General features: G+C 40.7%; 2 protein-coding genes and 1 long non-coding RNA gene across 14 annotated transcripts; 2 read left to right on the top strand and 1 right to left on the bottom strand.

The window, feature by feature from the left end:
• Window positions 19,616-31,826, bottom strand: WDR53 (WD repeat domain 53). 12 transcript variants are annotated; one of them, XM_021070145.1, is made up of 5 exons: window positions 31,529-31,600; window positions 30,332-30,473; window positions 29,949-30,024; window positions 26,682-27,177; window positions 19,616-20,242 (listed from the first exon to the last, which is right to left on the bottom strand). In XM_021070145.1, exons 4-5 carry the CDS (start codon window positions 27,159-27,161, stop codon window positions 19,646-19,648), a joined length of 1,077 nt encoding a protein of 358 aa, XP_020925804.1. In that variant the 5' UTR covers window positions 27,162-27,177; window positions 29,949-30,024; window positions 30,332-30,473; window positions 31,529-31,600; the 3' UTR covers window positions 19,616-19,645. The 12 variants fall into 12 exon arrangements, with proteins under 12 accessions (XP_020925804.1, XP_020925806.1, XP_020925812.1 ...); XM_021070143.1 differs by lacking the exon at window positions 31,529-31,600 and adding an exon at window positions 31,628-31,712 and having other exon boundaries at window positions 19,618-20,242; XM_021070150.1 differs by lacking the exon at window positions 31,529-31,600 and adding an exon at window positions 31,628-31,712 and having other exon boundaries at window positions 19,618-20,242; window positions 26,682-26,963.
• FBXO45 (F-box protein 45) lies at window positions 31,971-47,743 on the top strand. The gene is made up of 3 exons (XM_021070155.1): window positions 31,971-32,409; window positions 38,734-39,090; window positions 44,439-47,743. The coding sequence occupies exons 1-3, from the start codon at window positions 32,095-32,097 to the stop codon at window positions 44,622-44,624; spliced, it is 858 nt and encodes a 285-aa protein (XP_020925814.1). The 5' UTR covers window positions 31,971-32,094; the 3' UTR covers window positions 44,625-47,743.
• LOC110256402 lies at window positions 49,940-58,275 on the top strand. The gene is made up of 3 exons (XR_002337856.1): window positions 49,940-52,837; window positions 56,169-56,310; window positions 56,947-58,275. It is a non-coding gene; the product is annotated as an uncharacterized LOC110256402 (long non-coding RNA).

Here is a 72,089-nt window from a genome sequence, read left to right as displayed (position 1 = left end):
ATCAACAACACCTCATTTAGAGAGAGAGAGAGAGAGAGAGAGGTGTCTGCCTAGTCTTCCCTCTGGCTTACTCTAGTAGCAGACTCCAAATCAACCCTGCCATTCCAGTGGGATTCTGTCTCATGCAACCAAAGAGGACTGACTAATAAGCGCAGCTATGTGTCATTTTGGAGGACTGATGGTGATGACTCTAGAAAAGCCAGGTAGGGCCAGTCAGGGCAGATAAGGTTTAAGTGGTCAAACCTGTTCACCCTCTCGTGCTCCCTACCTGGATTTATGGCATCAGGATCCACCCAGTCACTGAAACCAGAAACTTGGGCTTCCTTCTTGACTCCAACACTTCTTAATGATAATGTGAATTTCTTTCCTACCTTGTTATATTAGAATTTATACCAATTCTAAGGTATAAGGTAATTCAGGGTTCTACCCTTGCTATTTTCCCACATTTCCCAGCAGCATCTCTTAGTCTTAGTATCATCTAGAGATGCCAAAGACCACTCAAGAGGATTTTAAGGACTCTATATAAAAGCCTATGCATTCAAGCTTGACTACTGACCACTTTTAAAAGAAAAAATTAGTAGGAATTTCCTGTTGTGGCACAATGGAAATGAATCCGACAAGAATCCATGAGGATGCGGTTCCATCCCTGGCTTCACTCAGCAGATGGGGGATCCAGCATTGCCGTGAGCTGTGGTATAGGTCACAGACGCGTCTTGGATCCCAAACTGATGTGGCTGTGGCATAGGCTGGCAGCTGCAGCTCTGATTGGACCCCTAGCTTGGGAACTTCCACATGCTTTGGGCGTGGCCTTAAAAAGCAAAAAAGAAAAGGAAAAAAAGAAAAAGAAAAGAAAAAATTAGTAGACTTCTATGATTTTTTTTTTAAATACAGCCGAACCTGCGGCATATGTCCAGGCTAGGGCTGAATTGGAGTTGCAGCTTAGGCCTACGCTTCAGCCACAGCAACACTTGATCCAAGCTGCATCAACTTAGGGCAACGATGGATCCTTAACCCAATGAGTGAAGCCAGGGATTGAACCCGCATCCTCACCAAGACAAGGTTGGGTCCTTAACCCGCTGAGCCACAATGGGAATTCCTAGACTTCCGTGATTGATTATTATCTAATTATCATACTAAAATTATTTGCCCAAACCCAACATTAGGTATAAAACTTGTTTTTTGTTTTTTATTTTTAGGGCTTCACCTGCCACATATAGAGGTTCCCAGGCTAAGGGTGGAATCAGAGCTGCAGCTGCTGGCCTACACCACAGCCACTGCAACTTGGGATCTGAGCAGAGTCTGTGACCTCCACCACAGCTATGGCAACGCTGGATGCTTAACCCACTGAGGGAGGCCAGGGACTGAACCAGAATCTTCAGGGATACTAGTCAGATTAATTTCTGCTGTGCCACAATGGGAACTCCAGGTATAACCTTCTTATACTTATAACTATTATGCAAGTATAAAATAAAAACAAATCTATATATTAAATACAAACCAAATTACAGCTAATAAAATTACATTGTGAATATTGATTTTTTTTCTTTTGTGGCTGTACCCGCAGCATGCTAAAGCACCTGGGATTGAAGCTACCCCACAGCAGCAACTCCAGCTGCTGCAGTGACAACGCCAGAACCTGGTATACCACAGGAGAACTCCCTATTCATGATGGTGGCTAACCCTGTTTTGCTGAAATGACATCACCTCTAACATCATGAATTTGGCACAAATGCTTTACAAGGAGATTCTTTTGCATCTGGCAAGTTGATAACTTTCTTGGGCAGACTAAGGACAATTACAAAACGTTTCTATAGGGAGTACCCATTGTGGTTCAACAGAAATGAATCTGACTGGTATCCATGAGGATGCAGGTTCGATCCCTGGCCTCAATCAGTGGGTTAAGTATCCAGCATTGCTGTGAGCTATGGTGTAGGTCGCAGAAGTGGCTCGGATCTGGCGTTGCTGTGGCTGTCGTGAGAGCCGGCAGCTGCAGCTCCAATTCGACCTCTAGCCTGGGGCATGTATTCTCAGCTGGTTAATTTAATTTAATTTTTTTTGGTCTTTTTGCTATTTCTTTGGGCCGCTTCCGCGGCATATGGAGGCTCCCGGGCTAGGGGTCTAATCGGAGCTGTAGCCACAGGCCTACGCCAGAGCCACAGCAACGCAGGATCCAAGCTGCATCTGCAACTTACACCACAGCTCACGGCAAAGCCGGATCGTTAACCCATGGAGCAAGGCCAGGGACCGAACCCGCAACCTCATGGTTCCTAGTCGGATTCGTTAACCACTGCGCCATGACGGGAACTCCTGGTTAATTTTAAATTAATTAATTAATTAAAACCTGAGTATTTACACCTACTATGTATTTTTAAAAATTTTAGATTTTATGACTTTTTTTTCCAAGCCAAAGATACTCTATGACATTGATGATATATTTAAGATCATCTAAAAGTCAAAATGTAGTCACTGTGGTTCAGGCATCCAAAATGGAGCTGGGTGGCCACTGTGGGTGTGGTTTCAAACATGTTCCTGAATCACTGAGAACTTGAACTTTCTGAACTGTATAAAAGCCAAGGGCACCATCTGGGATTTCCAAAACACTAAGTATCTGCTAGAAGCTTCTAGATGCAACCTGTAGTTTCAAAGCCCCCAACCCCCACTTTGCAACTGTGTAATCATTTTGAATCCATGATTTTTTTTTTTTTTTTTTTTTTTTTTTTTTTTTTTTTTTTTTTTTTTTTTTTTTTTTTTTTTTTTTTGTTTTTTTTTTTTTTTTTTCGCTCCCAATAGTCCAGCTATCATCGCTTGCCACCCCCCCCCACCCTCCCCGCTCCCCACCCCCACCCCCATCGTGCCACTGGCCAACCCCCCTCATGTCTATCATTGTTAAATCCCAATGAATCCTTGCTTTTCAAACACCCTTACTTCTTGACAGCTCCAATTCTAATTCTAACAAACAATTTACATAATTAACTGGTGCTTTACAGTTTTTGCCTTTATAAACTTCTCCCATTTTGAAGTCTGGCAGAACACAATTCAAATGCTTTCTTGGATTTGTGCTTCTCAGGCTGCAGTCCTAACAAACCACAAATAAAAGCTTTCTCTTTTTTTGCTCATCCAGGTCTTCATTCTTGGAATTCTTGATTAACAGGAAGTTATAGAAAATAAATTCTTCCTATTACTTCTGTTACTGCTGTTGATGAATGGACCATTGGGAAGGAGATTTTTTTTTTTTTTTTTGATACTTACATTGAATGGTTCTTGGCTCTGGCAGACCTGTGCCTGCTGAAAAACCAATCGGTGTTTCTGTTGTACACATGCCCAGTTTAAACTCTTATTCATGCTATTTCTAACATAACTTTCAAACTAGGATAAGCATGGGAAAAGTATATGAAATCTAAGGAGAAAATCTTAATTTTAAGTGAAAAATTAGTGATGTTTTAAAGCAGGACGAACCTTAAAGTCATGAAAGCTCCAAACTTTCTATGTACAAGGACACTGAGTGGCAATACATTTGGAAAGAACACTGCTAAACTTGTCATGAAGCTGCAATTTTTACATCAAGCAACTTTAAAAAACATCAGTTTTGGAGTTCTCTAGTGGCTCAGCAGGTTAAGGACCTGGCATTGTCATTGCTGCAGCGTGGGTTTGATCCTTGGCCTGGGAACTTCCTCATGCTGTGGGCTTGGCCAAAAAAAAAAAAAAAAAAAATCAGTTGTTAAATATAATTTATATACAATAAAATTCAGGTGTTTTTTTTTTTTTTTTTTTTTTCTTTTTATGTTTGTACCTACAGCATATGTCAGTTCCTGGGCCAGGGACTGAATCCAAGCCACAGCTGCAACCTATGCTATAGCTGTGGCAACACTGGATCCTTTAACCCACTATGTCAGGTCAGGGATCAAACCCCCACTGCTGCAGCCACCTGAGCCACTGCATTTGGATTCTTAACTCACTGTGCCATGGCGGGAACTCTAAAATTCAATATTTTTTTTTTAATTCAATAATTTTTAAAAGTACAATTTGTTGTTTTGACAAATGTTTATAGTCATTTGACCACACCACAATCATGATAAACATCAAGAATATTACCCCTGGAGCTCCCGTTGTGGCGCAGCGGAAACGAATCCACCTAGTAACCATGAGGACGCAGGTTTGATCCCTGGCCTCGCTCAGTGGGTTAAGGATCTGGCGTTGCCGTGAGCTGTGGTGTAGGTGGCAGACAAGGCTCGGATCCTGCATTGCTGTGGCTGTGGCAGAAGCTGGCGGCTGTAGCCTGGGAAGCTCCATATGCCTTGGGTGCGGCCCTAAAAAGCAGGAAAAAAAAAAAAAAAAAGAATATTACCCCTATCACTGCCCCCAAATTCCCTTTTACTTCCCTGAACCCACCTCTGACTCCTGGTAACCTCCGATCTGCTTTCTCCTTTGCCTTTTCTCAAACATCATATTAATAGAGTACTACAGTATTTTGTGTCTGGCTTCTTTACATATCGCAATGCTTTTGAAATTCATTTATGTTGTTGTATGTATCAACAGTTTGTTCCTTTTATTACTCAGTAATATTCTATGGTATGGACATACTAAAATTTGTTCAAATAGTCACCAGCTGATGGACATTTGGTTTGTTTTCAATTTGGTTATTATGAATAAAGTAACTATAAACATTTGGGTGGAGATATTTGTGTGGACCTAAGTTTTTCTTTCTCTTGGGTAAATATCTGAGAGAGGAACTGCTGGGTCATATGTAAGTATGTGTGGGTTTATAAAAACTTCCAGGAGTTCCCATCGGTTAACGAATCCGACTAGGAACCGTGAGGTTGCGGGTTCGATCCCCGGCCTCGCTCAGTGGGTTAACAATCCGACATTGCCGTGAGTTGTGGTGTAGGTCGCAGACGAGGCTTGGATCCTGTGTTGCTGTGGCTCTGGCATAAACTGGTGGCTGTAGCCTGGGAACCTCCATATGTCTCGGGAGCGGCCCTAGAAAAGGCAAAAAAAAAAAAAAAATTATCAAAAAAAAAAAAAAAGAAATTCCAGACTTTTTTTTCCCAAAGTAACTATTGCATTTTTCATTTTTAACAATGTACAAGAGTTCCAGCTGCTCAGCATCCTCCCAACATTGTCAGTCTTTTTAATGGATGTGTATTGATAAAACATCATGGTATTAGTTTACCTAATGACTATTGAGTCAGGCACCTTTTCATGTATTTATTTGCTATTTGTATAACCACTTTGGTGAGGTGTCTGTTCAAATCCTTTGTTCATTTTAAAATGGGATTGTTGTCTTTTCATTAGGTTGTAAGAGTATATTCTGTATGTAAGTCCTTTAACTTTAATATTTTCTCCCAGTGTATGGAATGTCTTTTCTTTTCTTTTTAGGGCCACATCTGCAGCATACGGAGGTTCCCAGGCTAGGGGTCGAATCGGACCTGTAGCTGCGGCCCTACGCCAGAGCCACAGCAACGCAGGATCCAAGCTGCGTCTGCGACCTACACGACAGCTCATGGCAACGCCGGATCCTTAACCCACTGGAGCGAGGTTCCTAGTTGGAATTTGTTTCCACTGTGCCATGACAGAAACTCCAAAAATCTTTGTTTAACTCAAGATCACAGAAATCTTTTTCTATGTTTCCTATCTTTTACAGTCTTAGCACTTATGATCTATTATTTATGTTATGAGGTAAGGGTGAGGTTTTTTGGTTTGTTTTTTGGCTGTGCCTGCAACATGCACAAGTTCCCCAGCCAGGAATAGAACCTATGCACCAGCGGCGACCTGAGCCACAGCAGTGACAACACGGGATCCTTAACACTCTGAGCCTCCAGGGAACTCCAAGGTCCATTTCTTGGCATATGATGTCCAATTATTCCATCAACATTTGTTGGAAAGACCATAACTTCCCATAATGAACTTTGGTAACTTTGCTGAAAATTTGTTTGCTATAAATGTGCAAGACAATAGTGCACTAAAGGATGCTCAAGATCATTGGTTGTTAGGGAAATGCAAATCAAAACTACAAATACAAATTCACACCCACTCTGATGGCTAAATAAATAAATAACATTGGTTAGCCAGGATTTGGAGAAAAAGGGAATCCTCATACTTTGTTGCTCAGAATATAAAATGTTGCAATGACTTTGGAAAACAATATGGCAGTAACTCAAAATATTAAACACATAGTTATCATATGACCCAGGAATTTCACTCCTAGGTATATTCTTGTCCTCAGCAGCATTATTCATAGCAGTCCCAAAGTGGAAACTACCTTAAACATCCATCAGCTCATGAACACACACACAGACACACACAGACACACACACACACACACACACACACGCATGCACACGCATGCACACAGAGATATTATTTGGCATAAAAAGTAATGAGGTACTGATATATGCTACAACATGGATAAATCTTAGAAACATGCTAAATGAAAGAAGCCAGACGCAAAAAGACCATATATTATATGATTCCATTTATATGAAATATCCAGAATTGGCAAATTCACAGAAAGAGGAAGGAGATTAATGATTGCCTAGGGTGGGTGTGGGTGGTGGTATAAGCAGAAATGGGGAGTAACTGCTAATGAGTAAGTATGGGGTTTCCTTTTTGGGGCAGAGGAATTTTCAAAAATTAGGATGTGGTAATGGTGGCACAAACTTGTCAATATATTAAAACCCAAGGAGTTCCTGTTGTGGCACGGTAGAAACAAATCTGACTAGTATCCATGAGGATGCAGGTTAAATCCCTGGCCTCGCTCAGTGGGTCAGGGATCTGGCGTTGCTGTGAGCTGTGGCATAGGTGGCAGATGTGGCTTGGATCCCGAGTTGCTGTGGCTGTGGCATAGGCTGGCGGCTGCAGCTCCCATTTGACCCCTAGCCTGGGAACTTCCATGTGGTGTGCGAGTGGCCCTAGAAAGCAAACAAGCAAACAAACAAAAAAAACCCATTGAGTTGTACACTTTAATTGGGTGACTTGTATGTTATTGAACTATACCTTAATAATGTTTTTAAAACCCCCCTTAAATTGATTACAATTTTTGTTCTCAAAAGCTATATTCTTGTTTCTACCAGTACCATAAAACAATTATTATTTCCAGTGTTTGAAACAGCAGCTATCTCCTCTCTTACCTTGTTAAAATGAAACTTTTCTTTTCTTTTTTTTTTTTTTTTTTTGGTCTTTTTGCTATTTCGTGGGCCGCTCTCGCGGCATATGGAGGTTCCCAGGCTAGGGGTCGAATTGGAGCTATAGCTGCCAGCCTACGCCAGAGCCACAGCAACGCAGGATCCGAGCTGTGTCTGCGACCTACACCACAGGTCACGGCAACGCCGGATCGTTAACCCACTGAGCAAGGGCAGGGATCGAACCCGCAACCTCATGGTTCCTAGTCGGATTCGTTAACCACTGCGCCACGACGGGAACTCCAAAATGAAACTTTTCTAAAGTCACAAAACATGCATAAGCACACTAAGATTTTTTTTAAAGTTTAGTTTCACTGATATATCAATTACACAAGAAATAGCAAAAATTAACAGACAGTAGTCCAGAAGTATAATGGAGAATTGCAGACCATGGGGAATACATACTCAGACCTCAATTTCACTGTCTGGTTTGCCTCCGGCTACATGGGTACCACTTGACCAGTGAGAACACAGAGGGCTGCTGCTTCCCCAAACCCTTCGTGGTAGAGGAGTTCTTCAACTTCGTGATCTTCCAGTTTCTCCTTGCATTATCATCCTGCGTTTTTATATTCGAAACAAAAATTTTCCATAGATTTAATTTCACCTTCCCAGCAAGAGCATAGAAAAGAATCAAGATATAGTAAAGGGAGGAAATTGCCGTCATCTGTGTCTTTAAAATTCACAACATGAGCATTTGTCAGCACATGCTCATATTGTTTGCAACTGTGTCTTTAACTCCTGAATCTGAGACTCATACTCAGGATGCTTGTGAACACTTGGACTAGCCCCAGAGCTTGGCTGAGAAAGGATTACGAGCTAAAAGAAAGACCCTGGGCTGGCTGCAGGTGCCACCTATTACTTTGTTTTCAGAGGAAGGGGCAAAATCAAGAAGCCTCATCAAATGGAAAGATGAAGCCCCTAAGATCCTGTGCCACAGATGTTTACTTAGTTCTTCACACAAATATGTTCAGTTCAAATACCAATGTATTCAATTTTCCTTTTTTTTTTTTTTTTTTTTTTTGTGCTTTTTGCTTTTTAGGGCTCCACCTGCGGCATATGGAGATTCCCAGGCTAGGGGTCAAATCAGAGCTACAGCAGTTGGCCTACACCACAGCTCACGGCAACGCCGGATCCTTAACCCACTGAGCAAGGCCAGGGATCGAACCTGCAACCTCGTGGTTCCTAGTCGGATTCGTTAACCACTGAACCACGACGGGAACTCCTTAATTTTTTCTTTAAATTGAGGTATACCTGACATACCACATTGTGTAAGTTTAGGTGTTCAACATAATTGATTTGATACACGTATAGCGCAATATGATTGCCATTGTAGCATGAATGAACACTTCCATCCCATCATATTGTTATCGGTCCTTCTAAGGCTGTAAACAACTAAGATCTAGTCTCTTGGGAAGTTTAATGTTTATAGTACAGTTTTGTTGCCTATTATCACTGTACTGTGCATTAGGACTCCAGGACTTAATTATGTACTAGTTGCAAGTATGAAACCTTAAGCAACATCTCTCCCATCTCCCTACCCCTGGTAACCATGTTACTGTTTTTATAATTTTGGGTTTTTTAGATTTCACATATAATAGAGATCATACAGTATTTGTCTTACTCTGACTTATCTCACTTAGCATAAATAATATCCCCAAGGTCCATTCATGTTTTTGTAAAAGGCAGAATTTCTCTTTTTCTCATGGCCGAATGGTGTTCCATTGTATATATATACCACATCTTCTCTATCCATTCATCCTTTGATGAACACTTAGGTTGTTTCCGTATTTTGGCTCTTTTGCATAGTGCTGCAATAAACATGGGAGTGTATATGTCTCTTCAAGAAACAGTTTTCATTTCATCTGAATATATACCCAGAATTGGGATAACTGGATCATGTTAGTTTTATTTTTAATTCTTTGAGGAATCTTCGTACCAGTTTATAATCCTATCAATAGTGCACAAGGGGTCCTTTTTATCCATACCTTTACAACACTTCTTTTTTTGTCATTTTAGGGCTGCACCTGTGGCATATGGAGGGTCCCAGGCTAGGGGTCCAATTGGAGCTGTAGCCGCCGGCCTATGCCATAGCCACAGCAACGTGGGATCCGAGCCACGTCCGTGACCTACCCCACAGCTCACTGGCATTGCCGGATCCTTAACCCACTGAGCAAGGCCAGGGATTAAACCCACATCTTCATGGATGCTAATCAGGTTCGCCAACCGCTGAGCCACGACGGGAACTCCTCTCTTGTCTTCTTGATGGCAGTCATTTTTACAGATGTGAGGTATCTCTTGCGATTCTGCTTTGCATTTCCCTGATGATTAGTGAAACAGGCACATTTGTGCCTGTTAGCTATTTGAATGTCTTCTTTGGAAAAAATGTCTATTTCATTCCTCTGCACATTTTTTTTTTCAGCCTCGTGCACAGCATGGGGAAATTCCCGGCCAGGGATCAAACCAGCACCACAGCAGTGACCCAAGCCACAGCAATGACAACTCCGGATCCTTTAACTACTAGGCCTCCTTTGCACATTTGCTTTTTTTTTTTTTTTTTTTTTTTGGCTGTGCCTGTGGCATGTGGAAATTCCCGGGCCCAGGGATTGAGGCTGAGTCGCAACAGTGACCTATGCCACAGTTGCAACAACACTGGATCCTTAACCTACTGCACCCAGTGGGAACTCCCCCATGCACATTTTTATTTTTATTTATTTATTTTTATCTTTTTGCCATTTCTTGGGCCGCTCCTGCGGCATATGGAGGTTCCCTGGCTAGGGGTCTAATTGGAGATGTAGCTACTGGCCTACACCACAGCCACAGCAATGCGGGATCCGAGCTGCATCTGCAACCTACACCACAGCTCAGGGCAGCGCCGGATCCCTAACCCACTGAGCAAGGCCAGGGATCGAACCCGCGACCTCACGGTTCCTAGTCCGATTCGTTAACCACTGAGCCATCATGGGAACTCCCCCATGCACACTTTTAAATCAAAGTTTTTGTTGTTGAGTTGTATGAGTTTGTTATAAATTACAGAAACTCCATATCTAATACATGATTTGTAAAAAATTTCTCATTTCTGCGGTTGCCTTTTTATTTTGTTCTTTGGTTGTGCAGAAGCTTTTAGGTTGGATATCATCCCACATATTTTTCCTTTTGTGCTTTTGGTCCAAAAAACCATTGCCACGACCAATATTGAGGAGCTTCTTCCCTCCTGTTAAGTTTTATGGTTTCAGGTCTTTTGAGTTAGTTTTTCTGAGTGGTATTAAGATAGGGGTCCATTTTCACTTTTATGCATGTGGTTATCCAGTTTTCCAACACCATTTGTTGAAGAAAATATCCTTTCCCCACTGGATGTTCCTGGCTTCCCTTATCAAATATTATTGACCATATATGTAGGCGATTACTTCTGGGCTATTTTGTTCTGTTGGTCTATGTGTCTCTTTTTATCCTACTACCTCCAAGGTTTAATTACTGTAGCTTTGTAGTATTGTCTCAAATCAGGATGTGTGATGGCTTTGTTCTTTCTCACGATTGCTTTAGCTATTTGGGGTCTTTTGTGGTGCCATACATATTTTAGGGTTTTCTTTTCTATTTGAAAAAGGCCACTGGATTTTTTTTTTTTTTTTTTTTTTTTTTTTTTTTGTCTTTTCTTGAGCTGCTCCCATGGCATATGGAGGTTCCCAGGCTAGGGGTCCAATCAGAGCTGCAGCTGCTGGCCTATGCCACAGCCACAGCAACACTGGAACTGAGCCGTGTCTGCTCATGGCAAGGATGGATGCTTAATCCACTGAGTGAGGCCAGGGATTGAACCTGCATCCTCATGGTTGCTAGTTGGGTTTGCTAACCACTGAGCCATGACAGGAACTGTGGTCATTGGAATTTTGATAGGGATTATGTTGAATCTATAGACAGCTTTGGATAGCATAAACATTTTTTTTTTTCCAAGAGGGGAATATTCTTTAATGACAATATTTAGAGATTTGAGATGGCTAGTATTTTGGTAAACTTAGCAACTCTAATTTACATGTAGAATACAGTTGTAACGACCAATTAAACTCTAACTCAAATATTATTTTGGTTCCATTCTGAAGAAAGAAAATCTTCGTAATCATCTAGAAAATAAGCCCCTGTTAAGAAGGGCTGTCTTGTGCATGATTCGCTGTGTCAAGCCTTTTAGGACCCTCGAGCATGGGTGTGACAAGGAGGTAGACGGTTATGTCTTTCCCAGACGCCTCTGGTGTCCATTATCTGTCCTTGCAGCTCTGGCCAGCCCTGTCCCCTAGCGTGCTGTCTGGCACCGGGTGGCGCTCAGTGAGTGTTTGTGCAGGAATGAAGGACGGCCTGGACCCCAGGAAATTCCCCAGGTGCCCAAAAGACAACCATCGTTCCTGTGAAACAGTGTGTATGTGTGTGTGGGGTGGGGGCGGGGGGATCACAGCGATGGCTCTGTGGGATGGAAATCCTGTGAAATCAGATTGTTATGATCATTATACAACTACAGATGTGATAAATTCATTTGAGTAATAAAAAAAAAATGAAAAAAAAAGAAAAAAAAAAAAAAAGAGGAAATTACTCCTAAGAACATAAGGCCCCTCCAAGAGTGAACCAGTGAATGGAGCTAAGTCATTAATCGCTAGGACCGTCCTGCCTTCGGGGAGCCAAGAAGAGCTTTAAATTTTTATTTTTTGTCTTTTTTAAATTTATTTATTTTGTGTCTTTTTGCCGTTTCTTGGGCCGCTCCCGTGGCATATGGAGATTCCCAGGCTAGGGGTCGAATTGGAGCTGTAGCTGCCGGCCTACACCAGAGCCACAGCAATGCAGGATCCGAGCTGCATCTGCAACCTACACCACAGCTCCAGGCAACACCAGATCTTTAAACTACTGAGCAAGGCCAAGGATGGAAATTTCGTCCTCATGGATGCTAGTCAGATTCGTTTACACTGAGCATTTTTTTTTTTTTTTTTTTGGTCTTTTTGCCATTTCTTGGGCCGCGCCTGCAGCATATGCAGGTTCCCAGGCTAGGGGTCTAATTGGAGCTGTAGCCACCGGCCTATGCCAGAGCCACAGCAACGCCAGATCCGAGCTGCATCTGCAAACTACACCACAGCTCACGGCAATGCCGGATCCTTAACCCACTGAGCAAGGGCAGGGACCGAACCCGAAACCTCATTGTTCCTAGTTGGATTCGTTAACCACTGCGCCACGACGGGAACTCCAAGAAGAGCTTTAAATGAGCTGGAAGAACCGTCTGGAGGGACTCACTGAACTTGGGGGTGCAGTTGCTATGCCACAACCACAGCTCCTGCTTGCACGACGCCCCCAGCCAAATTCCTAGTGGGGTGCTTAGGAGATAAAGTTTTCCACAAAACACATCACCACATTCATCTTTCTTTTATAAGCTTTTATTTCAGATCTCACTTTCCCTTGAAAAAGCTGTTGTGATTAATGCAGCAACAACCTGAAAAACATCAGATCCACTTTTGGCCCGTCCTCTTATTTTTTCTTTTCCTGAATGTTTTCTTTGCTTTTCTTTTTTGTCTTTTTAGGGCTGTACCCGCGGTATATGGAGGTTCCCAGGCTAGGAGACCATTGAGAGCTGTAGCTGCTGGCCTACGCCAGAGCCACATCAATGTGGGGTCTGAGCCGCGTCTGTGACCTACACCACAGCTCATGGCAACGCCAGATCCTTAACCCACCAAGCGAGGCCAGTGATCAAACCCATGACCTCAAGTTCCTAGTCGGATTCGTTAACCACTGAGCCACAACAGGAGCTCCAGCCTGTCCTCTTAAAACAGTCCTATTCCTGACCTTTCCAGCTAGAAAGTCCCCAAGTATTCAGAGCGGCTACCTCTCCCACCCCCCCACAAAGACACATCTGGAAGGTAAAGAGTGTGGGATTCTTTACCAACGGTGACAAAATACTGCCTGAACAGACAAGCGAGGATGTGACCGTGCCGCCACGGACAGCTCCCCAAGGCCATTGCGAAGCCCTGGAGTCTCAGGGAACCCAAGAATCCTTTCCCAACAGTCTCCTTCCTCTTAACATGACAAACATGGACCTCCACTTGCCAGGGGTCTTGAGGAAATTCCAAGAGCTTTCCATCTTTAAAGAATACTTCAATTATATTCACTGCAGACATCCTTTCAACAGAGCCATCGCTGGATAGCATAAACTATTCCAATCCATAAACACAGGCTGTCCTTCCATTTGCTTGTGTCTTCCTTGATTTCTTTCAGCAAAGTCTTGCAGTTTTCACTTTACAGACCTTTTACTTTCTTTTTTTTTTTTTTTTTTTTTTTTTTTTTTGTTGTTGTTGTTGTTGTTGGTATTTCTTGGGCCGCTCCCGCGGCATATGGAGGTTCCCAGGCTAGGGGTCCAATCGGAGCTGTAGCCACCGGCCTACGCCAGAGCCACAGCAACGCAGGATCCGAGCCGCATCTGCAACCTACACCACAGCTCACGGCAATGCCGGATCGTTAACCCACTGAGCAAGGGCAGGGACCGAACCCGCAACCTCATGGTTCCTAGTCGGATTCGTTAACCACTGCGCCACGACGGGAACTCCTTTTTTTTTGTTGTTGTTGTTGTTGTTGTTGTTGTTGGTATTGCTTTCTTGATTTATTTATTCCTAGGCATTTTATTGTTTTGACCCTATTGTGAATGGGATAGTTTTCTTTTTTTCAGGTGTTACATTGTTAGTGTATAGAAAAGCAACTGATTTCTTTATATTAATTTTATATCCTGAAACTTAACTGAATTCATTGGTTAGATCCAACAGATTTTTTTAGGTGGATCCTTTTTAACTTAAATTTTTTTTTTGTCTTTTCTAGGGCTGCACCCGCGGCCTATGGAAGTTCCCAGGCTAGGGGTCTAATCGGAGATGTAGCCGATGGCCTATGCCACAGCCACGGCAATGTGGGTTCCGGGCCATGTCTGGAACCTACACCACAGCTCACGGCAACACTGAATCCTTAACCCACCGAGAGAGGCCAGGGATTGAACCCAAAACCTCGTGGTTCCTAGTTGGGTTCATTAACTACTGCACCACGATGGGAACTGCTTAATAGTTTTTTTATTCTGAGAAATTTAACTTTACAATGGTGAGTTTTTAAAAAATTTATTATTGTTGATTTACATTGTTCTGTCAATTTCTGCTGTAAAGCAACGTGGCCCAGTCATGCATACATACACTCTTTTTCTGATATTATCTTTCATCATGTTCTATCACAAGCGACTGGATATAGTTCTCTGTGCTATACAGCAGCAGGACCTCATTGCTTATCCATTCTAAATGTAATAATTTGCATCTATTAACCCCAAACTCCCAGTCCACCCACTCCCTTCACCTCCCCCTTGGCGACCATAAGGCTGCTATCCATGTCTGTGAGTCTGTTTCTGTTCTGTAGATAGGTTCATCTGTGCCATATTTTAGATTCCAGATATGTCTTATATCTTTATATATGTGTGTGTGTGTATACATATTTTGTCTTTTTAGGGCCATGCCTTGGCATATGGAAGTTCCCAGGCTAGGGGTTGAATTGGAGCTGTAGCTGCCAGCCTACACCACAGCCACAGCAATGCCAGATCTGAGTCATGTCTGTGACCTACACCTATCTCTTAATAATTTTTAATAAAATATTAACATTTCCATTCATCGAGCCACACACTGATTTACAACAGGATTAACAATCTTATTCATAACAGAAAAATGCACTCAATTTTCAGGTCACTACCTACTTGTAACCTGTTGTGTCAACATCTATAAGTCAGTTAAGACTTGTTTTTATTTGATTACTGCATGCTCTGGATGCTTCTTCATCCATTGTCTAGAATGATTATAGGGAAATAATGCCCAAGTGAACTTTGGGTCACTCTTCCTAACATTTTTTATAATTTTTTTGTTTTTTTAGGGCAGCACCCGTGGCATATGGAGGATCCCAGTCTAAGGGTCAAATCAGAGCTGTAGCTGCCAGCTACAGCAACACCAGAATCACAGTGTAGCTGCTGGCCTATGCCACAGCCACAGCAATGCAGCATCCGAGCTGCATCTGCAACCTACACCACAGCTCCAGGCAACACCAGATCTTTAAACTACTGAGCAAGGCCAAGGATGGAAACTTCGTCCTCATGGATGCTAGTCAGATTCGTTTACACTGAGCATTTTTTTTTTTTTTTTTGGTCTTTTTGCCATTTCTTGGGCTGCGCCTGTGGCATATGCAGGTTCCCAGGCTAGGGGTCTAATTGGAGCTGTAGCCACCGGCCTACGCCAGAGCCACAGCAACGCGTGATCCAAGCCGCGTCTGCAACCTACACCACAGCTCACAGCAATGCCGGATCGTTAACCCACTGAGCAAGGGCAGGGACCGAACCCGCAACTTCATGGTTCCTAGTCGGATTCGTTAACCACTGCGCCACAACGGGAACTCCCTCCTAAGCATTTTTTAATGGCTATAGAGCAGAGGATCTAATGGAAGCTCTGCTAAACTTCAGGATAGTCCTTCCCTCCCCCAAGAATACCGGGGCACGGCAAGAGCCCTCCAGGTACATGGAAGGTGTTCTGAATTTCTCCCGTCTTCTCTTGGGACTAGATTAAAGCCTGCTCCTCTGGTTAGAGCATGGCCCGGTAGTGGTAGTGGTGATAGCAGGCTATTTTGTTTAGTTCAGTTGAGACTCATGTCTTCACTCTCCCACAATGTCCCTCTGGGACATGCTACAGGAAGAGGGTTGGCTACAAAGGCAATCCACCTCTGCTCAGACCCCAAAATGATCCACATGTCCTTTTTGTTCTCTGTATTTCACCTCCATAAGCCCTGCCCGTGGCTGAGGGACCCGTCTTCTGCAGCTCTGGCTGCCACCCTCTCTCACCACCAGACTTTTGTGCAATAAGGATATTAGATGACACTGGCTGGCTAAATTATTACTAAGTTTCTTGGGTATGATATCAGTATTATGGTTATACTGAAGTGTCATTTTTAGGAGATACATGCTGATATAGTTTGAGGTCGTGTCATGGTATCCCACTTTCAAATAGCTCAGAAAATCAAATGCATGTACAGAGTACATGTGTAGTACATGTGTAGTACATTACTGTTTTTCATTTTCCTGCTTATAAACAGGAAAACTGAGGTCAGGGAAGAGGTCTTTATAGGTTACGGCATCAGGGTTATTCATAGTTCTGCCAGAGGGTGACTGATTAACCCTGAAAGTATTTCTGCTTTTGGCAGGGAGAAGCAACTGGGTAGCACTGCATCAGCCCCAGGATTGTCTATCCTGGACCACACACTGACTAAAATTTGGAGAGAGAACATCAAATGTGAAATGAGTACATAAGGGTATCTGTAAATTGTGCACTGGTCAGAAGAGCTATATGTAGCCCTGATAGTGGTGTAAAAATAATGTGAAGTATAAGCAAAGGGCTGTCTGGCTGCCAGGCGACCCTGCCGCCAGATCCCTTCAGGCTTACCTTTATTTATCTCCACATCTCTTTATATTTTTACCTCTGGACCTCTCTTGATTCATTTAATATTTAATGGTTATCGTTTTTTTTTTTTTTTTCATTTACAATGGTTATCGTTTATGTGAATTGGAGGGTCCAGGACAGACTATACCACAAGCTCTGAAACTCAACAGGCAGATTCTTGCCCTCAAGTATCTTACACTCTAATAAAGTATAAAGGCAAGTATGCAATTACTCTATGTTCCTTTAACATAATCCTTTACCATTTGCTACTTATAATATCTGCAAAGATCCTTTTACCAAATAAGGTAACACTTACAGGTTCCAGGGATTAGAACCTAGTATATACCTCCCACCTAGGGGGGCCCCTATGGCAATGTCAGACACTAAATGACAATACTCCACTGACCGGAGCCACATGAATCAGAGGCAGGCACTTGAGAAACTGTAGGAAACTTGAGAAACTTGAGGAACACTCAGATTCCTCAGAGTGTTGGATCTTGGACACTACTCACCTGGTTTCCGGAATTGAAATGGGTTGCTTGATGTAGCCCCAAAGGCCCTATTTTGCCAGGTGAAAGCCATTATGTAGAAAGAAGCAGAAAAAAGTGACCTTGGGAACCCAGAGAGATGCAAGGTGCAGCTGCCTTGGTTCTTGATGGCTTCCCTGTTAGAGACTCAGTGAAGCCAAGCTATGGTTCTGTTCTGGGTTGAGAGAATGCTGCTCTTCTACTCTCCAGAGTAAGTTTCTCTTTTTGCTCAGGCAGTCGGAGTTGGTGTCTGTTACCGGTGACCAAAAGAAGTTTAAAACTAATGTCTCAGTCCTGGTTCAAATACTTTTTACCTTGTTCCCACAGAGTTACTCAATCAATAGCTAAAATGATGGCGTACTTGGGTAATTTTTCAAAAGACTGCTCGAAAACCTCCAGAGATTGCCCATGATTATTAGTCGTTCTTGATATTTTAATAAGTAAAAAGATCAATGGATGAAACACAGTTATTATGATGATGTTTTCATTTCATAAAACAGTGGCATGAAAGGGAACTTAGGGAATGTCTAATTCAATCCTTTCATATTTAAGTAAGGAAACTAAGGCCCCAAAATGGCCAAGAGATTTGCCCAGTGCTGGGATTAAAAACTTGTTTCTGTTAATACTCATGCCAAAGTCCTTTGTCAATGAATTTTTTAGGGTAAAGATGGTATTCTCCTTGTTTTAAATTTCCAACAAGATCACTAAGCAGTATTTACTGACTGCCTGTTTAATTGGTCGGGACTCTTTCAGTTATAAGTTTAAAGAAAAAAAAAAAAAAAGGCTCCAGGAATATACTTGTTTCAGGTATGGCTGGTTCCAGGTGCAACATTACTATGCGGATTCTCTTTCTTTACCCTTAGGAAAGTCTTTTCACAAGGTAAGCCACCTACAGACTCACATCTTATCAGCTTCACTACCTCAGCAGTACAAGCCTAATTATTCTTGGACTTTTCAGTTAGGTGAGCCAATAAATACATTTTTATTCCTTTAAGTCAGTTTGAATTAGATTTGGTTTCTCTCTTTTTTTTTTTTTTTTTCCTGTCTTTTGTCCTTCTAGGGCCGCACCCACGGAATATGGAGGTTCCCAGGATAGGGTTCTAATCGGAGCCTATGCCATAGCAACACAGGATCCAAGCCATGTCTTCAACCTACACCATAGCTCGCAGCAATGCTGGATCCTTAACCCCTGAGCAAGGCCAGGGATTGAACCCGCAACCTCATGGTTCCTAGTCAGATTTGTTTCTGCTGCGCCACGATGGGAACTCCTGTTTTTTTTTTTTTTTTTTTTTTGGTCTTTTGTTGTTGTTGTTGCTATTTCTTGGGCCGCTCCCGAGGCATATGGAGGTTCCCAGGCTAGGGGTCAAATCAGAGCTGTACAGCAACGCGGGATCCGAGCCGAGTCTGCAACCTACACCACAGCTCACGGCAACGCCGGATCGTCAACCCACTGAGCAAGGGCAGGGACCGAACCCGCAACCTCATGGTTCCTAGTCGGATTCGTTAACCACTGCGCCACGACAGGAACTCCCGGAACTCCTGGTTTTAATCATTTGCAACAAGCATTCTGAATAAAATTGACCTTATCAAAGAATTCACTACAAACAAGGATAATGATAACCTATCAGATTCTCTCCTTAAACTTTTGAATGTAAGAGTAGGTAGTTTAAGCAGAAGCTAAAGGAACATGCAGAGAAGACAGTAAATCAGAGCATGATGAAAAGAAAACCTACTCTTGACACACTGCCTTGGCTTTTATTCTCTACTTCTTCTATCTAACTTGTATCTTCTGCTTACTCACAGTTTCGCTTATTCATAACTTCAGCTTATTCTTGCTCTTCTCAGCATCACAGCCTGGATTCCTGCATAATATCCTAAACTGTTCTGACCCTGGAACACTTAGAAATGGCAAAAAGTGATTGTCAGCAAAGCCTTCTGGGCTTTACACAGAACAAGTAAGAACAGGTTTCCTTTCCCAACGAGGTAAAGCTCCTCATGACATCCTAGGATCTGAAATTACTAATGTCATAACTTATGTGGTGACCATATTTAGGTCAGGATGTAGGCTTCCCTAAGGTAGGAAGCTCAACAAGACAATGAAGATCATGTGCAGGGGGGGAGCCATCACACCTGAAATTTTCTTAGATCCTCAAGTTACTTAACATCTCTGAGCCTTAATTCTTGTGGTGATAAAATGGAGGAAATCACCCACTTTGTTGATTTGGAGTAAGAAGTAAAACATATGTAAAATGGCTGGTACACAATCAGTATTCAGTGAATATTAGTTCTCTTTCCTACATGTTAACACATCATCTACTATGTGAAGTGTTACTCAAAGATCTTCTTTTGCATAAATGTTTTAAAATTTATACAATGAAATGGTACTATTCCGCATATGACAAATAGTTTAAACAAAAAATAAGGATTTTTTTTAATCTATAAAAAGTTCTGTTGCATTTTTTCAAATGTTTTATTGGATTTAAAATTCTTTTAAGGGATATACAGATATACAATTAGTTTGATCAGCTACCAGTATATTTTGGTATCCCTTTATTTTTGTACCCAAGAGCCAGTTCACTTTTTCTCCATGTTCAAGACTTAACTTTGGTAAAATTTTGCCATGTTCATCTTCACCTGTTACTGAAGCATGAGTGTTTCTACCCTGCTTGTTACCAATTGCTCTTTTAGTTTTCTTCCTGTGAGTATGTTTTGCAGGACTCTTCTGTTTTTTCTCAACTTCACTGCTTATATCCCACAACATTATTTTCCCATCATTCCCTCCAGTAAGCAGCAAATATGATCCTGGCAGAAAGCAGACCTGGGAGATCCCCAAAGTGTGGCCTTTAAATCCCAATTCCTGTTCACACTTGACTCCCATCACCCTAAAGATTCGAACCTTACCATCTTCTGCCCCACAACTAAAAATATTGCCACATGATGCCACAGACACAGAATGGGCTAGGGCAGGGTTTAAAAGCTGACCAGGTGATTGTGGGCTTTCCATTTCTTCTGCTTCATCTTCCTGTAAATTTGTAATCCACAGTGGCCGGGCTTTCTGAAGGTTCCATAGCATCACCTTTAAATAAGAGGAAGTTACATAGTCAGAGTTCTAGCCATTTTGTTTAACTAACAGGCTTATTCCACTTGTAACAAAATCATCAAAGTAGTATGAAAATTATCAATAGGATATATTTCCAGCAATATTAAAAAAAAAAAAAAAAAAAAAAGTCAGGGCGTTCCCGTCATGGCTCAGTGGAAACGAATCTGACTAGTAATCATGAGGATGCAGGTTCAATCCCTGTCCTCACTCAGTGGGTTAAGGATCCGGCATTGCTGTGAGGTGTGGCATAGGTCGCAGATGTGGCTCGGATCTGGCGTTGCTGTGGCTGTGGTGTAGGATTGCAGCTGCAGCTCCAATTGGACCCCTAGCCTGTGAACCTCAATATGCTGCAGGTGTGGCCCTAAAAAGACAAAAAAAAGACAAAAAAAAAAAAAAAAATCAGATGGCACCATACATGCCAGTGGGATGCTACCCTGGTGCCAAATTTAGAATGCCAATGGGCAGTGAAGTAGAATTGAGAAAACAAGATCCTGAGTAACTTTCAATCAACAAACCCATTAAAGTGGAATCCAAATTCTTAAGCAGATGCCAGTTTCTCTAAGTCATTCTATGCTAATCTCTGTAAATAAAATTGGAGATTATGAAATTTATTAATTTTAGTCTGTTTGTTAGAGTAAAAAAGTCTATCAACTAAACAAACCAAACCAGTACACCACTGAAATAGTATTTATCTGGAATGCTTTCCCTTTCCTTTCCTTTCCTATTACCCTAATTACTCATCCTAGGGGCTCAGCTCAAATTCCTGTCCCTCTGGGAAGGCTTTCCTAACCATTTTGGCCCTCTTCTCTCTTTCGTATATTTAATTTCTACTTTATCAAATGATATATACTCCTAGTTTTGTCGGATTCTTGAGATTTAGTTCATCTCTGCTAATGCCCATCATACTACCTTGAAATGAGCAGAAATTCTATACAGGTCTGTGGATTAATTTGACATCTTGGTATATTCGGCCTTTTCTTGCTGTTCCCTACCATAATCTTGGACCTACTAAGCTGATTTAAATTAAATGCTAATTAAAACCTATTAAAACAAATAAGCTTTGTGGATTGATTTTACTCCATAATCTAGTGATTTTCTTCACATAGTGACCAATTTGGAAAGGAAGACATTCTTCATTCTTCATACTTTCAGAGAGTATAGACTGCTTTATTTTATTATCTAGCACTATCTCTGAAATATGACTAATAATTTTTTTTTTTTTTTTTTTTTTTGGCGCTTTAGGGCCACACCCACAGCATATAGAAGTTCCCAGGCTAGGGGGTCAAATCAGAGCTGCAGCTGATAGCCTATGCCAGAACCACAGCAACTTGGGATCCAACTGAGACCTACACTACAGCTCACGGCAAAGCTGGATCCCCAACCCACTGATCTAGGCCAGGGATCGAACCCACATCCTCGTGAATATTAGTTTCTTTTCCGCTGCACCACAACGGGTTAGGAACCTGACTAGTGTTCATGAGGATGCGGGTTTGATCCCTGGCCTTGGTCTGTGTTAAGGATCTGTCATTGCCACGAGCTGTGCTGTTGGTCGCAGATGCAGTTCGGATCTGGTGTTGCTGTGGCTGTGGTGTAGGCCAGCAGCTTCAGCTCCGATTTGACCCCTAGCTTGGGAACTTCCATATGCAGCAGGTGCAGCCTTAAAAAGTGGGGCCAGGGGAGGACACTAGGATGAGCGTGATCTCATGATCTTGTTTAGTCACAAGCGTAGATCTGAATTACAAGATTACTATTGCTGATTATACTAAGGACTCGGTTTTCCATTCACAATAACTTCCCTTAACTTTTTGTGGCCTACTTTCAAAAGAAGTGATATCTAATAATACTTATATCCTGCTTCTACTAGGGAAAACAGTGAAAATCTTTTGGAGTTGAATTTCTAACATTATACCAAGCGGCCAGAAATGTATATTTGTGAAGACAAAACACTAACAAATTGAAATAAATTAAAATTTAAAAATCAGAAAACATAACAAAAATGAATAACTACTAAAATTTGATATGGAAATAATTTCTATAAAAAATCTGAACACAAGGAAAATGGCTTTCCAGATCCACTAGCTTAATTGTATGGCAGATGTCCCTTTCTCACACAGCCCTTGAATGCCTGGATTATATTTTCTGTCCTAAGACATTCAAACATGAACTACACCCAAAGTGTTTCCAGCAGCCGAAACATTTTTACTTTTTTTTTGTCTTTTCTGGGGCCACACTCTTGGCATATGGAGGTTCCCAGGCTAGGGGGTCGAATTGGAGCTGTAGTCGCTGGCCTACAACACCGCCACAGCAATGCCAGATCTGAGCCTTGTCTGCAACCTATGCCACAGCTCATGGCAACGCCGGATCCTTAACCTACTGAGCAAGGCCAGGGATCGAACCTGCAACCTCATGGTTCCTAGTCGGATTCATGAACCACTGAGCCACGACAGGAACTCCCTAAACATTTTTACATTAACTTAAATCATTTAAACGTGTTAATAGCCATCTCGGATTCTACCAACCCAGGAATCATTTCCAAGTGCTGAAGGTTTCCAGAACTGTCCTATCTGAATCTCCCTTTGTAATTCTTTACTCTTTTTTTTTTAAAAAAATGTTTGCACCAATGGCATATGGAAGTTCCCAGTCCAGGGACAGAATCCAAGCTGCAGCTGTGACCCATGCCACAGCTATAGCAACAAGAGATCCTTTAACCCACTGTGCCTGGGCGGGCTGTGCCTCTGCAGCTACCTGAGCTGCTGTAGTCAGATCCTTAATTCACTGCACCACAGTGGAAACTCCCAGGTACCTTGAGTAAGTTCTGCCTACTTAAACCTATCTAAATCAAAGGATAGGGTTTTTATGATTTGTATAATAAAGATAGGTAAATGAACATAACTATTACGTATGGCAATAATTCAACTCCTGCCTTGAGATAAAACAATCTTTTTCAGAGAGAAATAACTCATCACTAATCTGATAAGAACTCCTTTTCACTGTGATTCCTACATTCTTAGACTTCTGCATCGACTGGCTATTTCTAAAGTTTAGAAAAATATGGGGTAACACCAGATTTTTAACAGGTAAACTGGAAGAAGTTACAGAGTTTCAGCTTCAAGGAAGTAATTTCTTAAAGGCATGGTTGTGTTGTCTTAGCCACTGTTGTCACATCACAACCCAATGCGGAAGTTAATCTACAGTGAACTTTTGCCAATTCTTGGCAGGCAATCAAAAGGGAATTACCTAAGCTTTCTTTTCACAAAATAGTTCTTACACTGTTCTCTAGCAGCTGCCTGCAACTAAACCTCATCTAGAACTGGAGGCAAAATGGTAAATTCTGGAGGCCCACTTCTTATCTAATCTGAAGAATATAGGTCATTTTTACAAACCAAATTGTTTACCACCATGCCTAGTAGTTGATTTATGAACCAGTGATTGAAAACGGGTACAGCTTAAGGATGAGAGAAAGAATGACTAGTCAAAGAGACTGGTTGTGTAGGTCTTTCTGTACAACCAAGTAAGCAGATTATCTCCACAATGGTAAAAAATGCAGATTTTCAAAAGGTTTTGATCAAGACCTAGGAGTAGAAAAGGAGTTTAGAGGGCATGTGGTCACTATGTGCCACAGATAAAATAATTCTTAATAGAGACACAACAAATTTTTGGTAGGACAATTATTTATTGCTGAGGGACTAACCCAGAGCTGCAGGACATCCTCTGATTCTTCCTACTAAATACCAGTAGCTTTGAGGAGGGAGGTGGCAGCCATAATGACAACCATCAAACAGCCTCACCTGTTTCTAAATTATAGGGAGGTGTGGAGGGTAGAGGAGGGAGTAGTAGAAGATCATGGGCCAAGAAGATGGAAAGGCAAAAATTCTGATGTTATTAATAGTATCTCAAGTCTGAGAATGTGGATTAAATGCTAGAACAGTACTGGGTACACATGTCATTAATAAACAATTTTTCTTTTTCTAGAAGTCACCTGTTTCCATACCAAGAACTGTTTCTACCATGTTATTGGTGATACTCAGTTTGAATATTTCTGGTGTCACAGAGAAAAAACGTAGCCTTTGAAGCCAGAGGGAGAGACTGAAGTTTAAATTCCAAATCAGACAGCTGGCGGTGGCAAGGGGGGGGCGGCGCTGGTATGGACACATAATTTGAATCTCAGTTTCCTCATTTCTAAAAAAGAAATAATCAGACTATACTACAAAGCAACAGTCATCAAAACCTCATGGTACTGGCACAAAGACAGAAATATAGATCAGTGGAACATGATAGAAAGCCCAGAATTAAACCCATGCACTTACAGCCAACTAATCTATGACAAAGGAAGCAAGACTATACAATGGAGAAAGGACAGCTTGTTCAATAAGTGGTGCTGGGAAAACTGGACAGCCATATGGAAAAGAATGAAATTAGAACACTCCCTAACACCATACACAAAAATAAACTCAAAATGGTTTAAAGACCTAGATATAAGACCAGACAATATAAAACTCCTAGAGGAAAACATAGGCCAAACACTCTCTGACATAAACGACAGCAACATCTTCTCAGATCCACCTATCAGAGTACTGACAATAAAAACAAAAATAAACAAATGGGACCTACTCAAACTTCAATGTTTCTGCACTGCAAAGGAAACCCTAAACAATACAAAAAGACAACCCACAGAATGGGAGAAAATCTTTGCAAATGAATCGACTGACAAGGGATTAATCTCCAAAATTTATAAACAACTTCTGCAGCTCCATACCAAAAAAACAAACAACCCCATCAAAAAATGGGCAGAAGATCTAAATAGACAGTTCTCCAAAGAAGACATACAGATGGCCGAGAAACACATGAAAAGATGTTCAGAGTCACTCATTATTACAGAAATGCAAATCAAAACCATGATGAGACACCACCTTACACCAGCCAGAATGGCCATCATCCAAAAGTCTACAAACAATAAGTGCTGGAGAGGGTGTGGAGAAAAGGGAACCCTCCTACACTGTTGGTGGGATTGTAAATTGGTGCAACCACTGTGGAAAGCAGTATGGAGATTCCTCAGAAAACTAAACATAGAACTACCATTTGACTCAGCAATCCCACTCCTGGGCATCTATCCAGAGAAAACCATAACTCGCAAAGACACATGTACTCCGATGTTCATTGCAGCACTATTTACAATAGCCAAAACATGGAAACAACCTAAATGTCCATCGACAGAGGAGTGGATCCAGAAGATGTGGTACATATACACAATGGAATATTACTCAGCCATCAAAAAGAATGAAATACCAGCATTTTTAGCAACATGGATGGACCTAGAAACGATCATGCTAAGTGAAGTCAGCCATACAATGAGACACCAACATCAAATGCTTTCACTGACATGTGGAATCTGAAAAAAGGACAGACGGAACTTCTTTGCAGAACAGATGCTGACTCACAGACAATGAAAAACTTATGGTCTCTGGAGGAGACAGTTTGGGGGGTGGGGGGATGTGCTTGGGCTGTGGGACGGAAATCCTGTGAAATCAGATTGTTATGATCATTATACAACTACAGATGTGATAAATTCATTTGAGTAATAAAAAAATTAAAAATAAAAAAATAAAAAAGAAATAAGAACTATCAGGGTGTGATTAGAATGAAAACTAATATATGTAAAGCTGTGGTAAGTACCATGTGCTCACCAAAGAGACGTTATGACTATTCTTATTCCAGTGATTTTTAGAATAAAAACAATAGATCTAAGCACTCCAACTTTTTTTTTTTCTTTTAAACAACAGAGTTCAAAAGTTCTCGTTGTGGCTCATCAATAAAGAGCCTGACTAGTAACCATGAGGACGTGTGTTTGATCCCTGGCCTCACTCAGTCAGTGAAGGATCTGGCATTGCGGTGAGCTGTGATGTAGGTGACATGGATCCTGTGTTGCTGTGGCTGTGGTACAGGCCGGCAGCTCTAGCTCCAACTGGACCCCTAGCCTGGAAACTTCCATATGTTGCAGGTGTGGGCCCTAAAAACCAACCAACCAACAAACAAACAAAAACAAACAAAGAAAAAATCCCCAAACAAACATAGAGTTCATAGAGCCTAGATGGTAAACTGTTTTCAGCATGCTCCTTTGTTTAAACAGATATTTAGAATCAAATATTTGAATCTGAATATTTGAATTATTCTCAAGTCTTAGAAATGTCAAATTATAAAGGAAGAATAAAAGATTAATGATTACTTTGTGAATAAAATCTTCTGGACTTTGTCAAATTAGCATTAAACATGCAGCAGAAATAAAGCCTCTGCTTCAAAATAAATGAGACGTTAGTGAGAATAGAAAATGCAAAGATATATTTAGTCCAATCAATAATCAGATTCTGTTAGCAAATTCCATTTGGAAATTACCCAAGTACTCTCTGCAAAACATCACCTGCATATCCAGCCCACAGGACACCAGGCTCTGAGGTCTTTGAGGCCGAAAAGCTACAGAGGAACAGATGTTGGAATGTCTCTTCAGTGATCTGCTAACTTTCTTATTTTCCAAGTCTAGGATTTTGATTGTTCCAGAGTCATCAGCAGAAGCCAGCAGGTTTTCAGTTTCATTCAATGAAAGACAATTGATTTCTTCTTCATTCACATGAAAATGGTCCAGGGATCCTTTGAGAGACCTGACATCCAGGATGCTAATGGTTTCTCCATGTGAGGCATAGAGCTTGGTGGGGCAGGAGGGAGAGAATAAGACACTGGTAACATCATCAGCTCCTTGGAAGCATGTGTGTCCTAATGGAGTCCCATCTTCACCCCAAACCGTGAGATCTCCACCCTCTGCTCCTGAAGCCACTAGCCCTTCTTGACTTGCATTCAGGCAGAGAATAGGAGAAGAATGTCCACCAGTCCACTTGACTGCCATAATGGCCCAGAAAACTCTGTGAAGAGGGGGGAGAACTATAATCTCATGTTTTATATAAGAACTTCATAGGAGACAAATTCGACAAGCAATATTTCATTTAAATATTAAGAAACACCTGAAAAACTCAAATCAATAAAAAAAGGCATTTGAAGATCAAACCTACAAAGCCTAACTGAACACAGGATGGTGGTACACCTGGCTGGCACATGCCTACGTGGGCTTTCCTTGCAATCAGGGACCCAGGTAAGCCCGGTCCTCCAGCCTTTGAAGAGAGACTCACAAAAGAATAAACACTAAATATACTTATTTTAAATTAAGAAAACCCCTTTCAAGAAAGGGCTGCACAATCACCAGGTGATTGTCTTTTACCTGAATAATGTTTTTGGAGAATGAGCCCCAGAACTAGACTCTCTGGGCTTGAAGAGGTCTATACCACCTATTAGTTGGGCAACTTTGGGCAAGTTACTGAATCTATGATTCATTTTCCTTCTCTATAAAGTGGGGGCAATAAATAATAATAACATCCATTTCATAGGATCATAAAGATTAAATGACATAATAAATGTCAAGTACATCTAACAGTGAGGGCTCAACAAACATTACCATAATCACTTTTCTTATTTTTATTAGGCTGGGCAAAGTGGCATCATATATACTACACCAAGAGTCCTTAAGGTATGGTCTCTAGACCAGCAGCATTAGCATCACCTAGGAACTTGTTAGAAATATAAATTGTTGGATCCCACTCAAGACTCACTAAGTCAGAAACTCTGGGGTTGGCCCCCAGCAATGTGTTTTTTCTTTTTAAGACCACACCTAGGGTGTATGTAAGTTCCCAGGCTAGCAGTCTAATAGGAGCTATAGCTGTCGGCCTATAGCACAGCCACAGCAACGCCAGATTTGAGCCACGTCTTCAACCTACACCACAGCTCATGGCAACGCTGGATCCTTGACCCACAGAGTGAGGCCAGGGATCAAATCCAGTTTTTATTTCACAAGACAAAGAATTTATCTAGTCAGAAACTGCCATAGTTGCCTTATTATTGTCAGATATAATACCTGAATTTAGTTCACTTTACAAAGATAAATTATCCGAATATTGATTTGAAAAATAATTTAAAATAATCTGGCAACCTGCCTCAAGTTTCTACTCCTAACACAAAGTTAATTTTCTCTCACTTTTAGCCACATACACAAACAAAATCACCTACTAGAATGCAAAAAAAAAAACAACAAAAAAAAACACTAATCTAATAGTAATCAAAGTAACAGAAACATGATCACAAAATCAGATGTTGTAATTTTCATACAGACAGCAAAACAGAGAAAAAGACAAAAAGATACATTCTTGAACTCCAGCGGAAGCACTCAATTAGTAAGCAGAAGAAACTAACAGAGAATGAAGCAAATAAGTTTTAAAGGAGAGGTTTGGAGAGGAAATGACTCAGAGGGAGATAAAGACAGGGAACTCTGGTGGTTTAATTTTTGCTGACAAATACTGAAATCGTGAATAATATTCTATTATAACAAAAAGTTTGCCAAATGTTCCAGATAAGTCAAGGAAAAAGAACACAGCCCAATTTAAAATCTGCCCTCTACAGCTTTCAGATTTTGTGTCCATATAGGTTTTGGATCCCTGTTGGGCTATTAGATTTTCACTAAGAATAAGGCAGGGTTTCTAGTACTTCAATTTCTCTATCACAGGACTGCCCACAGGGAACCTCCATAAATGTGGACTGGCAGACAAAAGTTTTAGCAGGTTTTCTTCCTTCTCTCTTTCCTTTCCAGAAAAGATTAACTCAATTTCAAAGATACATTTGGTTAAACTCCACTCAAAAGTCTGGAGTTCCCGTCGTGGCACAGTGGTTAACGAATCCGACTAGGAACCATGAGGTTGCGGGTTCGGTCCCTGCCCTTGCTCAGTGGGTTAACGATCCGGCGTTGCCGTGAGCTGTGGTGTAGGTTGCAGACGCGGCTCGGATCCCGCGTTGCTGTGGCTCTGGCGTAGGCCGGTGGCTACAGCTTCAATTAGACCCCTAGCCTGGGAACCTCCATATGCCGCGGGAGCGGCCCAAGAAATACCAACAACAACAACAAAAAAGACAAAAGACAAAAAAAAAAAGTGTGAGAAGGTGGGCAAGAAATGAATTTTGTACTTAAAGAGACTTTTATAGACAACACAACACAGCTCCTGTAAATTTTCCTATAATGGAAGCAGTAGTAACTCTGGATTGTCAGTCTCACAAGTTCAAGGTGAGCTTCTCCTTAACGTCTATGCACCAGAGTGAAAAAATAAAGTTCTAATCTCTACATCACACGGATAATATTCACTGATCACCTAGCTAGTCAGAAAAATAAAAACAGACACCTATTAGAAGGAATGTTAGGAAAGGGTTGGGAAAGCCCCAGAAACCCACATATTCACATGTACACAACGATGCTAGATTCTTTTAACAGACTGCACTTTTGAAGCGATTCTGAGCCACCACAGTCAGATTCTTAACCCACTGTGCCACAGTGGGAACTTCTTGAGGCTTTTGCCATTGATCAAGAATTCAACCAGAGTGCCCCAAATCACTTATATTTAGTCTACAACATTAAAATCAACTGTAATATTTGAAATACATTCAAAGACCACCATCAGAAAGTGTTAAACAATCAGACTGCTATGGTAGAAGACAGAGGGGAAAAAATAACTAAATATGGGTTAAATCAAAACAATCTTTCAGAAAGGAGTTGGCAAGCCACTGTTTCTTGTTTTTCTTTTATTGGGACTGGAAAGCCTACCTGGAAATAGCTAAGTGCCACTATCCCCACATTCAGGTATGTCAGATCAACAAGCTTCTCTTCTCATAGGTGATACCTAAAGAGTCAAGCATGGTAATTAATAATTCACCCCAATGTGAATTAGTTTAATTAGATAATAGATTCCTTCCTTCCAACACCTAATGAGATCATGGAGTGGGGGCGGGTGGGTGGGTGGGAAGTTGGGGTGCTTTAAGAACATTTGTAGGAAGAGTGGAGTGCAAAGATGAAAGCTCTAAACAGCCAGAGAGCAGAAGAAGGGTACAGACATGGGAGAGGGGTCATGGTCATTTAATAACTGAATCCTCTCTACTCCATCCTGTCCTACTTCCAAGCATCCACTTGTCTTTTTCAAGTGTCTGTACCTTTAAAGCTGTTCATTCCCTCTGTTCATTGTCCCCTTCTCAGAGGAACTGACTTTACTCATCTCTGAAGAAGTAAAAGAAACTTTGGTGCCTTTCCAGACAAAACTTGGACCGCCTTCTTTGGATGCCCGATAGTTGACAGCTGAAAAATGAATAAATAAAACTCCCTAGCCTGAGATTACACTACTATTTAAATAATATGAAAGACAGTCACTATCACAGTAATAAATATGTCAACTTTTCTTCACATGTTTGAGTTTTCCAAAGTTAGTCTTGATGTGAGGATGCTAGACAGCACCCGAAAAGACTGAAGGGCTGTGGCACTGGCCCTAGTAAGAATAAAAAGAATCTAGATTACTAAGCTTGGGGGGAAGCATCTGGGAGGAAGGAACTGGCAAGTAATAATCAAATACCACCTATCAGAGAGTGGAGATGATAGGTGCTACTGTTTTTATTGGAGAACAAGAAATGGATTACAAACAGCGGGGGAGTTGTTTTTTGGAAAGATTCCTTACTACATAAATGTAAGACAGTGTAACTGTCTACTAAGGGACTCTGTGAACCCTATTATTATAACAATTATCTCAGAGTTTTTTTTGAGAGTTTATTAGGAACTCCCCGGTAAAGGGCCCCAGTAGAGTGCATGATTATTATTTTCTCTTGTCAAGCATCCTTTAAAGGCTGTCAGAAAACGTTCTGGTCACTTAGGAAAACGTAGTATGACCAAACAATGCTGAAATACTTTCCCTCCCAAGAAGCCTTCTAGAATTACAGCCTCCATGTCATTCGCCCTATGGAATGTTTAATTAAAAACACACTGCCTTAATTCACCTACTAATCAGTGGGTTAGTAGGAAAGAATGGAAAAAGTCACATTTTATCCAAAAGAATGTAGCACTTAAACGGCACTTTAAGGTTATCCGAACATTGGCGGGGCGGGGGGAGGGGCGTTCAAAGGTGGCGACCTCATTTTCCGTATATACGCTAGGACACATGTTGTGATAATCACTGGTACTAATACCAAGAGAGAACAAGATAGCTTGACCAGGAAAACACGACCTCAGCTGCCAAAGGTAAAGAAGATCCAACTCAAACCTAAGGTGGCGGACCCATAGGGAATGGCTAATAAGGAGAGGGAAGTTTCGTGCGTTAGGTTGGCCAGTAAGGCAGGGACCCAACTGACTCGGGGGAACCTTACAGGAAAAGGGATCCAGGAAAGCCGACGCGACACCACTAGACCAAAATGATGAAAAGGCACTGGAACATAGCCTTGAACCCACCAGCGCCAGCCTCATACCTGAGCTTCCCGCTTCCCTCCTAGGCGCCTGATGATGACCTCACCGGTGGGCGCCCAATCCCATCCAGCGTCGGGCGGGGGGCGCCTCAGCCAAACAGTCACATCCGGGGCCGAGAGGAATCGCGCGCAAGCTGGGCGTGCGCCCTTGCTTCTTGCCCTCAACCCGCATGGCGGAGCCACCGGCGCGTCGCGGGGAGGCCGGGCGAGTCTGGCTGTTCCGGCGCCCGCGCTGAGCCGCTAGGGAGGGGCGGGGGACGCAAGTGCGGCCGGTGCGTCTGCCCTCAGTGAGGCGGGGCGCGCGGCGGACGCCCCTGGGCAGGGGCGGGAGTGGTGGAGGGGCCGGGCGGTAGGCTGTGAAAGGGGCGGTGAACGAGCTGCTCCGGTCTCAAGGCGAGGCTTGGCCTCCGGAGCAGGGACGGGGGTAAGCAGCGGCGGCGGCGGCGGCCCTCGGGCCAGCTGGTGAGGCGATGGCGGCGCCGGGCCCGGGAGCTGGGGCAGCCTCGGGCGGCGCTGGCTGTAGCGGCGGCGGCGGCGCGGGCGCAGGCTCGGGCTCCGGGGCCCCGGGGGCCGGGGGCCGGCTGCCCAGCCGGGTGCTGGAGTTGGTGTTCTCCTACCTGGAGCTGTCCGAGCTGCGGAGCTGCGCCCTGGTGTGCAAGCACTGGTACCGCTGCCTGCACGGCGATGAGAACAGCGAGGTGTGGCGGAGCCTGTGTGCCCGCAGCCTGGCAGAGGAGGCTCTGCGCACGGACATTCTCTGCAACCTGCCCAGCTACAAGGCCAAGGTGAGGGAGCCCCACGCCACGCCGCTGCCCCCAGTCCCGCTCCTCCGCGCCACTCTCAGAGCTTCTCAGCTAAGCTTCTGAGTCAAAAGCCTCGCTTCACCATCCCGCCTTTCCACCGCTCCAGTCAATATCTTACCTCACCTCCCCCTGCCATAAAGATCCTCTTCTCTTTGGATTGAAGTTCTGCTCCTTAACCCACCTCACTTCCGTGATACACTTTTTAAAGGACCAGATGGTTTCCCAGCCCTGCTTTCCGTCACTCATTCTACTTTCCACAGTCTTTCCCCTTAAAAACAGATCACCCCATTGTTGTAGCTTTCAATACTCTCATCCTATTTTTCTCTCTGCCCTTTATTAGATTACCTCAGCTGCCTTAACCTTGGCTTGGTTTCTGAGATCTTTGCTTTCACCTCACCTTTTCCAAGCTCTGACTTATAACCTTTTCTTTATTTTCGCCCGAGTATTCCAATTCCCTCCACTTTTTTACAGGCTTATAAATGAGTATGACCCACGGCATTCTGCTAACTTTCAAGATCAAGACTAATAGAACATCCTCCCATCAGCTGTACTTAACCGTCATAATACTGCCATGTCCTACTATTATTGGCTACTTCCTTGCCAACTTTTTTATAGTTCCACCTTGATAGAGTGTCTCTTAAGTTCTGTTTGTCATCTAACATACTGCTTCCATATATGCTGCCTTTTTTTCCCTGCCAGATTCTTGTTTGTTGTCTTGCCTTCATTTGCAAATAAACATGTCAGATAGCAGACCATGGTAGCACTGAGAGGATTCTTCAAGCAATATGAACGAAAGGCCTTAAACTTGGGTTCAGTTGAATGGAAACAGCTGTACAGAGTAATAGTCACCAAAAGCATATGTGAGAGAGGATAAAGTCTAGAATGTGGTAAACATAAAAATAACATTAACAACTAAGAAGGGATGACATCCCCTTTTAATGCTAGACTGCCAGCGGGGCCAGAGTAAGGAGTAAATTGTTTTTTTCCATGTCAGATGGATGTAAAATTTATTCTTCTGTAATAAAACAGGATTTAGCTTAATAAGAAATATTTCTGTTAAATATGTCACCTGTCAGTTGCTTTTCTAGTAAGTGAAGTAACATGTTTATTTATGAGGACAGTATTTATACGTGATAGATGCTCAGTGGATACTGGTTATAATTCGTATGGTAGAGTGCAGAAGATTACAGTTCTGTCCTACTGTACTCGATTAACATGTGGGTTTCGTAAGTTTTATTTAACTTTTATTTTTCCATAAAGTTTATTGTTTTATTTTAAATTATTTGCAGTAGATATGGTCACATGATTCAAGATTCATATAATGAGTTGTAATAGATGATGTGTTCATGCGAGTCAACCAAAAGAAGCAAGGCGATGTAAAGCAAAATATTTTCCTTTTGTCCTTCTACCCCCACCACTCAGGTTGAAGGCAACCTATGCTACCTATTTCTTTTGTATCCTTTCAGAGATATTTTAGGTTTCTTAAGTTTTTCATACTTTGTATGCCTTTGTACTACCTGCACTCTAGGTTTTATAGACTTGTACTTATCACATGTACATTCAGATGTTGCAGGACATCTCCTGAGTATCTTGAAGATAAAAGATTAATTCAGAAGGAGTCAGATAGCCTAGTAGGGAGGTATTCAGTCTAGTAGAGGAGAAAAAAATATATAGAAATGACTAGTGGTTATTAGTTAGAAATGGTAGAAGTTGTTTCTGTTAGATATGTATATATATGTACACACAGTACAAGTTTAGTGAAAGAGATTTACAAGTTGATGGAGAATTGTAGAATGTTTGAAATTGAGATTGTATTTGAGCTGAATTTTTAAGATGGGGAGAATGTGAATATTTTACTAGGAGGAAATACCTTGAACAAAAGCAGGACAGTGGAAAGCTGAGGGTTTGTATAGCGTATATTTTTATTTTAAAAAGTTTGAATGCTGGAGTTCCCGTTGTGGCTCAGTGGAAACGAACCTGACCAGTATCCATGAGGATGCCAGTCTGATCTGTGGCCTCTCTCAATAGGTTAAAGATTTGGTGTTGTGGTGAGCTGCAGTGTGGGTCGCAGATGAGGCTGTTGGCTGTGGCTCTGGTGTAGGCTGGCGGCTGCAGCTCCCATTCAACCCCTAGCCTCAGTGCGGCCCTAAAAAGCAAAAAACAAACGACAGACAAAAATCTGTATGAATGCTAAGCACTGTGCTCAGTATTGCAGATGCAGTGGTAAATAAAAACAGATACAAATTCTTATGCATGCCTTTCCTATGGAGCTTACAGTCTAGTTGCGGGAGGGGAGTGGGTGTTAATCAAATTGTCACACAGTTGTAAAACTGCATTTGTGGTAAGTACTATGAAGGATAGATACACGGTGCTCTGAATGTCAATGCTCTGAATGTCAATAACGGAGAAATTTGACCTAAGTAGGGAGGCCAGGGAAGGCTTTCTCTGAGGAAATAATGCATGACCTAAGACCTGAAGGATAAGGATAAATAGGCCAGAGATAGAGAGAAGAGCCTTCCAGGAGGGAACCTGATGAGGATCAGGGACAGAAAATAATCAATGTGGCTGGTGAGGCAAGTTTGAGATAAAGTGGAAGAAGTGGTCTGGGGCCAAATAAAAGGAAGCCATTTTAAATTGTAAGCAAGAGTGGGTTAAGAGTGTGAGGATCAGTAATACTATATTTATCCTTTTTTTTTTTTTTTTAAGATTTTTTTGGTTTATTTATTTATTTATTGCTATTTCTTGGGCCGCTCCCGTGGCATATGGAGGTTCCCAGGCTAGGGGTCTAATAGGAGCTGTAGCCGCCGGCCTACGCCAGAGCCACAGCCACGCGGGATCCGAGCCGTCTGCAACCTACACCACAGCTCACGGCAACGCCGGATCCTTAACCCACTGAGCAAGGGCAGGGACCGAACCTGCAACCTCATGGTTCCTAGTCGGATTCGTTAACCACTGCGCCACGACGGGAACTCCTATATTTATCCTTTTTTAAGAGGTTATTCTAACTTCTGAAAGGAGAATGAGTTGGAAGGGGACCTTAGAAATATGAGTAGTAGTAAGTATGCAGTAAAAGAGATGAGAAATTTAGGAGAGATTTAGGAAATAAAATCTATAGGACTTGGCAGTAGATTTGAAATAGGGGTGAGGAAGAGGGAGGTGCTAAGGATGACTCCTAGGTATCTGGCTTACATAATGTAGGGATTAACTGGGTTAGATTTTGGAGAAGTAACAATGAGTTCAGTTTTCATAGCAAAGAACTTACAGTGTTTTTGAGCCATCCAAGAGATTTTAGATAGGCATCTGGGGCAGTTTGGAGCTTAAAGGAGAGGCTAAAGACATGAAATAATTTAGTTAGACTGAATTGAAGTGGTGGGAAATATGATTATAAAGGTAAGCAGAAACTGGATATATCATGGAGGTCCTTGACATGCAGCCTTCAGTCTATAGTTTGGGCTTTGTTTTAGAGTTGGTAACCACAGAAATTTGAACAGAAGAGACAAAATAAGAGCTGTGATTTAGAAAAACCAGTCCATAAGATGAATTCAAGAAGGCAGGGGTTGGTGCCTATACCAGAGGTATTTAAGACCTGAACAGTTATGTAGAGCAGAGAAGGAGGTGGCTGGCAGAGGAGTTGCTAGAAAACAAGCCCCCAAAGGTGGACAGCTGGCTGGGTGAATGGGATGAAGAGGAAGGAAGAGTCGAAGAGTCACAAATAGGATTTCCAGGGAGCCTGGGTAACTGAGAAAAGGGTGAGAACAGGCTTGGGATGGCATAAAACTGGAATGTATTTGAAGTTGTCAGTCTAATTAGGATTTTGCCTTCTTTTTAAAAGTTCATCTTTTACATATTAGCAAGTAACATCAGTTTTTCCAGTCATACTTGGCATCTAACTATAATTCTCTAAATTTCAGACTTAGATCCTAAGCTAGATCTTACAGCTGTTTGTTATAATGCAAAAATCCAGGTTATGCCAGAGTCTGTGCCTTGAGAACTATAGGGAACTATAGGTTATTTTTATTTATTTGTGTATTTATTTTTCCACGTGTGATTTTTTTTCTGTATCCAGTTCTAAAAAATAAGCACACTTAGTAGTTCCCACTGTGGCTCAGCAGCAATGAACCTGAGTAGTATCCATGAGGATGTGGGTTTGATCCCTGGCCTTGCTCGGTGAGTTCAGGATCCGGTGGTGAGCTGTGGTATAGGTCAAAGACTTGGCTAGGATCTGGCATTGCTGCACTGGTGGTATATGTAGGCTGGCAGCTGCAGCTTGGATTCAACACCTAGCCTGTGGCCCTAAAAAGCAAAAAAAAAAAAAGACAATCACAATACCATTATTACATCTTACGTGTAAATAAATAATTCATTAATATAAAAATGCAATGTTCAAATTTCCCATTGTCTTATAAATGTCAAATGTTATATCTTTAGTTTTCAGTTTATTTAAGCAAGACCTTTGTCAAGATTCCCATGACAAACAGTTGACATGTCTCTTAAGGCTTTTGTGTATATATGTGTGTGTCTTTTTGGGGCCACACCTGTGGCATATGGAAGTTCCCAGGTTAGGGATCGAATTGGAACTGCAGCTGCCAATCTACACCACAGCCACAGCAACTCAGGACCCTAGCTGCATCTGAGACCTACACCATAGCTTTATCCTTTAACCCACTGAGTGAGGCCAGGGATCGATCCTGCGTCCTCAAGGATACTAATCAGGTTCATTCCCATTGAGCTACAATGGGAACTCCTCTTAAGGCTCTTTAGTTTACAGACACACCCTCCATTTCTCCCTCCTCCCACTGCTGTAGCTTATTTGTTGAAAAAAAAAACAAAAACAAAAACAAATTATTTATCCTTATAGAAGTCCCCTCAGTGTGGATATCGCTGATTTCATTCCCATGGTGTTACTTAACATGCTGTCCTTTGTATTGCCTGTAGATAATTGATCAAGTTAGGTTAGATTAGATTTTTTTTTTTTTGAGATATTTTTACTAGAATCAAGTGGTTGGGATGTGTACGGCACTTTTAGGTGCTTAGAAGTGTGTTATAATAACAGGGAAAAATTTAGGTATACTTCAGTTTTACATCCCCCTTATGAAAATATGGGCTACCTGAATCAAGGAGGGTTTTTGTTTTAATCTCTGTTCTGGGATGCAACAATTAAACAGTAAAGTACTGGCTAATGGTAAATGAACATTGGATATGGGGACTGAATACTTGTGTTTGGGGCTCTTGCGCTAACTATCTGTTGACTTTTACATCTAAGTCCTCATTCCCAAGTTAAACTAGATGAATTTTAAGGTCTTTCCTGGTGCTGAAATTCTGTGATTTTGGAGTTGATTTTTTTAGTTGGTTAACTAAAGCAGTAGGTCCCAGCCTTCAGCTGCTTTGGGGTAGTTGGAATAAAGAAGCGATTTTCTAAAAAACTCTCAAACCCAAAGCTTTGAAATATTAAAACATGAGAGATTGTTATTATTTGTACAGAGTAGCGATTTTCATACTATCTATTTTGGAAGCTTAAAAAGCTGGTGATTACTGAAGGTCAACTAACCTGTTCTGTGAGTGGTAGCGGAGTTGTTAATGACTATCTCTTTATAAATTTTAGTGTTTGAATTTAGATGCTATCTTTGGGGGTTATTTGATTTGGTAAAATGAGAGTGGTGATGTCTCAGTATGTGAGTAATACCTAGCAAAGAGGTTGAGGGTCTAAGATAATGTGTGGTTATTAAAATTTTTCATAAAATCTAGAGCTGATATGACTAAGTTCTCTATTCTACTTAAAATATAATTCTCTTTGGTAACAGCACTGCCAACATGAAAACTGTGCATCTTAACTTTTTTATGTAAAAGTATCAAATATAAACAAGTAGAGAAAATAATCTCCCTATACTCACCACTAAGCTTTACCAATGATTAATTTATGTGCAGTCTAGTTTCATGTTTACCCACCCACTCTTTCAAAGCAATTTCCAGATATCATTATGTCACCCATAAACATTTCAGTATTATCTCTAAAATATGAGGATTCTTGTATATATCTTTTGATGTTTTAAGAAGTCTATTTGAAGAAATTATACTGCAGTTTAGAATCTTGGTCAATAATGAAACAGTTGGCAGTTTTATTTTTAATGTTTTATAGTTTATTATGTTAGTATCCCATCCTGAAACTTGAGTCATTTTTGGAAATACTAATAGTATTCCTTAAAATATATAACTTGTTTAAAAACATGTAGCCTCAACTTTGGGTACTGTTTAATATTTAAGAAAAGTCAAATTTCTGTTCCTTTGGTCTGTATTTTATCTTTTCAGATACGTGCTTTCCAACATGCCTTCAGCACTAATGACTGCTCCAGGAATGTCTACATTAAGAAGAATGGCTTTACCTTACATCGAAACCCCATTGCTCAGAGCACTGATGGTGCAAGGACCAAGATTGGTTTCAGTGAGGGCCGCCATGCATGGGAAGTGTGGTGGGAGGGTCCTTTGGGCACTGTGGCAGTGATTGGAATTGCCACAAAACGGGCCCCTATGCAGTGCCAAGGTTATGTGGCATTGCTGGGCAGCGATGACCAAAGCTGGGGTTGGAATCTGGTGGACAATAATCTACTACATAATGGAGAAGTCAATGGCAGTTTTCCACAATGCAACAATGCACCAAAATATCAGGTGAGAAACTGGGTGTTTTCTGGGAAGTGAGCCTTTGTTAATCATGCCTTAATTTGTTTTAAATTTACAAAATTTTATATAACAAGATTGTCATTTTGGTAAGTTTTCAATAAATAGTGTAACTGGCCTTTTTTGACTACTCTGATGATAATCTTTTAGTATCTAAATATTTCTTTCCTAAAACATTCAATCTGAAGAGTTCATCTTTAAATCAAGTTGGCAAACTTTTTCTGTACAGGGCAAAATAGTAAATATTTTAGGCTTTGTGGTCCATACTGTCTCTCACAACTATTTAACTGTGTTGTTATAGCACAAAAGCAGCCATAAATTTTATTTATAGACTGCAAGGCAGATTTGGCCTAGGGGCCATAGTTTGCCAAGTTTGTACTATGGATTATCATCTTATATCATGGCATATCCAAATCTACTTTTTCTAGATACTTTACCCACACAAATGCACCTGTGTATGTACATTTTTACCCTCCGCTACTTATTAATCTTCGGATTGGATTCAAAACCTCTGGAGGTGTCAACAGTTTCTGTAAAAATAGGCAGGTTCAGGCAGACTACTGCCTTTTTAAAATTCTTTTATCTAGTCTTAAGCCATACTCCTTTGATTCTAGGGTTGAAATTATAGTTTCTATTTGTAAAAGCTGTATGATTACCATAGATTCAGCAGATTCTAAAACAATAATCTGATAAATTGAAAATTTTAAGGAATTATAGATTGCATATTTCAGGGGAACATATGGCTTAAAAGCTCTAGCCTAAGTAATGACCTCAAGTCAAGTATAATAAAGTAGAAGAACTAAAAATATATCTCATTTCCTGAGGTATAAAAGCATGGAAGGATTTTCTGTCATAGAATCCCTTCCTTATGGTCCTTATTGGCTGTGCAAATACCCTAAGGAGAAGGGGTAAAGTCCTGTGACCGTTCTTGTGATTTGGTAGTGAAGATCCTTTATTCTTTTTTTTTTTCCAGAAAACATACTCTGTATGATTTCAGTCCTTTCAAATTTATTGAGATGTGTTTTATTCCCAGCATGTAGTTTGTCTTCATCAGTGTCCCATGTGTGCTTGAATGTATATTTTGTTGTTGGATGTAATAATCTATAAAGAACAATTAGGTCAAATTGGTTGATAGTGTTCAAATTTTTCTGTATTTTCTTTCTACCTGTTCTGTCATTTACTAAGGAGTATTGAAATCTCCAACTATAATTTCTAATTTGTCTATCTCTTCTTTCAGGTCTGTCAATTTTGACAGTTTTGGAACTCTGTTTTTGGGTGCATATCCATTTGTAATTATTGTATCTACCTACCTGGTTAACCCTTTTGTCATTATGAAATGACCTTCTTTGACTCTAGAATTATTCCTTGTCTTTACATCTCTTTTTGTCTGATAGCACTACAGCCAATCCAACGTTCTTATGCTTACCATTGCAAAGTACCTCTTTTTCCTCATCCTTTTACTTTTATTCTCTTTGTATTTTAAATGGGTCTCTCAGACAGCAAGTAGGTGGATCTTGCTTTTTATCTAATCCAGTCTCAAGATCTCTGCCTTTTGATTCGAGCGTTTAGTCAGTTTATATTTAATGAAATTGTCAGACTGCTTAATATTATTGTTGCCTCTGTGCCTCTAAAGCTGTGTTCTTTTTTCTCTGTTTTTTGGATTCATTCAATTCTTTAGCTCTATCTTCACATTCATAGATTTTTTTCCTTCTTGTCATTTCAACTCTACTATTGAGCCAGGCTAGTGAATCTTAGTTTTTGTGCCCCTCAACTCTAAAATTTTCATTTGATTGTTTTTTTATAGTTTGCATTTCTCTATTGAAATGTCTGTTCATTTATTAATATTGTATTTTTCCTTAATTCTTTGGCTACATTTCATAATAAATGCTTTGAAGTCTGCCAAATCCCACACCTAGGGCCCACTGAAGTCAGTTTCTACTGACTGCTCTTTTCCCCATGAGGATGAGTTGTGCTTTGCTGTTTATTTTCATCTCCAGTCATTTTTTAATTGAAAACTGGATATGGTAAGTAATATATAGTAGTAACTCTGGAATGTTTTGTTCCTTTAGAAACTGCTTTGTTTTTCTGAAAAGTGTAGGTTTTCTTGTTCTGGTAGGCAGTTAACTTGCCTGCACTGAAACTATAAACTTAGTTTCTTTCATAGTATGCAGCAACTAATGTCCTTGTTCAGTTTTATTTTGTTTTGTTTTTTTGGCTTCTAGCTGCTAATTTTTCTGCCTGGTTCCTTGGGGGTTTCCCCTATGTTTGTGTAATTCAGTGGTCACACAAAGATTTGGGCAGAGTTTATTCTCAGATTTTGGGGCTGATCCTCTTTGTGGTTTTGTTGCTTCTGTAGTTCCTCTAAGTTTCCCATTGTTCTGCTGTGTACAGATTTTGTCTTGTGACACCTAAAGCTGTAAGAATTTGCCTTTCTGCTCCCTGTGCTTTGTTTATACTGTATGCTCAGTCAAAGCTAAAGCAAACTTGCAAATTTCACCTGGAGTGGTTTTGTTTCCTTAGTTTCATCTTCTGTAAAATAGGGATAACTCCTAGGGTTGATGTGAAAATTAAATGAGGTAATATAAATCACTCAACAAATTCTCATCAAAATATTAGTTTTTTATATCTCATTTTTGTTGTTCATGTTTTGTTTATAACTGTAGTGATTTGATGATTTGGAGGTTCTCAGGCCAATAAAATGGGGTTAATTGTGAGTTGGGCAACGGGAGGAAAAAAATAGATGTTGGTAGTTATTTGTGATATGAATAACAGTGAAGGAAATGGGGGAGTATTAAATTGTGATTTTTAACTGCAAATACTAGGACTTTCTGCCTCCAAATATACAGATGCAACAACTTTTTTTTTTTTTTTTTTCTTTTTTTAGGGTCACATCCCCAGCATATGGAAGTTCCCAGGCTAGGGTTTGAATCGGAGCTGCAGCTGCCAGCCACAGCAATGCTGGATCTGAGCCACATCTGTGACCTACGCCGCAGCTCTCGGCAATGCCGGATCTGAGCAAGGCCAGGGATTGAATCCTCATCCTCACAGATACTATATCAGGTTCTTAATCCATTGAGCCACAATGGGAACTCCAAAGCATCCTATTTCTTTACTTCCTTTTCCAAATGGGGAAAGAACTGGATAATTGTCCTTCTAGTTTAGTTTAATGGTCAGTGCTGCTTATTTTATAACAGGTCTTTCAGAGTAGTAGACCACACTAGGCTGTTGAATAAGAATAGCTTTGTTAATTTTAAAGGCTATGTAAGTGTTTTATTACAGTTAATTTATTTTTATTTATTTATTTTTTTGCTTTTTAAGGCCGCATCTGCAGCATATGGAAGTTCCCAGGCTAGAGGTCTAATCGGAGCTGCAGTTGAGGGGCTACACTACAGCCACAGCCACAGCAACGTGGGTCCAAGCCATGTCTGTGACCTATACCACAGCTCACGGCAATGCCAGATTCTTTTTTTTTTTTTTTTTGTCTTTTGTCTTTTTTGTTGTTGTTTTGTTGTTGTTGTTGCTATTTCTTGGGCCGCTCCCGCGGCATATGGAGGTTCCCAGGCTAGAGGTTGAATCGGAGCTGTAGCCACCGGCCTACGCCAGAGCCACAGCAACTCGGGATCCGAGCCGCGTCTGCAACCTACATCACAGCTCACGGCAACGCCGGATCGTTAACCCACTGAGCAAGGGCAGGGACCGAACCCGCCACCTCATGGTTCCTAGTCAGATTCGTTAACCACTGCGCCACGACGGGAACTCCTTTTTTTGTGTGTGTGTGTTTTGTCTTTTTTGTTGTTGTTGTTGTTGTTGTTGTTGTTGTTGTTGTCAGATTCTTAACCCACTGAGCGAGACCAGGGATTGAACCCTCAACCTCATGGATACTAGTTGGATTTCGTTTCCGCTGCGCCATGATGGGACCTCCCCACAGTTAATTTTTTTATTGTGGTAAAATATACACAACAGTATTTATTATTTTAACTGTTTGTAAGTGAATAATTTAGTGGCATTAAATATATTCACAATGTTGTGCAACCATCACCCAAAACTTTGTTGTATATACACCCTAAACTTTTCCATTATCCCCAGCATAAACTCTGTGCTCACTGAACAATAATTCCACATTTCTCCCTCCCCCTCAGTTTCTGGTAACATCTGTCAGTTTTCTGTCTATATGAATTTGAATATTCCAGGTGCTTGATATAAGTGGAATCATATGATATTTGTATTTTTGTGTCTAGCTTATTTCTCTTAGCATAATTTTTTCAAAGTCCTTTCATGTTGTAGCACATATTAAAATTTCATTTCTTTTCAAGGTTGAATAACATTCTATTGTATGCATGTACTGTAGTAATTTGAGAAAACCTAGATAGCTTTTATTGGTAAAATAGACCAAATTTTAGAGTTTAGTGATAAGCTTCTTAAGAAAAAGCCTTTAAAATGAGTAAATAAAGGGAGTTCCCTAGTAGCCTACCTATTAAGGATCCAGTGTTGTCACTGATGTGGCTTGGGCTTGATTCCTGGCCCAGGAACTTCCACATGTCACAGACACAGCCCCCAAAAAAGAGTAAATAAAATCTGGGGACTGTTAAGGAGGAATATTTAAATTTTCCAGTATTAAATATAGATCCCAGAGTTCCCACTGTAGTGCAGTGGGTTAAGAATCTGACTGCAGTGTCTCAGGTCACTGCTAAGGTGCAGGTTGGCTCCCTGGCCCTGTGCAGTGGATTAAAGGATCCGGTGTTGCCACAGTGGTGGCATAGGTCACCGCTGTGTCTTGGATCCAACCCCTGGCCTGGAACTTTCCATATGCCACAAGTACAACCATAAAAAAATATTTAGATAGATAGGTAGATCCATCCCACATAAGTCTTAAGTTAAAAAAAAAATCAACACAGGGATTTGTGATGAAATTAATGTATATTCTTTTTCTAAATGTTTCTCCTGGTGGAAAAACTTTTATTTTTTCCTAGACAACTTTTGAGATATATATATATATCTTTTTTTTTTTTAAGGGCCACACCTGTGGCATATGGAGGTTTCCAGGCTAGGGATCCACTCGGAGCTGTAGCTGCCAATGCAAAAGCCACAGCAATGCAGGGTCCAAGCTGTGTCTGCAACCTACATCACAGCTCACAACAGTACCAGATCCTTAACCCACTGAGCAAGGCCAGGGATCAAACCTGCATCCTCATGGGTGCTAGTCAGATTCATTAACCGTTGAACCATGACAGGAACTCCGAGATATATATATTCTTCATAATATCTTCAACTTGTTTATTTCTTCTCACTATGCCTTTAATGGGTTTTCTTCTAACCTTCTTTTGATGTCTTTTTCACAGATAGGAGAAAGAATTCGAGTCATCTTGGACATGGAAGATAAGACTTTAGCTTTTGAACGTGGATATGAGTTCCTGGGAGTTGCCTTTAGAGGACTTCCAAAGGTCTGCTTATATCCAGCAGTTTCTGCTGTATATGGCAACACAGAAGTGACTTTGGTTTACCTTGGAAAACCTTTGGATGGATGACAGTGGCTTTCTTGGGATGAAAGACAGAGTGGAGGAGTTATCTGCTTGTGGAAAGTAGAATCATTAAGTGACAGTGTCATACATGCATGCCCAAGAAACATCCTGAAAAACACATGATATTGTTAACTGGAGAAGCAACTCTACAGCAGAAATTATCTTAGTGTTTCCCCTTTCTACTGGGCCAGAAAAATCCTCAGGGTTGCAGTTGGTTGAGTGGGCAGTTGACATATGCATGTTGCAACAGATTTTGTCTCTAAGTTAGCGATGTATTTCCAGCTTTTAAGGTGAGATCTTAGAGATGGTATAAAAGGGATAAGCTAAGGAAATAGTGAGAGTTTTAAGTAGTATGTTTGTGAAGGAAGACTGATCCTGTTTTACAACTGCCTGTTTTTTCTCCAGACCCTTTTTTCCAGCCAGCTTGACTATTAGAAAAGTATGAAACTGGTTGGATTTTATTTAATATTTTTAATATATTGAGAAGCATGGTCTCCCTGGACTGCACTTCTCTAACAGTGAGATATAAAATTGTGCAGCTATTTTAAAAGTTGTATATACAATATGTGTGTAAAAAAAAAACAACTGTAAAAAACAAAACAAAACAGGGCAAAGGAATTGCTTTGTTCTAGGTCAATTTCTTAACAACCACTACATGGTACAAAACTAGAATAACATTTAGGGACAGTTCGGTAACTACAAGGAAGAGCATTTTAAGAGGAGATGTGTTGTATTGGCTCATTTTGTATTGTATTTGGCTTACAGTTTCCATGGCTATTTTATAGTCTGGTTTATTTTTTTAACCATCAAAATTATTGTAAAGATCCCTCAATCACCTGGATAAGATTGAGGGAAGACAAACCTATTTCTAATCAAACATATGTCAGAAGTAATAATAATAATAATAATAACAATGTGCATCTTATAGTATTTGGTTTTATTTTTTGACCTTCTGAGAAAGTGTCTCATAAGAACACAGAACATTGCCATTTGTTCTTATAGGCCTCAAACATGAAAGTTGTTAGCCACAGACTTTAAGAAAAAAAATTAATCAATGGTCCTTTTATTTTATAACTTTATAATGCTGTAGGTATTATAAATTTTTAATTTCATATTGTTTACATCATGCAACAATCTAAGCCTCAAACTCTTCATTGGGGTTATCAAGAAAATGTTTACTCACCCACCTGAAATAATGCTAGCCTGAACCCAGCTTAAGAATGTTCTTAATCTCATTATAGATAATTGCCCCCATGGGACTTGAAATAAAACACCTTATGCTGGAAACTTCAGGTTGGCAATATTTTGAAGGTTTCATTGCAGAAGAGTTTAACATTAATTCCTATTCAGAATTTTTGACTAACAAATCTTATTTCACTAATATACTTTCAAATTAATAATTCAACATACATGGGCTGAGATGTTCTTTTGTTAAAAAAGAAACATCTTTCTGTATGAAAGTATAAATTGTATGGTTTCAGATACATCTATGTGATAAGAATTGAGTAAGGCAAGTGGAATCTTTGTACTTTTTAGGTTTTGCTGTATGCATATTTTGTTTTGAATCTAATAAAATTAGGGACAGCAAGCAGCTGGCTGGGATTCTTGGGTTGCTCCCTGAGAATTAATATTATCAGTACTCGTATGAAGCAAAGGATTTAAGTCATGAACAAAAATTTCTGTTTACAAGTGTTTGTTGTTATTTGTTGCGTTGCTTAAAGGTAAAGTCAAAGATCCTTTCTGATGTCTACATCAAGAGGAACCCTCCTAGAAACCGTATTTAATACTACAGAGTGAAATTATATGTTAAATGTGTTAGAGAATATATCTGCTACAGAAGTTGATTGATTTTTCTCGGTGTAGAACAACTCAATTTGGTGACGATTGAAATTAAAGAGATCTGGTTCAGGGTAAAGATTGAAACAAAAGTTTAAGGTCTTTTAAGTACTTGGGTTTTTTTTTTTTTTTTCTTCAGATTATGATATGGCCAATTTCAAGAGCTTTTGCTGAGGGTTTTGCTTATATCCTCTGTTTGTCTTATTGGTAAACATTCCTTTGTAACACAGTTTTAAAGGTGCTGAATGGAAAACAGAAACACATGGTTATTGCATATTGAACCTGAAATCAAATAATTGCCTAAATATTTAACAACAAGCCATTCTTAAAGATTTAAGTTCTTTAACATCTCATTTGCAAATTTTATAAAATGGAGGCTCATATTTATCATGAGCATCAGGGGAATGAAGAGCCTTCATTTATAACCTGGTAAATTAGTTTGTTACTGGAGATCAGTAGCAGCTGCAAGGAATACTAAGACAAACTGTTACAGTGTTTGAGGAAATGGAATCTCTTTTTCATTGCTGCTGAAAGGGCACTTAGGTAGAAGACAGTTGCATCTGAAGACTGAATATAAATCTAAACCAGTGATTCTCAACCTTAGCTGTACTTTGGAGTTATATGTGTTTTGAAAGATATTGATGCTTGGATTCCATACCCTAAGATTTTGATGTTGGTCTGGGATATGACATGACCATAAGGATTTTCTAAAACGTTTTAGGTGATTTCAGTATGCTGCCAAGGTTGAGAACCATTGATCTAAAGTCACCTTAAGTTTTCCCATCTGCAAAAAGAAAAAAAAAAAAAAAATCCTTGCTCCCTCCCTTCACTACCTCATAAGGATATTGAGGGTAAAGAAGAAAATAATGGGAAAGTGCTTGTGTTATGGGCAAAAAGTGCTATTGAAAGGCAAAGTTGTATTTGCTGCTTTTCAACTGAAACTATGATCAGGAAGAAATGTGTAATTGAATTTGCTTTGTTGACTTGGGAAACCAGGAGCACTCTTTTTGGTTCTTTGGTGAAGCATGCAGATGGGTAAGAAAACATTATTATTACTCTTATTCATGCTATGGTCTTCTGTCATACTTGAGGTAGGCTGGTTTAATTATCTGGTTTTACATAGGAAAGAAGAAATATTAAGGTTTAAAGTCTGTAATGGTCAATGGCTCACAATTCATTAAAACTTTTCATACAAAGAATTCTGTGGTTAATATATATCATTTCTTAAATGCTGTTATGTTTTTATTGTCTGACTTTTGAATATTAAACCATTTATTTCGTCTCCATCATTCTTATTCCTATACATTTGGATATAGATTTGATAAGGTATCTAAAGCAAATATGTATTGGTCAGTTGAATACTTAGAGTCATCCTTCTGTAACTAGGCATCTTGTGCCTTTTAGATGCGATTTGACCTCAGAAAGAGAGTTTTGAAAATAATAGAACCCTAGCCCATACAGTAGTTGTTATAAATAATTTTTTTGGAGTTTTCATCATGGCTCAGCGGTTAACGAGCCCATCTGGCATCCATGAGGATGTGTGTTTGATCCCTGGCCTCTCTGAGTGGATTAAGGATCCCAGGTTGCCATGAGCTGTGGTGCAGCTCGCAGATGTGGCTCGGATTCCATGTTGCTGTGGATGTGGTGAAGGCCAGCAGCTATAGCTCTAATTCGACCCTTATCCTGGGAACCTCCATATGCTGCAGGTGCGACCTTAAAAGACAAAAAAAAAGACAACAACAACAAAAATTAACTTTTTTTTCTTTTGGCTGCACCTATGTCATGTGGAAATTCCCAGGCCAGGGATTGAACCTGTGCCACAGCAGTGACTTGAGCCACAGCAGTGACAACGCCGGGTCCTTAGCCCACTGAGCCACCAGGGAATTCCCAAAACTTGAGTTTTAAAGATTAATATTGAGATTACTTTGTAGAAATTAAGAGGACCATAATCAGTACTACTCTGAAGCCTTCCTGGAAGAAACAATTCATACCCAACTCAAATACTATCCTCATAAAGCAGTCCGCAATTCCTCTAGCTGAATGTAATCTCTTCTTCCTTGAAATTTCCTTGTCTATATATCTATACTTAACTCATGCTGTATTACTTTATTTATACTTTATGTATTTATATTTTGTGTAAATTTACTTTTATTATTTTTAATGTCTTATCTCCCTTAAACATCTTAAGAAAGGATCTCTGATGAACTCATCTTTATGCTCACATCATCAAACCCAGTGGACAGGTTCTCACATGTTTGCTATAGCAAGAAAACTCCGAAGTTACAGACTATAGTAACAAAAGCTAGATGAGAAAAATTGTCTTTTTTTTTGTCTTTTTAGGACCGTACCTGTGGCATATGGAAGTTTCCAGGCTAGGGGTCACATCGGAGCTGTAGCTGCCAGCCTACACCGAGCCACGTTCTAAGACCTGTACCACAGCTAAAGGCAATGCAGTATATTTAACCCACTGGGTGAGGCCAAGGATTGAACCTGCGTCCTCATGGATACTAGTTGGATTCATTACCACTGAGCCACAATGGGAACTCCAAAAGATTTTTTTGTATCCTGTCCAAGGGAAGCAAATCTGAGGCGAGTAAGGAAGAAATAATGACTGTGAATGCATTTTAGCCATTCATAAGTATTGAATAACTGTTATTCATAAATATTGGTAGACTCTGATATTTTGTTCTTGGTGTAGATTTCTTATTTGTTGAAAATTAAAATTAGAATTGTGTATATTAATTTTAGAACTTCTTTTTTACTTTAGTTTCTTTTTTAAAAAGTTTTATTGAAGTGTAGTTAGTTTACAAGGTTGTGATAATTTCTGCTATACAACAAAGTGAAAGAGTCATACACATACCCATTCTCTCTCGGATTCTTTTCCCACATAGATTATGGTAGAGTTCTCTGTGCTATACAGCAGGTCCCTGTTGGCCAGTCATTCCATATACCTCAGTGTGCATATGCCAGTCCCAAACCCCCAGTCCATCCCTACCACCCCATCCCTCACCTGAACCATAAGGTACCCACACTTTGATAATCATGAGTTTATTGGTTTGTGAGTCTGTTTCTGTTCTACAAATAAGTTCATTTGTGTCCTTTTTTAAAGATTCCACGTGTAGGTGATATATGATGTTTGTCTGTCACTGACTAACTTCACTTAAGTATGATAGTTTCTAGGCCGGTCCATCCGCATTGTGCAAAAGGCATTATTTCATTTCTTTTCTATAATAGTATTTCATTGTCTGTATGTACCACATCTTCTTTATCCATTCCCTATTGATGGACGTTTAGATTGCTTCCACATCTTGGCTATAGTAAATAGTTCTTCAGGGAACATTGGGGTGCATGGATCTTTTCAAATTATGGTTTTCTCTGCATAGATGCCCAGGAGTGGGACTGCTGGATCAAATGGTAGTTCTAGTTTTCATTTTTTGAGGACTCTCCATACTGTTTTCCATAGTGGTTGTACCAATTTACATTCCCACCAACAGTGTAAGAGGGTTCCCTTTTCTCCACATCCTCTCCAGCATTTGTTATTTGTAGACCTTTTGATGATGGCCATTGCTTTAGTTTTTTAATAAAAAGTTAGACATTAACCACCTGTGATTTCTTACATTTAAAACAAAGGATTTGTTTATACATTGGTCAGATAGAAAGACGAGGGTAACTTAGCCAAATGCGGTGATGGAATTTACCTATAAACTCCATGGCTTTTAATGATGGAATCCGCATTTCCCACGTTCAGAAGAGAACACAGATAGGGAAGAGTAATTCACTAGGATCCTGTTTCCATATCGCCTCCACCCTCAGCTAACAGTTGTTTAATAATGCAGTTGTTTGCCAAGAGTTATAGGAGGCAGGCATGACTGAACAGATGGCTCCTGTGATCCAAAAGCTTAAAAGAATCAGTTGATCATGTTGCTAAAAGTTGCTTGATGTATTAATATGTTAAAATTAAACAAAGAGTTTTAATTTTCTAAAGGAAAATTAAGTAGGTGTAAAATTTCTGTGTTTATCTTCTTGTTTAGTGGGAAGAGATACTGGGGGCAGTTTTGCCAGTCTGTTGTCCTAATTTCTTTTTTGGATCCTCCCCCACGCCGTGTGCTTTTTACTTAGTGTGTTCATTACAATATTGCTAAGAGCAACATGTTCTCTACTTTTCAAAATATAGTTTGTTAAAAGAAGGAGCCCCTCAAGATTTAAGATTGTCTTTGTTCAGGTGGTGTGTGTAGGATTTCATGATGAGTGACTCAAGAAGTAAGAATCATTTAGGGAGTTTTCCTTAAGTCACTGTTGACAGTCTTCATTTGCTCTTACTTTTAAAACCAGGAAGCATATTAGAAAGATTGAGGAGATCAGGGTCTGTCTACCCTGGGGTAGATACTTGGTAAGTTGTCTTTATGCAACTTCCTTTTCTCTGTAGATGAAATGGAGGATGAAATTGTATAATGGAAATGGTTTTGAGGTCCTGTCTCCCTTGAGAAAGTCTCCTGAAATAATTTATTAAAATGCTAATATTCAAAGTTAGATTAATTAGAGGCATATCATAATGAGAGTAGGTCAGATATCTTTATTTTAATGTAGCTAATGTATTCATGTTTTCCACCCATGTTTAAGTAAAAAGTAAAAGGTATTTTACTCATCTTTGCCCTTTGTTGTGACCTTTACTTTTGAAAGAAAGGATACTTAAGGTTGGAATGACAGAGATCAGTGGTTTCTCTCCCTCTTCAGAAACAGCCAGAGAGTGAGATCAAACCAAATTGCCCAGAGCTCTACTAGCTTCACTAGATTTCACAACCCAGTGGGCAGAGGGGAGGGCACACCTGGAGTACATTGAAACGGCAACCAACTGCCCTTTTAAGTAGTGACTCTACCAAAAAATGCTGGTGGGATTTTTGGGTTTTAACTCTCACATCCTACATCTCTGTGTAACAATCCTAACACTTCACATTTTTCAAGTGCTTCTTTTAAAATTTTTTGAGGAGCTCAGTAATGTTTTATCGTTTTGGTTTTAAGGCAAGAACACTGGAGTAATAGTTTGGGAGTCACATTCTCTTAAGTCCTGGCAGTCCTGCTAGCCCTGCCATGAGTCCTGAGACGATTTCTTCTCTTTTAGGGCTGTTTCCTTGTGTGCTTACATGAGGACCACCAGCTCAGTGGTTCTCATTTTGGAATGCTCAATAGAATCACCTGGGAAGCTTTTAATTTTTAAACAGCTTTACTGAGGTTTAATCTACATATAAGAAGCTACACTAATTTCAAGTGTGCACTTTGATAAGTTTTGACATTATCACAATCAAGATAATCTGGAAAGGTCTTAAAAAATAAGGTACCCAGGCAAATTAAATTAGAGGGGATAGGGGGATGCACTCAGGAAGCAGTATTAGTTTTTGGTTTTGTTTTAAAGTTCTCAGGTATTTCCTCAACTGGAAATCACCATTCAGGACTGACTATTGAAGAGGCAATATCTGTTGTTTTATGACCTGGAGGAAAAAAACCTACATATATATTTATAATAATACATAATTTATAAAACAATGTTATGTTTACATAACTATATAATTTATGTCATATGTACATTCATATGTAAAACTCTAGCCCTGTGTTGAGAGCAAGTCAGTGGCATAGCCAGAGCTAGTAGCTAAGGCATCTAATACCCTTCTATCAGTCCTTCTATCATCCTTTGTGAGCTAAATTTATGCAGTAATTTAAAAGAGGTCAATATCCTTATTAGGATTCTTTCAGAGGCAGTGGGTTTGGTATCCTTCCTAAGTCAGGGTGGTCATAAAATTTGAGTACTAAACCAAAGCTGAGAAGCTGCTCCTGTGGTTTATCACATCTTAGAATCAAACTTTTTACTTCTTTAGGGAAAAAATGGGGGGGATATAATCATTGAAATTGCTGTAGGAGAGCAATAGAAGCTGGTGTACCATACCCCTCCCCCCACCAACTTGCAGTCCTAACTCCAGGTGCCTCTGAATGCGACTGTATTTGGAACTAGGGTTGTTGCAGGTGTAAGTAGTTAAGCTCATACTGGACTAGGGTGGGCCTCTAATCCGTTGTGATTTGTGTCCTTATAAAAAGGGTGTATTTGGACACAGACATGCACAGAGGAGGATACCACACGAAGATAAAGGCAGAGATTGGGTGATTCAGCAGAAGCCAAGGAATGTCAAAGATTGCCAGCAAAACTACCAGATGCTAGGAAAGAGGAGGCATGGAACAGATTCCTCCCTCACAGCTCTTAGAAGGAACCAGCTCTGCCCACACTTTGATCTTGGACTTCTGGCCTCCAGAACAGTGAGAAGATAAATGTCTGCTTTTAAGTCACCCAGTGTGTGGTATTTTGCTATGGCAGCCCTAGGAAACTAATCTACCTGGTAAGTTTTCGCTCTCCCAATTTTCCTGTTTTTCTCTGGGGGCAACTTTGATGCGGTATTTTGTTGCTCACTGGATCCAGGGGTAAGGCTGGGAGCTATTTTCCGGGGTGTTAGAGATTTGTTGGAAGGTGTTTTGTCAGGTTGTGTCGGTAAGTCAGTGTTTGTAAAGGACTTAGTGCCATGGTTGAGGGCATGGATTCTGGAGATGAGACCATCTGGATTCAGTCCCAGTTCTACCACTTATTAGCTCTGTAACTTTGGGAAAGACGTTTGATTTCTGTGTCTCAGTTCTCTTCTCTATAAAATCAGGCGGGGTGGGGGGAGTGCTAACTCCTTTAAAGGATATTGTGAGGTTGAAATGAAGGCATATTGAGCTGCTTTGGTAGAGTGCCAGGAACCTAATGAGCATTCAATACATTTCTCTTACTGAACTGTTCCTATTATATCATTAGGAACCAACCATGAAAGAAAAGCAAATTGTGCGTGTGTGTGCATGTGTGAAAAATAAAACTTTTAACTCATTTGGTCATTGAAAACATTTTATTTTACTTTTGCTTTATGCCACACCTGTGGCATATGGAGATTCCCAGGCTAGGGGTCTAATCAGAGCTGTAGCCACCAGCCTACACCACAGCCACAGCAACGCTAGAGCCTTAACCCACTGAGCGAGGCCAGGGATCGAACCCACAACCTCATAGTTCCTAGTTGGATTTGTTTCCACTGCGCCACACCGGGAACTCTGAAGACAGTTTTAAAATGTTCGAAGCAATAGAACTGTAAGTAGTTTAAGCAAAAGGAGTTTGTAAAAGACATACAAGGATATTTCAGAGAGATCAATGGCAAGAATGCATTTGGTTTCGCAAGGGACTTGGACAAGGCAACGGAAAGGTATCAGGAGCCTGGGAGTATCATCTCTTCCTTGTCTCTGAGACACCTCTTCATTCTTCCTCTTCCACACAGTTCACTTTGTGGCAAATGGCTGCCTGTACTCCTTTCAAGAGATCAATCCAGGACAAGATTGGGTTCTTAGTCCCAATACCAGACTCCAAAGATAGGGGCTCCACTTCTTACTCCTAGTCTCCCTAATCGGCTGTGGTCATGTCACAGGGTAGGGAGCAAGCTCATGTCATACCTAGGAAGCTGCTGCGTCCAAACTCTGTACTCAGTGGCTGGGGGGAGGAGGCTAGCAATCGCAAAGAAGAGTCTGGATGCCACACAGACACTAACACACGTGCTTTTATTTCAAAGTTTGGCCATATAAAGGGTAGCACTTTTAGGAACTCTGAGAGGGGGAAAAGGAGGCTGAAAGTGGTGAGGAGAAAAGAATACAGAGAGGAGAGCAGGGCAACCCTTTGAGAGGGATGGAGGCTCACAGCTCCATAGCACCCGAGGGAGAAGACCAGTGTCTCAATGCCAGACTCGGCCCTAAGAGCCAATGGATGCTGCCTGGGCAGCAGGGGCGGCATCTTATTAGGAGCTGGTTTGCTAAATCAAGGGCAAGAATAAAAAGCTGAAGTTTTTTGGATCTTAAAAAAACAAACAAACCCAAACCATGCTTCTTGTCTCACACTTCTGTTCCCTGCTTCATGAGAGAGATGGTGATGTTTGAAACTGAAAGGAAAGCCGGCCCCATGATCTGTTTTTTGTGTGACTGATCTTGCATCATTCGCACTCAGCTGCTCATTGGCTGCTCTTTGTGAACGTTGAAAAAAAGAGAGAGAGTAATTGCCTCGCTAATAAGTGCTCTCTCTCTCTTGTGGGCATCATGCTTATGGATTTCACTAGATTCCTTTCCTGGAGACCTTGAGTTTAATTGCAGTTGCTTTTGGGGGTTCTGAAGTGAACCGAGGAAATATTTTAGGGGAAGGACAGTGCCATAGCAAAATACTATAAACTGAGTGGTTTATAAACAACAGAAATTCATTTCTCACATTCTAGAGGGTATAAGTCTGAGATCAGGATGCCAGGCTGGTCAGTTTCTGGTAAAAATAACAACAAACAAAAACTTTTTCCAGGTTGCAGACTTTTCTAGTTTCCTCCATACATGGCTGCGAGCAGAACAGTGCAAGCAAACTCTCTTGTGACTCTTTTAAGGGAACTAATCCCATTCATGAGAACGCCACCCTTACTGACTTCATCTAATTCTTCCACCTCCTATTACCATCACTTTGGGGGTGGGATTTCAACCTATAAATTTTGAGGGGACACAAACATTCAGGCCACAGCAAGAAGGAATCATATGGTCAAATCCTCTACTACTTTAACCAAGTGCAATGTTCTTACTTCTCATAGGAAGAAACTTAAGAGTTACCAGTTTCGAGATAGAGTAGGAGCCCTTGCAGGAAGATGGAGCCAGGCATCTGCCCAAAGAGGGCTCAAGACGACCTACCACACTGTCAGCATTCTCCTCCCTGCCCAAGCAGGGATGCTTCCTCTAATTTTACCACCGGTTGTGGCCTGCCACCCTTGCATCCTTGTCCCTGACCTAGGGACCCCCACAAGGAGTTAAAGTCTCTTCTCTGCAGAGAGACTCCTACGAGGAAGCACAAGATACTGTAAAGGACAAGGGTATTACAAGGCCTAGTTAGTTCTCTGTGCATCTCTCATTCAGGACCTATCAGAGGTGGCTCGTAGAAAATGATGATTGAGGCTTTCAGATCACTTTCCCATCAGAATCATGACTGGCAGCACGAATAAAATACCAGGAGTCTTTAGTACAGGCAATCAAGGTAGAGCTCACTCTCCTCACTTGTATGTTCATTCATCTCTCCCACATCTATTGAGCACCTCCTGCAAAGATACGGTGCTGTGTTGGGACTAGATCCCTGCACTCCTGATCGTCGCAGATGTTGTGCTTGATGTTTCTGAGCACCGCTATGAGTTTTACCTACATTATCTCATTTATTTATCACTATATATATATATATGTATATATTTTGTTGTTGTTAGGGCCGCACCTGCAGCATATGAAAGTTCCCAGGCTAGGGGTCGAATCAGAGTTGTAGCTGCCGGCCTGCACCACAGCCACAGCAACGCAGGATCTGAGGTGTGTCAGTGACTTACACCACAGCTCATGGCAACGCTGGATCCTTAACCCACTGAGCAAGGCCAGGGATCGAACCTGCATCCTCATGGATCCTACTCGAGTCCATTAACTGCTGAGCCATGAAGGGAACTCCCTTATCATAACATCTTAATGGTGTATACTTTTTTTCTTTTAAAGTATAGTTGATTTACAATATGTTAGTTTCAGATATACAGCAAAGTGATTCAGTTATAAATATGATAGCACAGGCAACTATACTCAGTATTTGGTATTCACTTTTTATAGGAGAAACCTGAGGCTCTTAGAGGAGAAGTGACTTGCTGAGATTCAGAGTCAAGATTTGGACCCAGATTTCTTACACAAAAGCTTGATCACTTTCCCCTCAAGAGGGAGGCAGACATGTCAACAGATAAACAACCTATTACAGGTAAGTGTTCTTAAAAAGGCAGATGCTAGTAGTGGAGGTGGCTGACTTACCTGGAGAGCTAGCAAGACACTCTTGCTTTATTCATCAGGACCAGGGAGACAAATGGGCACATTCAGGGCCTAGGCTAGCTCCTCTTTGCTTCCTCTCTCACTTCTGTGAGCTGTCCCTTTTGTCCTGCCTGTTAATTACGAACAGCAGTAAATATACAACCCCTGCTCTATGTCTGGGTTGTCTGATAAAATACAAGATGCCCAATGAAATTTGAACTTCAGATATATGATTACTTTTTTAGTGTGTGTCCCCAGTTTTGCGTAAGATTTACTTATGCTAAAGAATTATTCATTGTTTATCTGAAATTGAGATTTCACTGGGTGTCCTGTATTTTTATTTGCTAAATCTGGCAACTCTAAATAACCCGGCCAGAGACCTCTTACTTGCTTCTGACTGTCAGCAGCAATACCTTTCTTACCTCTTGGCTTTTCTGTGTAGCATGCTGATAGCAGCCTGGCCCTGGACTCTGCCCAAGCACTGCTCATCTGTGGCTGCGGCTGCACATGCCCCAGAATGAGAGCTGAGTCTAGTACTGCTGCAGAGAAAAGCTTTCATCATATTTTCTTGTTCTGCTTCCTCTGATAGCCCTCCCTGGCACCACACCGGCAGGCTGGCACAGTAAGCAGAGGATGAAGATAGAAATTGGCAGAACTTCATCTCAAAGGAAATGGCCCAGGAGGGGAAAATGTTGAAACAGTAGAAGTCTGTGGCCTAAACTCAAAGCACACACTGTTATAAATACCCTTCACTTTGCAGGCTGGAAGAAGCAGCGTTTTTTAGTTACCTGATCCTTAGCTCAATTAGGTCACCTGTTCCCTCTTTCTCCTGTCCCCTGTTCACATACATAGGACTACCATGAGCACCACATTATCAGGCAGACAGAGATGAGCGAAACTTTGCCCTTGAGGACTCATGGGACTCATGGCCCAGCAAAGAAGCCAAGATGGGCCTAAATGGCTGTAACATACAGTAGAAAATGGTAACACCTGAGGGAAGTGCAGAGAGAAAGCTATAGGACCTCAGAAGTAAAGGGCACTTTTGGATAAGGGAAGGGTTCAATCTAAGCACGCTTCATGGAGGAGGCATCTTTTGATCAGATCCTCAAAGGATAAATAGTATTTAAACAGCTCTCCGTTTGCTGAACAGCAAGTTGTTGGACACTAATTCACTAATGGCAATTTATCAAATGACCAGCTCACTAAAACCTCATTTCTTTTAATTAGTTAGAGAATTTATAGCAATTTGTTTTTTACCAAGGCTTCCAAATATTCAGCTTATTATTTTAAAAAGCTCAGGCGATGTTCAGGCCCCAAATGCCAAAAATAGCATAACGTTAATTTCTGTCTTCTGCTCAATTTTATTTTTTAATATTTAGAAATTATTTAACTTTGAGGTGAACAGCATGATAATGCAACATCTGTATTCACTGCAAAAGTGATCACCACCATCACCATCATAAATCTAGCTGCCGTCCATCCCCACACTCACCCCTTCACTCATTTTGCCTACCCCTCAACTTCCTTCTCTGGTGACCACCCATCTCTTCTCTGTGAATCTGTTTTTCTTTCAACTTGTTTATTCGTACATTTTGGTTTGTGGGGCACTCCACATAGGAGTGGCAGCATACGGTATTTGTCTTTCTCCCTCTGACTAGTTCACTTAATACTTTCAAAGCCCATCCATGTTGTCATAAATGGCAAGATTTCATTCTTCTTTATGGCTGAGTAGGCTGCCACTGTTTATGGCATGCTTTATCCATTCATCCATTGGTGAATACTTGTTTCCATATCTTGGCTGTTGTAAATGATTGTAATTATTGTAGAAAATACTGTAGTGAACTTTAGCAGTGCATATACCTTTTCAATTTTTTTTTTTTGTTCTTCAAATAAATGCCCAGAAGTGGAGTGGCTGGCCACACAGTAGTTCTAATCTTAATTTTTTGAAGACTCTCTATATTGTTTTCCATTGTAGCTGTACCAATTTACAGATTTAGCAAGTAGATCCCTGTCGCCTATGGTCCCTGTGATTTTCCATCTGGTAATTTTGCACTGGTTTTTGGGCAGAGTCTGCACATGAGCGTGTGTGTGTGTGTGTGTGTGCTTTTTATGGCATATCAAAGTTCCCAGGCTAGGTGTCTAATTAGAGCTACAGCTGCCAGCCTACACTATAGGCACAACAGCGTGGGATCTGAGCCATGTCTTCGACCTACACCACAGCTCACGGCAACACTGGATCCTTAACCCATTGAGTGAGGCCAGGGATCGAACCCTCAACCTCATGATTCCTAGTCAGATTTGTTTATGCTGTGCCACAACGGGAACTCCTGCACGTGAGCTCTTTAAAAGTGGGTTTTCCATTCCCTGCAATTATATAGCTTTCCTAAGAATATTCCCCATTGGTTTTCAAAGCCAAGTGTTTGGAGTGCTTATCTGGCTTGTCTCTCCTGTGCACGATGTAGAGGTTGGAGTGTCTGATTCGAATTCCATGTTCCTCAGAGCAAAGATTCACACTGTTGTGATCTTTCTGACTACATCACTGTGGCAGGGTGTGAGTTTTTCTTTGATGAGCCCATATCTCTGTTTCTCCTACCCATCTGATGCTGCCCTTTTACCCTTTGTTTTGAAGCTCTTTTCATTCAGTTTTCAGTTCCTTTTCCAAGAGAATTAATTCCATATGTAGTTGTAGTGTTCAGTCCCTGGGAGGAGGTGTTCAGGATCTTACAACACCTTCTTGAACCTTCTCCTTTCTGATGAGTCTCTTCCAACCAATTTAGTTAAATTAATGAATGAATTAATTTTATTCTTGGATTGCATTGTCGGGTGATTGATATTTTCTTTAAGATTTATTGAGGTACAGTCGATTTACAATGTTGTGAAAATTTCTGCTGTACAACAAAGTGATTCAGTTACACATGTACACATTCTCTTTCAGATTCTTTTCCCACATAGATTATCATAGAATGTTGGGTAAAGTTCTCTGTGTTATACAGCAGGTCCCCGTTGGCTAATCATTCTGTATAGCTTGGTGTGCATATGCCAGTCCCAAACCTCGAGTCTGTCCCTCTGCCCCCCACCTGTCCCCTTTGGTAACCTTAAGTTTTTCAAAGTCTGTGAGTCTGTTTCTCTTCTGCATATCAGTTCATTGGTATCCTTTTTTTAGTTTCCACATATAAGTGATATCATATGATGTTTGTCTTTCACTAACTTCACTTAGTATGATAATTTCCAGGTCCATCCATGTTGCTGCAAATGGCATTATCTCCCTTTTTATGGCTGAGTAATATTCCATTGTATATATGTACCACATCTTCTTTATCCATTCCTCTGTCGATGGACATGTAGGTTGCTTCCATGTCTTGGGTGTTGTACATGGTGCTGCAGTGAATACTGAGGTTCATGTATCTTTTCAAATTAGGCTTTTTTCCCAGATAGATGCCCAAGAATGGGATTGCTAGATGTTAAATTCTGTCTCCTTGGGCTTCTGTGATTCCACTAACTTGATTCCCACAGGTACCTTTTCTGCAGACACATACTTGAAGCTTTCTTTACCTTGTGACTATTCCTATGTAATTTTGACTTTTTTTTTTTTTTTTTTTTGTCTTTTTGCCTTTTTCTAGGGCCGCTCCCGTGGCATATGGAGGTTCCCAGGCTAGGGGTCTAATTGGAGCTGTAGCCGCTGGCCTACGCCACAGCCACAGCAAGGCAGGATCTGAGCCGCGTCTGCAGCCTACACCACAGCTCATGGCAACGCCAGATTGTTAACCCACTGAGCAAGGCCAGGGAGCGAACCTGCAACCTCATGGTTCCTAGTCAGATTCGTTAACCACTGCGCCACAACGGGAACTCCTGACATTTTTAAAATAAGCAGAATAACAACATCTATGTGCTCACTGTTGGACTTTGACAACACTTAATGTTTTGCCATATTTTCTCCAGGTAGTTTTTTTACTCAGAAACAAAATAATACAGATACAGTTGAAGCCCCTATATACCCTTGCCTGTGACTTGAGTCCTTTCCTTTCCAGAATTTGAGACTTCTGATACCCATGTTTATTTTTATACCTTTCTACATATGTATGATTCCGTAAAGGTTTAGCATTGTTTTGCATGTTTAAAACTATACATGTATGTATCTATATATCATGTTTATGTCTTTTTCTCACATTATATCCTTATATTTAATCCATACCTAAACATAGAGCTGCTAATTCATTTTAAAATACTGTACAGTATTCTGTTTTGCAAATAGACTATAGTCTATCTGTTCTTCTGTTGATGGGCTTTTAGGTTATTTCCAATTTTTTTTTTTTGCTATTACAAACAAAGCTGGAATGCATTCTGTGCATATGCAATAGTCTCTCTAGAATACATTACTAGAAATGAGATTGTATATGTTATACTCATCTTCACTTGTTAGGTATTACTTGATTATTTATCAAAACATTCCAACCAGGAGTCCCATGGTGGCTCAGTCAGTTAAGGATCCAGCATTGTCACTGCTGTGGCACAGGTTTGATCCCTGCATATGGAAGTTCCCAGGCTAGGGGTCAAATCGGAACTGCAGCCACTGGCTTATGCCACAGGAGATGATCCTGACTCCTTATTCCTCTGTAAATGTGTGAGGTCACAGGAAAGCAAACTGGCTTTGCAATTAAGATTTTAGCCTTCCTGCCATGAGAGATGTGTCAGAAACAGCCCAATAATTTGGAGAAGTTATAGACCCAAGGCTTTGCAGCCCTCCTGGAAAAGCTGACTCATTAGTAGGCTACCTGAAAGAGGCTCACCACAGTCATCCAGTAGAGAAATGATTTATCTCTCTACATAACACGTCTGGCCCTGGAGGCTTATTAAACATAGGCCTCCTGACTCAGGGGATGTGTTGGTTGACAACACTGTAACAGGAGTGCATGCATCATGGGGTTTTGTTTTGTTTGTTTTGTTTTTGTCTTTTTAGAGCCTCACCTGTGGCATATGGAAGTTCTCAGGCTAGGGGTCAAATTGGAGCTGCAGCTGTCGGCCTATGCAATAGCCACAGCAACACCAGATCCTTAACCCACTGAGCAAGGCCAGGGTTTGAACCCTCATCCTCAGTGGGTTATGAACCCAACTTGTATCCATGAGGATGTGGGTTTGATCCCTGGCCTCAGTCAGTGGGTTAAAGGATCCGGCATTGCTGTGAGCTGCAGCATAGGTCACAGATGTGGCTCGGATCTGGAGTTGCTGTGGCTTAGGCTGGCAGCTGCAGCTCCTATTCAACCCCTAGCCTGGGAACTTCCATATGCCATGGTTATGACCCTAAAAAGCAAAAAAAAAAAAAAAAAAAAAAAGGGTATCTGGGGACTTCTTGTCCATATCTGTAATACAAAGGAAGAATGTTTAAATTGTTTTATTATAGGTCTTTATCTAGAATTTATTTTTATTTTGGAGAAAGTAAAAATTTCATTATTAAAAATATAATTAACCTATCATCCTAGTCCTATTTATTAAATAGCTGATATTTTCTTCCATTGATTTGCAATGTCCCCTCTCTCCCTTATCAAATTTTCATGCATACATAGTCATTTTGAGGGCTCCCTGTTCTATTCCTTTGGTCTACTCCTCTACACACAGACTAACACCATACACTCTTAGTTATTCTTACTTTATAATCAGTCTTCATTTTTGAAAGAGCAAGTTCCTCAACCTTGTGATTTTAAAAATTTGATTTAGTTTTTCTTGGCCCTTTGTTCTTCCATATGAATGTTAGATCTAGCCTATCAAGTTACCTGAAAATTCTGTTGTGATATGAATTAAGAATGGAAAACATGAATCAGTATACATGTGGAAAGAACTGATATATTTTTTTAAAGAACTTATATCTTTATGATAAAGTGTATTTTCATCCATGACCATGGCATATCTCGCCATCTTTTATATCTTTCAGTGGTTTTTTTTGAGAGAACTGTGGTTATGTAGGGTCCTCCACTTGGATTTGGAACAAACTAGGAGATAAGGGAGCAGTACTTGGGAGGCAAATATATTGCCTTTTGCTAATGGAAACCAGGTTAGAGGATTGGCTTTAGGTCAGAGAGTCAAGTTCTTGGTACTAAATATTAGTATGTATTCAAAAGACTTTTACAAACACTCTCAAATATGTATAGGTCACTGTCAGCAATTTGCTCCCTAAGAAGAAGAAAAACAGAACTGACCCTAGCAGGCCAGATTATTCTTCCTAAATTTACCAAATTATTTAATGTCATTCTGTCCTTCAAGGAGCAGATGAGGAAAGGGGCGGAGAGACTGAGGGTGTCTATTGCACCACTAGAAACCACTTCAAATAGATGGTAATCTTATAGGTAGGAAAGAAATAGTCTTTCTTTATAGGTATGTGAGGTGTTTGTCTTCTTAAATTGAGAATGGAATTTGTTTCCCATTACATTTTTTCATTGGCTATTGTGGGCATATAGGAGTTCTATTGATTTATCTATGATGACCTCATTTTCAGCAACCTTAGAACCACCTTATGAGATAAGTAATGTTATTATTCCTCTTGTAGATAAAGAAACTGAGGCAGTGGAGAATTTAAGTAACTTGCTCAAGATCACAGATATAGGATGTAGTAGAGCCTGGCTCTAGTCTAGGCAGTCTGATTCTGGAGTTGTCACTCCAAATCCTCATGCGAACTTCTTCCACATGAATGCAGTGGTATTTGTTGTATGGATGTTTACCCAATCCCTACTGAAGAGCATTTAGTTTGCTTCTAGTTTTTCCTTATTACAGATATACCACAGTGAGTAACCTTGTACATATGTCATTTTAAAGACATGTGAGATAAATTTCTAGCGTAACAAGATGTCCTGGGTTCATCTTGCACTTTTCCTGCCCCAGACCTGAAATCAATTGTTTTATCAGGGATCCTGGTTTCTTTTAGTGGGAAATGATATTTGGACATTTGACACGTTTCTTTTATTAAGACTTAATCTTTGTTTTGTTTTGTTTTTTTCAATTGCAATTTTCTTTAATGAGACTTTACCCATTCCTCTGTCAATGTCTAGAAAATGTCTGCATTTTGCCTTAACACTTGAGTAAGTTTTAGTGGTGAAACAAATTCTAAGTTAACAATTCCTTTTCCTTAGCACTTTGGAAATATTACTCCATTGTTTTCTGGCATAATAAGTTTTCCGTCAGTCTCATTATCACTTCTCCATAGTTAATCCTTTTTTCTATGATGGCTATTAAGCTTTTTTGTTTATACTTATTATTCCACAGTTTCACTTCAGTGTAACCAAATGTTAATTTATTTTTATTTATCTTGCTTGATACTCAACATGTACTTTTTTTTTTTTTTTTTGTCTTTTTTTGCTATTTCTTGGGCCGCTCCCGCAGCATATGGAGGTTCCCAGGCTAGGGGTCGAATCAGAGCTGTAGCTGCCAGCCTATGCCAGAGCCACAGCAACGCGGGATCCAAGCCGTGTCTGCAACCTACACCACAGCTCACGGCAACGCCGGATCCTTAACCCACTGAGCAAGGGCAGGGACCAAACCCGCAACCTCATGGTTCCTAGTCGGATTCGTTAACCACTGCACCACGACGGGAACCTCAACATGTACTTTTTTTAAAAAAAATGATTTTTGGAGTTCCCTTCGTGCCTCAGCAGAAACGAATCTGACTAGCACCTATGAATACGCAGGTTCGATCCCTGGCCTTGCTCAGTGGGTTAAGGATCTGGTGTTGCCATGAGCTATAGTGTAGGTCGCAGATGCAGCTCAGATCTGGTGGTGGTGTGGCTGTGGAGTAGGTCAGAGCTACAGCTCCATTTTGACCCCTAACCTGGGAACCTCCATATGCCGTGTGTGCAGCCTTAAAAAGATTAAAAAAAAAGATTTCTATTTTTTCCATTGTAGTTAGTTTACAGTGTTCTGTCAATTTCTGCTGTACATCAAGGTGACCCAGTCACATATATATATATATATATATATGTATATGTGTATATATATATATATACACACACACACATATTCTTTTTTTTACATTATCCTCCATCATCATGTACTTTTTTATATAAGGACTAATGTTTTTCTTCATTTCTAAGAAATTTCCAATTATTTTCATAGCTTTATTGAGATATAATTCACTTACCATAAAACTCACCACTGTAAAGTATACACTTCAGTGGCTTTTAGTGTATTCACAAAGCTGTACAGCCTTCACCACTACCTAATTCCAGAATATTTTCAACACAGCAAAAAGAAACCCCATACCCATCAGCAGTCACTCCCCATTCCTCCCCCATTCCTCCCTTCCCCATTTCCTGACAACCACTAACCTACTTTCTATTTCAACAAATTTGCCTTTTTGGACATTTCGTATAAATTCAGTCATATGATATGTGACCTTTTGTGCCTGGCTTCTTTCACTTAGCCTAATGTTTTCAAGGTTCATCCATGTTGTAGCATGTGTCAATATTTCATCCCTTTTATGGCTGTGTAATACTCCATACGAATGTACCACATTTGTTTATTCATTCATCAGTTGAAGAATATTAAAAATTTTTAATTTTATATTGGAGTATAGTTGATTTACAACATCATGTTAGTTTCCAGTGTACAGCAAAATGATTTGGTTGTACATATGTTATTCTTTTTTCGATTCTTTTCCCATATAGGTTATTACAAAATATTGAGTAGAGTTCCCTGTGCACTACAGTAAGTCATTGTTGGTTATCTATTTTATATACAATAGTGTGTGTATGTTAATCCCAAACTACTAATTTATCCCTCCCCCTCACTTTTCCCCTTTGGTTAACATAAGTTTGTTTTGGAAGTCTGTGAGTCCTTTTAAATTCATTTGTATCATTTTTTAAGATTCCACATATAGATGATATATTTGTCTGACTTCACTTTGTATGAAAATCTCTAGGCATTAGAGATTATCATGTTGCTATGAATGGCATTATATCATTATTTGTTATGGCTGAGTAATATTCCATTGTATATATGTACCACATCTTCTTTATCCATTCCTCTGTCAATGGGCGTTTAGGTTGGTTTCAGATCCTGGCTATTGTAAATGGTGCTGCAGTGAACAAATATACCGTGTTTGTCCATTCTTCAGTTGAAGGACATTTTGGTTTCCACTCTTTGGCTACTAAGAATAATGCTGCTGCAAACATTTGTGTCCATATTTTAATTTAATTTATTCATTTATTTTAATCTTTTTTTTTTTGTCTTTTTAGGGCCGCACCCACAGCATATAGAGGTTCCCAGGCTAGGGGTCTAACCAGAGCTGTAGCCGCTGGCCTACGCCAGAGCCACAGCAACTTGGGATCTGAGCCCAGTTTGCGACCTACACCACAGCTCATGGCAACGCCGGATCCCTAACCCACTGAGCAAGGCCAGGGATCAAATCCACAACCTCATGGTTCCTAGTCGAATTCACTAACCACTAAGCCACGACAGGAACCCCTGTGTCCATATTTTTAGATACATGTATGTATGAAAATATGCTTTCAATTCCCTTCAGTGGCACTTCTAGGAGTAGACTTCCTGGATAATATGGTAACTCTATCTTTAAATTTTGGAGGAATGGCCAATCTGTTTTCCACAGTGAGCGTACCATTTTACATTCCTACTAGCAGTGTATGAGGGTTACAATTTCTCTAAATCCTTGACGACACTTGTTCTTTTATTCTTCTTTTTAAAAAAATTCTAGCTGTCCTAGTGGATGTGAAGTGGTATCTTGTGATTTTTGAGTAATGTTGAATATCTTTTAATGTACTTTTTAGCATTTACATAAATTCTTTAGAGAAATGTTTACTCAAATTCTTTGTCCATTTTTAAATTGTAAATCTTATCTTTTAAAATTGTTGAATTATAGAGGTTCTTTATGGACCTTAGAGTGATAATGCCCTATTGAAGGACAACAAATTTTAATTAGGTAAAATTCAATTTCTCTATTTCTTCTTTTGTCTATTGGATTTTTGGTGTCATATCTGAGACATCATTGCCTAATTTAGGTCATAAAGATTTATTCCTTTTTTTTTTTTCTAAGAGTTGAATAGTTTTAGCTCTTATCTTTAGGCCTGTGGTCACTTTGAGTTAATTTTTGTTTATGGTGGAAGTAGGGTTGAACTTTATTTTTTTGCATGCAGGTATATACAGGAACTATTGATTTTCAAAAAGTTCATCTTCACAGTTCTCTCCATTCTTTTCTTATGAGACTTTTGAAAGAGATTGGATTAGAGACCAACCTGTTTATGGTTACTTGGCTGCTGCTACATATGTTTTACTTAAAAGATATTTTTCATAGTGTTTACTCTTCTGTCATGTCTTAATTATAAACTTTTCTTGTGCTTCTGTCTGCTAAGTTTTTAAAATCATTGAATAAAGATTATATTTCAAATATGCTAATCTTTTTTATTAAAAGCAACTCATTTCATTAATTTATTATTTTTGATAATAAATATAGGCACATTGTACAAAATTCAAAACATGTAAAACACAATGAAGAAGTTTGAAGAAGTTACTGCTTTCTTTTTCTTTTTTTTTTTTTTTGCTTTTTAGGGCCACCGTATGGTATATGGAATTTCCCCAGGCTAGGGTCGAATTAGAGCTACAGCTGCTGACCTATACCACAGCCACAGCAATGCTAGATCTGAGCTGCATCTGCGTCCTACACCACAGCTCATGACAATGCTGGATCCTTAACCCACTGAGCGAGGCCAGGGATAGAACCCGCAACCTCATAAGTACTAGTCGGATTCATTTCCACTGAGCCACAACAGGAACTCCCAATTGGCTTTTAAAAAATGCTTAGCTGTTCTTGTTATATTTTTGTCGGTTTTTGTTTCATAATTTTGTATCTGTGCACATTACTTGCACATTACTTATAGAGCTAGAAGAGCAGGGGGAATGATAAGAGAGAAGCATTAACAGTGAAATGACAGTGGGAAGGAAGAAGGGAGAATTTGGGAACAGTGAAGAGTTCAGTTTGATTGGAGCACAGCCTGTGCAACGAAGTCTAGTGGGAGGCAAGGCTGGAAAGGTGGGTTGGGGTCAGTCTACGGACTTTGGAATAAGAGGTGAGAAAAGGTTAGTTGAAGATTTTGAACATTATTCTCTTTGAAGGTAGTCTTTGAAGATCCCCCCCCCCCAACACACAAACACTGTGCTTTAGGATAGTTAATATGTTTCAAATAGGCCAAAGGGAGTCTAGACCTCATCAAAAGCCTTCTGTCTCAGGGGGGTACTCTCTCTCTTGCTCTTTCTTTATCTCCTTTTATAAAAAAATGAAAAGTCATTTATTGACTTTAATTGTTATGAAAGTAATGATCTACATAGTTGGGTTTTTTTTAACCTCTTTTAACAAGTTATATGCCGACTCTAAGCCAGATGTTTCAGCTATTTCCTGCAAAGATCAATTTTGGAGTCAGTATGTATTTAAAATACTGTTTTGCTGCCTGCTCCTTAGAGTTCCTGCTTCTGGCCTGGGTGTGGAAAGGGGCCACCCCCCAAAAGGCACTGGCTCCCCACCACACCCCATCCTGCCGCGTTCTCCCAGCAGGGGGCAGCAGCGGCACACTCCAGGTTGTCAGGGGAGGTGGGGTGTTTTGGGGTGCCTTGTGGGGAGGAGAGCACAGAAGGAAACCCATAGAGTGGAAAAAGTTAACTAGCTCTTCCTCCCACCTCAGAGCCAAACCCACACCTTGCGGTGGGTTGAGCCACAAACACCATGTTTTCTATAAAACTGACAAGGGTCTTTTTCTTTTGGAGGGAAGAAAACTCTAATCTAGGTCCTCTCAATACTTCTGAGGACCTGGATTTTTGTTTTTCCCTTTCTCCTAATTACTTATCCTCTACTTTTGCCCATGAAAGTTCTAGTTCCTCCAGCTTTCCTTTTCCATTCTTTCATTTCTTCTATTTTCCCACCACCCCGATTTTGTGTCCATCCAAGTAAGCACCTCCTTGACACACAGGGTCACCCTGGGAAGAAGAGATGCAGCGTGAGGGAGGAGCAAGCTGGCTGGCTTCCCTAGCTCCTTGTCTCTCTCCCCAGAGGCATCATTTTTAGATTCAATTAGAGACTCTAATCACCCCTTATCAGAGGCCTCTGGCAGTCTCTTACACAACCTCCTGTGCCCACTCACTTGCTGAATCCTCTGCCTGGACAGGATGAGATCATGGGCACTCCACCCCCGCAATCTGGCCTATAACTTGGTCTACACCTGCATGCTGTGTGGGGAAGGAATTCCTGGGAGCAGAACACGTGGGGTGGGGGGTCAAGCACAGTGATGGGAGATCCCCAAAGAATGTGAACCTGGTACCTTCTCCCTGCTTTTCCCCACACCCACTGTCACAATGCCTTTATGCAACTTGGCCACTGTGGCATATTACAGTACAGGCGGTGTGGAGTAGTAGAAAGGACTTGGGGCCAGGACATAAGCCATAAGCTTGATTTTACTGCTGTGTGGTTTGGGGCAAGTCACTTACCTTCAAGCCTCAGTTTTCTCATCTGCAAATGGATATTGAAAATGCCCCCTATGACTACCTTACAGAGTTGAGATACTCGTCAGGTGACAATATGAAAAGTTTTTATAAACTGCAGAATGCTTTCCGAACATCATCTGTCATGACTATTTCTTTTTCAAGAGTACTTTGGTTTCTGTTTCATGGGCACATGGGCATCAGATACTGGGACTAATTGGATTCTTGAGAGTTCCAGTGTTATTGAGAGACAAGTCGGGACAGAACAGAGTGGGTTTAGTGGGACTATTTCTAGGGACTTGGCTCCCAGTCCTCTGTGAGAGGAGGGGTGTCTTTCTTTCCTTCGGGCTAAGGGAGACAAATTGGGAGACCTACCCCCAGAATTCTGGGTTTGGCCAAGACCACCAAAGGGTGATTGGTCCAAGACCATTACCCTGCCCTTCACCTAAGACTGCATCTAAACTACCCCAGGTAGATAAGAAAGAATATAGCATATAGTCTGTTAAGTGTTTCCACAGATTCCATATCTTCTCCTGGCAATTCAGAATAAAATATGTATTATTGTGAGTTCTTTATATTTAATTTTTCACCTTTTTCTGCAGTTGAAGGTTTTGAATGCTGTGAAGGCATCTTTGTATCCCATCTAAGCCCAGCACAGAGTGGTCCTGGGGGCCAGTGTTTTGGGCTAAATGTGTTGTTTTGTCCTCATGTGAGCTAGGAAATACACTAGTCATTGTTCTTTGCCAGTTTTACACATAGCGTTTGCAAAGTTCAAGACAAACATTGTAGTAATCTGCCCTGCAGCTTCTCTCCTATCCTCCCTCCTTTGGGGACTGGTTGGGATGGGGAAGGAACTGTTAAAACTGAGCTCCCTGTTTCTGCTCAAGAAAGCCCCCATGGTAGCTTGGCTGGGGCTCCCCTCCCTTTCTTATCAAATGAAATCTGCCACTGAAGGAAATTGACTTCTCCAGATTGCAAGAGACAGGAAGCAGTGCTGAGAAGCAATGTCCTAGGAGGGAAGCCAGAGAATTAGCTCAAGGCCCAGCCCAGTCTATGCCTGGCCCTGGCCTCCTTCCCTGCAGCTCTGTCCTGTTCTCACCACTTCCACCCCACTGCTCCTTTTCCTGGCTCCTGGCATGTGAGCTGAAAGGGACGATAGAAATCATCCAGGCTGCCTCTCCCAAGTCTTCCAGCTTGTGCTCGAGGCTTCCAGAGATGGGACTCTTGCTGATTCCTCAAGGAATCAGCTCCATTGTCCAGTTGAAATCTGCCTCCTCCAGCCATCCCCTTTGGCCCACCCAGGCCTCCCTTCTCCTCAATCTCCAGGCTGACACCCCCTTTAACAGGAGAGGTCCTGATAAAGGCATGAGCTTCTCAGAAACTTACAAACCCAAAAACCACCTGGACCAGGACCTAAGCTGGAAGGAAATGCTGAGAACAATGCCGTTGGTGGCCCCTTTCCTTGCCAAGGAGATGTGTGTGGTTTACCCTGATGTTTACTGTGACCTTGACATACTGCCTCTGCCCCCTCCTCTGTGCCCAGTGTCTTCTGGGAAGTGTTTCTCCTCCCTTTGGCTCACTTTGTTAATTTTTGCAAAAATATCTAAAAGTATATTTAAAGACATCATGACATTCTTCCCCTAAGAACATCAGTATACACCTTTTAAACATAAAAATACTCATCAATGAATTTGGTAACTTTGCAGGATACAAAATTAATACACAGAAATCGACTGTATTTCTTTTTTCTTTTTTCTTTTTTTTTTGTCTTTTTGCTATTTCTTGGGCCGCTCCAGCGGCATATGGAGGTTCCCAGGCTAGGGGTCGAATTGGAGCTGTAGCCATTGGCCTATGCCAGAGCCACAGCAACGCGGGATCTGAGCCTCGTCTGCAACGTACACCACAGCTCACGGCAATGCCGGATCGTTAACCCACTGAGCAAGGGCAGGGACCGAACCCGCAACCTCATGGTTCCTAGTCGGATTCATTAACCACTGCGCCACAACGGGAACTCCCTCGACTGTATTTCTATATGCTAACAACAAAGGATCAGAAAGAGAAATTAAGGAAACAATCTCATTTACCATCTCATCAAAAAGAATAAAATACCTAGGAATAAACCTACCTAAAGAAACAAAAGACCTATACTCTGAAAACTAATAAGATGCTGATGAACGAAATCAAAGATGACACAAACAGATGGAAAGACATGCCATGCTCTTGGATTAGAAGAATCAGTATTGTCAAAATGACTATACTACCCAAGGCAATCTACAAATTCAATGCAATCCCCATCAAATTACCAAGGATGTTTTTTACAGAACTAGAACAAAATATTTTAAAGTTTTTTTTGGAGATACAAAGGACTCAGAATAGCCAAAGCCATCTTGAGAAAGAAAAATGGAGCTGGAGGAATCAGGCTCCCTGACTTCAGACTATACTACAAAGCTACAGTCATCAAAATCACATGGTACTGGCACAAAGACAGAAATATAGATCAGTGGAACAGGATAGAAAGCCCAGAATTAAACCCACAGACCTAGAGTCAACTAATATAAGACAAAAGAGGCAAGAATATATGATGGAGAAAAAACAGTCCCTTCAATAATTGCTGCTGGGAAAACTGGACAGCCACATGTAAAAGAATGAAATTAGAACACTCCCTAACACCATACACAAAAATAAACTCAAAATGGATTAAAGACCTAAATATAAGACTGGATACTATAAAACCCTTAAAGGAAAACATAGGCCAAACACTCTCTGACATAAACCACAGCAATATCTTCTCAGATCTACTTCCTAGAGTAATGACAATAAAAACAAAAATAAACAAATAGGACCTAATTAAACTTAAAAGTTTCTGCACAGCAAAGGAAGCCCTAAACAAAACGAAGACAACCCACAGACTGGGAGAAAATCTTTGCAATTGAATCGACTGACAAGGGATTAATCTCCAAAATGCGTAAATACCTCCTGCAGCTCAAACCAAAAAAACAAACAATCCCATCAAAAAAATGGGCAGAGGATCTAAACAGACAATTCTCCAAAGAAGACATACAGATGGCCAAAACACACATGAAAAGATGTTCATCATCACTCATTATTAGAGAAATGCACATCAAAACTACTATGAGGTACCACTTTACAACCTTACACCAGCCAGAATGGCCATCATCAAAAGGTCTACAAACGATAAATGCTGAAGAGAGTTTGGAGAAAAGGGAACCCTCTTACACTGTTGGAGTGTAAATTGGTGCAACCACT

The sequence above is a fragment of the Sus scrofa genome, chromosome 13 (assembly GCF_000003025.6).
Source record: "Sus scrofa isolate TJ Tabasco breed Duroc chromosome 13, Sscrofa11.1, whole genome shotgun sequence".
In the NCBI taxonomy this organism is placed as follows: domain Eukaryota; kingdom Metazoa; phylum Chordata; class Mammalia; order Artiodactyla; family Suidae; genus Sus; species Sus scrofa.
Note: the sequence above shows the minus strand (reverse complement) of the source record. Positions and strands in the feature narration are given on the sequence as shown.

What these genes read in the sequence shown, in the direction of transcription:
- FBXO45 (XM_021070155.1), top strand. Translation starts at nt 32,095, where the DNA reads ATGGCGGCGCCGGGCCCGGGAGCTGGGGCAGCCTCGGGCGGCGCTGGC. An exon ending in TGCCCAGCTACAAGGCCAAG is followed by an intron (nt 32,410 to 38,733) that starts GTGAGGGAGCCC and finishes TTATCTTTTCAG; the next exon opens with ATACGTGCTTTCCAACATGC. An exon ending in ACAATGCACCAAAATATCAG is followed by an intron (nt 39,091 to 44,438) that starts GTGAGAAACTGG and finishes TCTTTTTCACAG; the next exon opens with ATAGGAGAAAGAATTCGAGT.
- WDR53 (XM_021070146.1), bottom strand. Translation starts at nt 27,161, where the DNA reads ATGGCAGTCAAGTGGACTGGTGGACATTCTTCTCCTATTCTCTGCCTG. An exon ending in CCTGTGGGCTGGATATGCAG is followed by an intron (nt 20,243 to 26,681) that starts GTGATGTTTTGC and finishes TCTTATTTAAAG; the next exon opens with GTGATGCTATGGAACCTTCA.